General features: G+C 42.7%; 1 protein-coding gene and 1 non-coding gene across 2 annotated transcripts; both read right to left on the bottom strand.

The window, feature by feature from the left end:
* Positions 1 to 19,555: 19,555 nt before the first annotated feature.
* Positions 19,556 to 66,257, bottom strand: SAMD5 (sterile alpha motif domain containing 5). The gene is made up of 2 exons (XM_053914330.1): positions 65,521 to 66,257; positions 19,556 to 24,127 (listed from the first exon to the last, which is right to left on the bottom strand). The coding sequence occupies exons 1-2, from the start codon at positions 65,983 to 65,985 to the stop codon at positions 24,065 to 24,067; spliced, it is 528 nt and encodes a 175-aa protein (XP_053770305.1). The 5' UTR covers positions 65,986 to 66,257; the 3' UTR covers positions 19,556 to 24,064.
* On the bottom strand, positions 50,715 to 50,820 carry LOC112297467 (U6 spliceosomal RNA). Its single transcript, XR_002974038.1, has one exon. It is a non-coding gene; the product is annotated as a U6 spliceosomal RNA (small nuclear RNA).
* Positions 66,258 to 72,089: the final 5,832 nt, after the last annotated feature.

Here is a 72,089-nt window from a genome sequence, read left to right as displayed (position 1 = left end):
CCATCTAGGAATGCCTGCTGTATGCCAGGTACCAGGCTGGGCACCTCACATATGCTCTCTCACTTCTGCCTCAAGCAACCTTTCACTACGGATAACGTTATCTCTGTTTTACAAATGAGCGCACTGATACACAGAAAAGTGAAGCATGTTGCCCAATGCTTCACAACTAACGAAAGTTTGTAATCATTAATGTTTCTTAGTACCCACAGAGCTGGGTATTACTAATACCTGGACTGAGTCATTTAGGAGCTTAGGGCTTATTTGATAAAAAATTACAAAAAAGGTAACTTCTATTTGCTCTACTCATTGTGAGAAGAACATACATCAGTGATCATGGACCTGAGTGAGGCCAAGGGCTTTATGAGTCAGGAAAGAGGGAAGGCAGACATCAGGGGGACCCAATGTGTTTGGGGACCAGGCAGAGTGGTGATGGGCACCGTAGGTTTGAGTAGGGGCAAAGTGAGAAAGAAGTCTAGAAATGTGGGTGGGAAGTGACTTGGGTAGAGCTTTAAATATCTGGACTTCATCCTTTAAATAATCAGGAACCCATCTTCTGTTTCCGGAGATGCTAACATGTTAGCTGGCATGCCTCGTCCTCTGGGAGCCTTCCCGAACACCTGAGACCATGTCAGGTGCCCCTCCTCTGTTGCACAGCAGCCAGGAACCCCTTACCTAGCACTCACCCTACCCTATTACAGCTGCCTCTTCATTTGCATGGTGGGAGGAAAACATTCCCCACCCCTCCCTTTTAAAAAGATTTTATTTATTTATTTTTAAAGAGAGGGGAAGGGAGGGAGAAAGAGAGGGAGAGAAATATTGATGCAAGAGAGAAACATCGATCAGTGGCCTCCTGTACCTGCCCTGGCCGGGGACTGAACCTGCCACCCGGGCATGTGCCCTGACCAGGAGTCAAACTAGCAACATTTCACTTTGGGGGGCAGACAACGCCCAACCAACAGAGCCACACTGGCCAGGGCAACATTTTCCCTTCAAACAAGAACAAAATGAAGCCACTTCGGGAGTAGAACAATTCTTATCAGCCAAGGTAGGGCTTGTTCAGGACATACCTAACATCTCCTTGGACATAAAAGGTGAGGCACTCCAGGGCCTAAGCGAGAGCAAGACTACTTCATTCCAGCACTAACTCCGACCTGCTTTTGCCAATGCCCGGTGCTGCTCTCCCCCCTGGTTGGGGAGGAGCGGGAGAGACCTCTGGAGACAGAAGAGCAGCTTGCTGGGGCGGCAACCCCAGAGCCCTTCTCAGAGGCGGCTCCAGGATGCTGAGTTTCCTGTCCCTAGAGCACATGCCGCCCTGGGTGGAAGGGGGACCCATAAACTTTCCAAAACTTCAGTGACCCTTATATCCTTACTCTAACTACTCATATTAGGAAAAATCTCCTATTTCTACTTAATAGAAATCCCCATTTCAATGGAAAACTGAGCAACACACTCCCCAGATATACAACTGAATTGAATTCGTGCTAGAACGCTGCTCGTTGCACTGTGAACTGTAAAATGTAAGCTGGTCACAAAGAACGTGTCCAAACTTGGCATTCAAGTGTCTCTCCATGAGGTCACATAGACTTCTTATTACCGAATTTTGTCTTTGTAAAGAAGAATTGAAAAGAAAGAAAATAAGGAACCAAACAGTGGCTGACCCCTCCAATGGGCTGTGACCTCCTCCAATTCAGGAAACACGGATCCCTAGCAGGCGCAGGGCCCAGGCTTCGCACGGGACGGACTAAGGACAGCCGGCTACTTCGCTCCCTGAAGGAGCACACGTTCCACTGGAGTCACACCGTCCTTGAGGAATGTTAAAGAAATAAAATTTCCCCCAGTTTATATGTGGAAATAGCTATGGGCCATTTAAGAGATAAATGCAAGCTCTCTCTTCCGGAAAAACCGAACAAAATATTTAGAACCATTAAACCATCACGATTCTGGCTCTGACTTCAAATAAACAGGATAAATAAACCCTCCCTTCTCTGCATTTTTAATTTAGCAAAGCCTTTATCCACCCTCTAAGAGCAAGTGAATCTCACATTTGCATCTTATTTGAAATGTACTGGCATTTTGCTTGATTTTTTAACTGCAGTTTGGCAGCCCTGAACCGTCTATTTGGAGATATAAAGCAATATCTGCTCTGAATTTCCACGTAATTCTGGGCCCATATACACATACATATGTATGCACACATTTATAATAACTATGATGGTTATATACTGGGTTGGCCAAAAAGTCCGTTCAGTTTTTTCCATAAAATAAAAGACATATTTTTCATTTTCACCATTAACTTTATTGATTTGATTTAGATATTTTGAGTATGTCACCTATCTCCCACATGGTATAACATTGATCATTCTCAATTAATGTCTCGATTTGATTGCTATCAACTTCACTGGTCTACTCGATGAGGGAGCATCATCCAGAGAGAAATCTCCAGCACGAAACTTCACAAAACACTTTTGACAAGTTCGATCAGTCACCGCACCTTCTCCACCCACTGCACAAATCTTTTTTGCATTTCAGTTGTGTTTTTACCTTTCTTGAAATAATAAAGCATAATATACTGAAAATGTTGTGTATTTTCTTCCATCTTCAATATTAAAATGGCTACACAAATAATCACCAATTTTGATAAGTTTCTTAAATGCATGTTGACATTACAGCTGTCACAACACAATCTAATAAAATTGTTTTGAATAAAGTTAAAGACAATGAAGCTCTACTAGAACCATCTTATGGAAAAAAAACAAACGAACTTTTTGGCCAAACCAATAGTATCGTTGGGATTAGGCAGGGACAGAAACCAGTGACACATCAGGTCAGCACCCAGTAACATTACTGTATCTCATCTACTCAGCGCTATGTTTGAAGCACTTGCATTTATACCATATTAAATTCTCAGAGCACTAATAACAATTGCTAACATCTACTGAGCATGTTCCATGTGCCTGGCTCCACTTTCAGAATTTTTCTATATGTCAATTCATTTGATGCTCAGCAGAGCTGGAATTCATTCTTTTCGGCAGAGCTGGAATTCACACCCAGGTAGTTGGGCAGCAGAGTCTGGACTTGTAACTGCTACACTGTACTGCTTTCCTAAGAAGGGCTGTTGTTACCCCAGGCACAGATGAGGCACAGCTACTGGCTCAAGGTCACATAGCCTGCAAATGGCCAAGTTGGGCTCAGACCCAGGACATCTGGCTCCAGCCCCAATCCTTTATGTCTCACGGTATAGTGGCCACACCAGCTGTGTCCCCATGGCATGTATGAGAAAGGAAAGCTTAGTCTTTGAGAAGCAGAGGTGGAGAAAAGTGGGAAACGTTCAAAGTATGAAGATTGTATTAACAAAGTCCTTATAGATCAAGTGACTACATATGTTACTGTCCACGTCTTTCAAAGTGGAATGAGTGCTGTTGATGCTAATGCCAGGAAAACAGGAACAAAACAGGAGCTGTGATCACCCAATAGGGTCCTGTTAAGAGTCATGGCTGTATTTCCATGAATCAACTTACTAGTTGAAAGAACTAAAAAGATATATAAGGAAAAAGGAACCCACATGACACATTGCCAAATTCTGTAGGTTGACCTTACAACAAAAGTATATTATCTTGATAAGCAAACTACAGCTCTTCCAAAATCTATTTCAAAATCACATCACAGCAGTTATTCTCTTATAAACAAAGTTTATTTATTGTTCCTTTGTATTGAGTTTATTGGGTGACACTGGCTAACAAAATTATACAGGTTTCAGGTGCACAGTTCTACAGCACATCATCCGTACACTGTGCTGTGTGTTCACCACCCCAAGTCGAGTCTTCCTCCCTCAGCCCATCGCCATGTCTCCTCCTATCCCCCCCGTACCCTTCTCCACCTGCCTCCAGCCCCCTTCCCCCCAGCCCCCCAGCCCCCACCCCTGGCAACCACCACAGTGTGTCCCTGGCAGTCATTGTTTCTCTTTTGCTCAATCCCTCCATGTAACATATAAAGCTGTAGATAAAGAGCCATGGAATGTATGTTAACATAATTTATGTAATAATAACAATGTTTATTAGTTCCCATCATTTTGAAATCATGTCTTACAACCTATCACAAGAAGAGAAGGATGAGGATCAAGAAAAATGGAAGAATGCTAATGTATTTCTTCATTTTGGCTTTTATTTCATTAATTGGCCTTTATTTTATTTTTGCTGCTGTAGGCTTTTTTTCCACACTTGCTGTATCTTTATATTTATATCACTTACCTATTTAAATTGTTAGGATATAAACTATAGCAGCTAATACTTTAACCCCTATTATTATCAGAGTATGGAGGAAACAATTTTTTAAAAATCTAGGCAATGTGGACTTACGTAAAGAAAGACCATTAATATTCATTAGCTTAAATGTAGAGTTCGGGCAAAAATCCTTTAGCCTCTCCATTCCTCTATCCCTGTGTAAACAGTCACGGAGCATTTCACATCCACACTAACAAAGCTATTCCTTCTCGAGTTTGTTTCCCTTATGAAAGGCATACGCATTTTTATTAAATATTTATCTCAGAGTGAAATTTCATAAGATAATTTTGAAGGTATGCACAAAAGAGTTTTCCCCCACATTTTAAAATAAGGGAAATATTTCTGTCTCCAAAGCTCTCCTAATACACACATCCTGACAAATTGGTTTGTGATGAGATGAGACCAGGCAGTTTGCCTGTAATTGAAGACATTTTGCCAACAAGTGAGCGGCTGCCAAAAAGGCTCTGGCAGTGCGCTGAATGTAAGCGGGTGATCCCTATGTAAATACCAAGGCTTCCTGCCCTTTCCAAGGCGATGATTCAGGCCCACCTGACTGGCAGATACCTTAATTAATCATGGCGCCTGGGATGGCTGTTCTCACGGACGACTGTTATCTCCGCTCTGAGCTAACATCCCCTTCCCACCCCGTCCTTTGATGTGACCCGCTTCTTTTTGTCATGGCCACATTGTTCAGAATTGAGACACCAAGAACATTTGGGTTAAATTACCCTTATCATTTTTTGCAGTCCTTCAACAGGATTTATGTCAACACTGAATTTTTACTTTTTCACTATATATATATATACATATATATATATATATAATTTTTTTGACACTGAGATGGCATTAGGATTTAAGAAAATCAAGTTCTCAAGGGAAATACAGTGACCCAGTGATTCCACTTCTGGGAACATGTCTGAAGAAACCTGACACACTAATTCAAAAGAATATATGCGCCCCTATGCTCATTGCAGTATTATTTACAATTGCCAAGGTCTGGAAGCAGCCCGAGTTCCCGTCAGTAGAGGAGTGGATGAAAACGCTGTGGTACATGAACACAATGGAATACTACCCAGCTGTGGAAAAGAGGGAAACCGTACCCTTTCTGACAGCATGAATGGACCGGGAGAGCATTATGTTAAGTGAAATAAGCCAGTGAGAGAACCACAAGAACCATATGATTTCACTCATATGTGGAATCTAATGAACAAAATAAACTAACACACAAAACAAACAGACTCCTAGATACGGAGGACAGACTGATGGCTGCCAGAGGGGAGGGGGTTGGGGGCTGGGTGAACAAGGTGAAGGGATTAAGAAAAAAACCTCATAGACACAGGCAACAGTATGGTGGTTACCTGAGGGAAAGGGAAGTGGGGGAGGTAGAAGAGCGTAAAGGGGGGGCAGTAAACTGTGACAGAAGGAGACTTGACTTTGGGTGGTGAACACACAATACAACATTCAGATGATATGTTACAGAAACCTGTATAATTGTACTAACCGATGTCACCCCAACAAATTCAATAACATTTTAAAAACAGAAAAATCAAAGTTCTGTAGGAATTCGTAATTAAAGACCAAAAATAAGAATCCCTTAAATGACAGAGAAATAGCAGGTTCTTAATACTATATATGGGCCTTGTTCCTTCTGCAAAAAGGGAGTAAATTGCTACTCTTTTGGAACACTTTTCAGGCTATTAGGAAGCAATTTCTTATGCTATGTGGTAATTTATTAGAGGAATTCCTAGTGGCCTGAGAGACTTAATGCACCTACTAAACAGGAGCACGCTGCTGCCTTGTCATTAGCGCGGTGGTTCTTGCCCATTGGGTAAAGTCCATGAGAGGCAGTGGTGAACCCATCACCACTTAACAACAAAACCTTATTCTCTTTGGTGAGATTAATTACTGAAATTGAGGGCATGTTTTCTGACTTAACTGCTGGAAAAGGGTTTGTGCTACAACCCCATCAGCTTCATCCTTTCCGGTCGCTATCGCCTGTAATACTATTTACAGCAGCATTTGGAGCTATCTCAATGGCTTTTCACTGTGAAATTGTCCATGTTTAAAAATCCCCCACTGGCCCTCCATCTAGTTGCCATGACATCCTCCAGATTCTTCTATCACTATCCATGGTTCTTAACCATGTGTCTACACCAGTACCCCTGCCATATAGAACAGTGGCTCACTCGAGTGTCTGGGCCACTGGAGATCAGGGGCAACGTGTCGAGTCAAGGTGAAGGGATGCAGTTTTTAGAAGCCCTGTAAGTCCCCCAAATCCTCTAAACATAACCATGCATTTATACATCCTTGATATATTAAGAACTATTGATTTGTTATACCTATTTTACCAGCAGCTACTTTTGTGAAGTCAACAGCAATTTTCTCTCATGCTCCTTCTTTCCTTTTCTGTCACATCTTCTAATGAGGGTTTTATAGCTGATAACATACTTGCCAAAAATAACACACAAGTTACATTTTGCTAGGCACTCACACAGCTCATCTAATTAGTGTCCTGAAACACCCCAAAAGAAGTACGTGTCCTTGTTTACTTATTCCAAGTAGGTATATCACACTAACAAATTATCTATATAATTGTAATGCATATAGTTATTCATCAGTGATAAGATTATAGAATCAGGGGGGCAAATGCCAACTGAAGACATGTTCCCACATCACCTGGCATGGTCCTCATTCGCCAGCAATACGGAAAAGTCATGTGGTCCTGAAACTGGCCAAGACAGTGACCGTGAGGTGGACGCAGTCCTGCCTGGGTCAGGGCAGCTTCAGTCTAAGGCAGGGGTGTCAGACTCATTTTCACCGGGGGCCACATCATCCTTGCAGTTGCCTTCAAAGGTTCAAATGTAATTTTAGGACTGTATGAATGTAACTACTCCTTAAGTGAGAGCTCAGCGCTGCCGGCGGTGGAAACAAGGTGCCTGGCCAGATAAAACAAGGTGGAGGGCTGGATTCGGCCTGATGGCCTTGTTTGCCACCTGTGCTCTAAGGCCACTGTGCAGGGCCAGTACTGTGGGTCATTGGCATCCTGAGATGAGGAACAGGAGTTGTAACAAGTTCAAGAAGCGGTGGATCGAATTACATAGCTTAAAGAGTTCCTTTATCAATATAATCTAAAGACAGATGCCAGTTGCTGGGGAAACAAAAGGAAGTCCTCAGTTAAGAATGTCTGAACGACGTCTACAAACCCTCCCTAAAAATGCTTTGAAACACTTGAGGGGTTTTTGGAGGGTTGTGTTTTAGTAATCACGGAAGTAATACGTGCTCAGTACTAATATTCATAAATAAAAAGAAGAAGAAGAAAAATGCCTATAATCACACCAACTAGAAGAAAGAATTATTAACACACTGCCATTTGACCTTCCGGTATTTCCCTACATGTTTAGACCATATAAATTTTTACTAAAATTATTTACTCCTTGCAGTATTTTACAGTAATTTAGACTTTTTTAATGTGACAAAATAATTAAACATTTTTATTTATATATATATATATTTCAGAACTGAAATAATATCCAAGAGACTTATCTTTTATTTGTAAAAAAAAAAATCAACTGTTTTTTTTCCTAATAAAATTCTTTCAGGTAAATTGCCAATATTTTGTAGGATATTAAAGTTCCACTTTTTAAAAAAATTCCATTTTTTTAAGTAATTATCACATAGCTCATTCTGGAACAATGGGATCCTTCCATAAATTTCTCCTGCTCTTCATTTTACCACTGTATGGTGCAGAAAGGCAAAAGGTTATGAACTAGTTTATGAGCAGTTTTTCATTTCAGTATAGGGCTGATGGTTCCTGAATAAAATTACCTGTAACCTTCTGGAGCTATCTTTCAAGTCGTTATGCATATGATTTAATGTGCTGGCCCAGGCATATTAGAGTCAGCTAAATATATGGATTGTATGTGTCAGCTCTTTCTCATAAATAACAATGTTGTACTTTCCCTTTCAAAACAATTGGCTGCCACAATGACAACTGATTGTAGGAAAAACAAAGAGGGTTTCTTGTGATGGATCCTTAATACGTTTTAAATAATAAAAATTAGAACATGGGAAGTGCAAAAGCATACCCATTACATTTTCCTTGTTTAGAATGTAATCCGAATTCTCACATTAATTCCATGCTCTGTGTTTAAACGTTAGTTCATTGAGCCTTACTGATTAAACCAGAGACATCTTGTAGTATTTCTTTCAATATCTAGCTAACTATGGTATTGGATTTAGCAGCTATTCCCTTCAGAGCCCTGCTGAGGCATCTGGAGAAACAGCTGCTCAGCTTCATATTGGAGAAATACTCATGTAATGAAATGTTTATGTTTGAAACTAGATATCGATTTTATACATCCTATTTTTATTTAATGAATTGGTATGCTACTTTAAGAAATAATTAAGTATTTTAATGTTTAGTCATATTTTCATTTTGCATAACAAGATTTTCTCAGAGGCTGATAGCACCCGGATCCCAAGACACCCCATACGCTGGAAGCAACTGTGTTTTCTAGCACCTGCCAAGACAATGGTTCAGCTGCACACACCGCAGCAGTCAGGCAGGCACTACAGACCCCGCTCACACAAACAGGTGCTGCTAACACTGGGCCTCTGGACACAGCGCCGATCCATTCGGAAGCCTCACTCCCAGCTTAGGGCTCTGCACCTTAGATATTTGAGGATGCATTTTCATAGAGCTTTTAAAATTAAAACCCTATGCATGCAATACCAACTGCAGAGAGGGAAAGCCAGAGCAGTTACCGTGCTTACCTCCTGCTTTTAGTTTGGTCCAGGGGGAATACCTAAAGCTCCTCTTCCTTTTAGATTTGGAACTTCCCTACTGGCTGCTGCTGGGTACTGCCAAGGACAGGGGACCAGTCGCTTTCCTAAAGCCTGCTGAAGCACTGCTGATTCAGCTTGTGACTCTTTACACGTACATTTATATTATTAGCTCAGTGTGTACGTAAAGGTCACGTGAGAAACTTAGACAAAACTAATTTTGGCCAACCCCACACTCAAGGATCTCTCTCGACTGCCACCTACTGTGCCTATTAACTTACCTGTGGCCACAGCATTCCTTTCCTTAAACTAAAAGTCACACTTCCTTCTGTAAAAGGTTGACGTCTCTCTCCCTCCACCTGTTCTTGGATCCCAACTATCTGCCCTTCTCAGAAGCCCCCTCTCTGGACCATCTGTCTACCTACTCATTCCCTTTCCCACGCATCAAATCTCCCAATCCTCATCCATCATGTAAATATTGATGCTGTGGCCATGTTCTGTCTCTTGTCCTTTCCTCCATTCACTCTGTGGACTATGCTTGGGCCATCTTATCCGTGTGACTTAACTAGCACATCCCAAACATTTATCCTGGGGAACAGATGATTCTCCGGAGGTACAGACGTATATCCATCCCACTTCTTCCTGCACATCTCCCCGCAAAGACCTCAAACTCAATGTGTCCGAGACAGAGCTCCTCACCTCCCTTGCCCTGCTAATGGGTTCCTTCTCTTGTGCACCGTTTGTGAGTGAATGGCACCAGACATGGCATTGTCTGTCCAGCCATACGGTGACCCATCCCTCTCCTTCACCCTCATCTGTTAACATCCAGGAGCCGCTAAGGGGGAAATCACATCACTTTTCAGGGTACACTTTTGTCTAAACAGAGCTACCTCTTCCCTCTTGCAGCTCTTACCCTGGGGCTGCCTGTTTGGAAAGGAGAGGAAGAAAATATGTGTTCTTGTCCTTGGCTAGAAAATGGCAAGAGGTAGGGTAAAATAAAAAGCCACGTGGAGCTTTGCCCCGAGGTGGCGTCCATTGTTGTCTGCTGCTGGGACTGCAAGGCCATGTGCAGACAGGGAACAGCCCTGCCACTTCCCTGATCCTAGATTTAGGTGAAAATTTAAAAATTTTTAAAATCATAAATTGGCTGCAAAAAAAAATTTAAAAATTAAATGTAAGAATTTGCCAGATATATCATTGCCAAGGAAGGAGAATACAAAATTTATTGCACATTTTTTATGAACATCTAGACCTCGCTGTCTAACATGTTACTGCTGGCCACAGAAGACGACTTAAGTTTAAGTTAATTAAAATTAAAAACTGCATTCCTCCATAGCAGTAGCCATATTCCGAATACCCACCAGTCACACATGGCCAGTGGCTACCACAGTGGAAAGTGCAGAATAAATAAGACACAGCCGTCACTGCAAAACAGTGCTGCTGGGCGGTGCCGGTCTAGATAGGCACAACGAAAGAAATCATGGCAATTAAAACAAAGGGAGGTAGGAGGAGATGGGAGGAAAAGGCCAGCGTGGATTTGCCCTGAAAAGAGCTGCACCTTTGGCTTTCATAGTGCAGAGGAGGGGCTGACCACAGTGGTGGCAGGTGGTAGGGGACAGTCAGGGAAGCACTGCCCGTGAATTTATAGGATGGTGACGTTCAAAGGAACCTGAATGAGAGTAGCTTTGATGCCAGCGGGCTCTGGATATTTCTTAGATTCATCACTTCCCTCCACAAACACCTGGGCAGGAGTTGTTGGCGCTGGGGTCCAGTGGAGCTGGTCTTGGTCTTCAGTGTACCTGAAATCCGCTCACAAGCACACTTAAAGTGGCAGTTCGTGCCTGGCTTTTACTTTCATGTCCTCAGCTCCTCCTGTCATACCCAGGCTACTGTACATTTGCATTCCGATACGCCTTTCTGAGTGAAGGAGAAAGGAGAAGCCAGCACTAAATGACCCATACCCACATTTCTTTAGAAACACAATCCCCATGATGGCAAGATTTATGTCCAGTTTTTCCCAGTACTTATAACAGTGGCACAAGTAAGGATCCAAACAGTTGTCGCATGAAAATATGTTGGGCAATGCCATTGGTTATGCATCTTGAGAAAGAAACGTTTGCAATACCCAGCCTATAAAATAAAGTAGGCCTTCTTGATGTAACATTTAAGGATCTCAGGCCTGCTTCCAAGGTATGACCTATACGTCTTTCCTCTTACTTACCTGCTCATTCTAGACTCCAGAGCCACCAGCCAATGTCCTGACCTCTCCAGAAGACTACACACTCTCATCCATCAGGCCTCTGTGCCTGAGGCTCCCCCATCTGGGAACCCCTCCCTCCTTCACTCCACTCCCACCTTCCCACCAATAACCAAAATCCTACCCACCTTTTAAGACTGTTCGTCAAATTATACACATCTTTTCTTTGCTTCCCCACCCTGTTTTAGGAATTTGTTTGGCATTAGTGCCATTTTTTTTTATAGAGTTTGAGGTCGCTGCATGGCCATCTCCTCCTGCATGAGGTAAGGCTCTGTCCCTTCCTCCTGTGTTCCCAGAGAGCCCGGTGCAGTCTTTTCAGGGTGTGCCGCTCCATAAACTCTCCTCAAACTGGGTCATTTAGAAATTCACTGGGCCTTGATTCATCACACGGTCTTAATGGCATAGTTGTCCAATATGAAGATGAATTATGATGACAATGGCCAACATTTACTGGGCACTTACTAGACACACCGCACTGCACAAACAGTTCGTAGAGTCCTGACGTAGGTGAGGCACCTTGCCCAAGGCCACGGGGATTTAGGTGGCAGAAAGGAATTCAAACCCACATCTAACTCTCTTCTTTCCACTGATGTTTGTGTTTTCTTTTCTTCATACCATATTTTATCATCTATAATAAGGATGCATTGGTTTATTTGTTCACTTTGCAGATACTACTCTTGATGTTATGGATAAAATATAAATTAATTAATACCCACAAATAACTTTCAACCTCTACCATGTTTTCCTTTGGATATTAGCTCCAGATTTTTTAAACTACAGAATCTGGACCATAACCCATTAATACACGGTGGGGCCAAAGTAGGCTTACAGTTGTTCAGATGGAAAATAGTCAATAAATAATCATATAAGAATAAACTGTGTTTCTTGAACTCACAGCTGTGAACCTACCTTTGCCCCACCCTGTGCTCACCATTCTTCATGTCTATTATAACCAACTTTCCATCAAGGGGAAAATTAGGCTTAAGTTTTTCCTATAACTAGATAATACCTCAGCATTACTTTTGAATAATGCAGAGAATGGACTCATCCTTTACTGTAAGGACATACTTATTCTCCTATAGTGTTTTATAAGCGATGTGATTTAACAGCTCCTCAGGGTCTCCAAGGTGAGCGGAGAGCAGCATAACCCAGAGTAGGCAGGTTACCCTCCTAACTTAAGGGTGCTTTTCTTTGGGGAGGTGCAACTGGAAACCAGTATGGTATTTTAGTTGCTCAACATTCTTTACGGTTTATGAAGCCAAATCAATTACATATAAATAGACCAAAAACATTCTACTAATACCACAACTAAGCAGCAGAGTAACAAAATAATTAAACCTTAAGCAGCTATTCATTAGTGTTAAAAGATCCAAAGGCATGATTCAAAAACATTTATAAAGCAGAGGGCAGTAAACTTCTGACGTGCAATAAACTAAGTGCACAGTGCTTTCTTGTCCTTCCTTATTCTCTCAGCTGTACATAACTCCACGAAGCAGGCTTTGTAAATGGGTTTCAGCTTCTCTCCACCGTACGACACGGCCAGAGGCTTTGCCTTACTGCCTACATCGCATTTAACAGAGCTATTATTTTGATAGATTGGAGTTTTGTCATAGTGTACGCGATGCCAGAATATAACCTTATCAGTTAATTCCTTTCCAATTATTGGTTAAGATGACACCATGCTTTATGTTATAAAAACATTAAGTACTAGATACTAGATTTTCATATACATTCACTTGCTACATGCTTTAAAAAAATAATTCATCAAAACCAAATACAATCTGGCTATTTCCCTTAATGCAAATGGTGACTATGGTTCATATTAATCATGTCTCTGGGGATTTTAAATGTAAGTATAGACTTAATTTTTCATTCAAAAATCACTTTTTTTGTCAACCCTTTCCTCACACTTCCAAAGTCCAGGAAATGCGCCAAGATTTTCAGAACACATTTACTATTACTATTCTTCAAATGTACTTGGAAGAAGATTAAAGCATAGAAAAATAAAAGTGGATGAATAGGACTTATGGGCTAAAATAGATATATTTGATACATTTTGTTGTCAGTTCCAAGAAAGAAAGAGAGAAAAAGAAAGGAAGGAATGAAGGAGGGAGGAAGCAAGAGAGAGGAAGGGAAAGATAGGAAGGATGGACGGGAGGGAGGGAGGCACAATAATTTCAGGTAATGATTTTAATGTTTCAAACTATGCCTTAATTATATCTATCAAATTATTGACTGACCTTCTTTGTCTTAACATGTATATAAATTCTCCCTTGTTTTGTATTTGATGGGAACAATGAAATGATTTCTAAAGGGAATATTTCTAATGAAGACATTAGGATTTTATCAAGATGGAACTACTGAAATATAGTTTGTTATGTATGCAACTTCTGCTATTGATTCATTAAAAGTATAGAAGAAATTAGGTTGTCTCACCCAAAGTTCCAAATAATAAATATTTGTTCCATAAGTTTCTCAATTTGGGTATCATGTAGAATATTTATAGAGAGTAGGAAGTCCTGGACATTGGTATAATGCTGCCTACTAGTTTTCTCATTAAAAAGAAATTTAAAGATTATCAATAACTTAAGACAAAAAGACAGAATCAATTTGTGTAATCTAAAATGATTTTTATTGGGTTCAAAAATTTCAAAATGTTAATTTTTCTCTTAGGCTCTATAAGGTGATTTCAAATGGCAGTTTAGTACTCTTTATAGAATAGAGGAAAACAAAAGCAAGTAAAAACCAGTGTAAAAAAATACTTGCATTTCAAGCACCTGATATGAGCAATGTGCTTAATACAGGGTACGTCTCTCTAAGACTCACATGTCAACATTTCATGTGGGCACCCAGGATAACAGAGGTAAAATGAATTTCCTACGGTAAGTAAAGTGACAGACAGCGAAGAGAGATGGGTGGTTGAAACTCCCTTGTAACTTCACAGACGAGGATATTTCATGGATTCAAACACATGCATTTTCACATTCAAACATGTGTGAAATCAGGGTGGAGGACAGCAGATGGGGAACTAGAGTGGGTTCTGGTTGGCAGCTAGCGTGCACACGCAGTAATGTGGCAGCCATTCTGGGTGGCACACCCGCAGAGAGGTAAGCCCACGACATTTCAGCTCACAAACCACTTAAGGATCCTCTGAAGAAACAAATGAACCACTGTCTGAAAACCTTCTGCAGACAATCTCAGGTCAGATCAAGAAAATATGAGCACCTAAATGTGTAGAACAGTTTGGGTGACCCCTGAGATGATGGCCGTGCCCTCAGACTTGCTATGTCAGCAATGCCCCTGCAGGCACATGACTTAGGGAGGACAAGGGGCACTGAGGGACCTGAGCTGAGAAGTGATCCAGAGAAGTCTGCCTAAAAAAAGGGGAGGGTTACCTCATGTTTCTTTTTATTTTTATGTATGTTTGTGATAGTTGAAAATAAAAATCTTAATTAGAAAGCAGTACTGTGCAACAGTTGAACTGGCCGCGTACTGGTGTCCCACCCTCTAGGGCACCTCAGACTTGATGAAATGCCTGACCCCTCAGCACCCCTTCTTTTACAATAAATCCCACTCTCGTTATTCTGCTCCTCCCACTTCTTAATTTATGGTCTTTTTATTTGGTCCTATAAATAGAAAGGTTAAGAGGACAGGTTTAAAGACGTACTATGGAGATTCCAATTCTGGCGTTCCTGGCTCCAGGCTGTGTGCCCTGGGGTTGATTACCAAAACCTGGCCTTACCTCAGTGTCCACATCTGTGGAGTGGGGATAATGATCGCATCTACCTCCCAGGGTCCTTGTGCCAACGAGAAAATACATGCAGAGTGTTTTCAACAGTCCTGAGCACATCTTACTATACTTTCCAATGCTGTTCTATAATCAGATCAAGAATGTAAGCTTCTCTCTGAACATTATCTTGAAAACAATTTTAGTTCATGAGTCACAGACCTCTCTTCATGGGTGCCCTCGTCACCCACACTCTCTCCCCTCACCCACACCCCCACACCCCACCAATCCTGCCTCGCTGCTGTGTGGTAAGAACTCGTGTTCTCCGACACAAGACCCTCCTTTAGGGTCATCTTACATGTTATTTTGTTCCGTTTCTACGAGTCCTCTGTGAGGGGGTGTTATTAACCTCACTTTTCAGGTGGCAAAGAGACTGGAAGAATTTAGTGACCTGCCTAAAGTCACTCAGCCAGGTGTGGGGAGCTGGGATTTGCATCCAGGCTTTTGTTTGTGCAAAACTTGACTGTTCTTCCCTCCCTTCCATATGATTCATGCATATCAGGGAATAAAAAGAAAGACAAGTCACGTAATCACTGTATAGTTGCAAGTTTCCTCCTAGGTCAAGCGGTCGTAATTCTCAGCAGCTCTGTGGGATTCAAAACCAGGTCTGAAAAGTCGTGGACTGAGAGTTTTTAACTATTCCACTCTGTTTTTTCTTTGACCTTTCTATTGGTAGAAGGTACAAGTAAACTCTAGAGAAGAAGTAATTATTACCAAGGACAAAATCATGGGTCATGAATTTATATTAAATGTTTCTATAAGGAAGTGTGTCTAAAATACAATCTAAGAGGGAAGTTAATGTTTGTGTAGGCCAGTTTGTCAAAATATTTTTAATTTTGTCTAGTAGTTCCCCATATGCTAGCATGTATGTGATAAGTATATTAATCATAGTTTGATTAGTTTTAATTGCGGAAATAGGTCGATATTTTCTTAGCTTTATCACAGAAAGAGATGATAATCCTCTTACAATTCAGATTAAGAAAATGAGACCAAAATAAAATCATAATTCAAATAGTGTGCCATTTGAGTATTTCTGTGTGCCTTCACAGATTATAATGTTTAATACATTACAGAAAAAGAAAACCTAAATGAGTATGTAAATTCAGTTCATAAATTACTTATATTTATGGTTTTACACAAAATAACACAGCAAAGTAAGAGGACCTAATTAACAAGGAAACCACCCCCCAAGGTGAGCTGCTGATAAAGAAAAACTTCATTTCCTGGGACTTGGGGTGAAAGGCAAGCTGTCGCCTTCCAACACAAAGGTCAGAGCGCCCCTGAAAGTTCCCCGAAACCAGGAAATACCCTGGTGGAACCAACTCACACAACTTCAACTTCAGTGTTAGTTTCCTTAGTGGTGTGAGAAAGTCCATCATTCATGTAACAGGAGTCCAGGGTGAGGCAAAGGCAGGTTCACAGTTGTTCATGTGGAAAATAACACAATAATTAATAAGAAAAATAAACTCCGTGTTTCACGTACTCACAGCTGTAAACCTATGTTTGTTCCACCCTGTCCGAATTATTGAGCCCCTGCAAAATGCCAGAAAATACACCCCCAGGAACTATGGAAGACAAAGTGGGGACCACCACCGGTGGGGACAAACCAGGTGGGTTCACAGCTCCCTGCAGGTCACAGTAAAAAGCTGGACCAGGTCACTAACTTTCTTGGAAATCGCTGAGGTTGTTCAGATACTGTCTCTTTCCTAAACCTTACATGGGCTGTGCTAGGTAATGGTGTTCACTGGCCACTTTTATAGATGAGACAGTGAAGGTATAAAAAAAAAAAAAGTGACTTGGCTACTCACCAGGAAAATCAAGATCGGATTCAGGGCTTCTGATTGAGAGGTCAGGATTTAGAAAAAATCAAACGAATATTCTTCACTCAAAATGGCTGTTTTTGCAAATGCTGTTACGTAGGTTAATTTCTAAAATAAAGTTAAATTGATTGAGCACAATGGATGTGAAAGCATGCACACTGGATATATACAATTCACAATCAGTGCTCATTATTCAACCAAGAAACAGACGAGATCCCACAGACGCCCCGTTACAGACACACGGATACACTTTCAAGCAGAGGAGGTTGGCCGAGAAAGTGGCCATAACTGCGTGGATGCACTCTGTCCTCAGGGCAGTTCTAGGAGGAGGAAAAGAGTCATTTTTGTTTCATTTAAATTTGTTCAAGATTCCTCTCTTAAATTAAAAAAAAAATAAATCCTCAGCGGGGAAGTCTATGGCCTGAAGACTAGAAGGTATTCATTTTCCAAGTTCAGCTGAGATACTTTAAAAATCTGCCTTCTGTGAAGTGATTTTATTAATGATATTTTATCATCCTATTCTTTATTAAACACTTACTAGTTCTTTAAAAAATACATTTTAGTGCTGCCCACCAGTATCATTGACTTTTCTAAATATGCTTGATAGATCAAGGAAGACTTAAAATTTTTTTCATTCAGGTATAGTGGTATACAATATTGTATTAGCTTCAGGTGTACAACAGAATGACTCAACATTTATATGTTGTGCAATGTGATCACCACACTAAGTGTCATAATCATCTGTCAGCAATGAAATTATAACAATGCTATTCACTATATCCAGCTTTATCGCCCACCCCTCCCCATCCCTCTTCCCTCTGGAAACCATTTACCTCTCTTTCCATAAGCCTGTTGCTGTTGTTTGTTCATTCGCTTTTTTTTAGATTCCACATATAAATTAAACCATATGGTATTTGTCTTTCTCTGTCTTATTTCACAGCATGGTACTCTCTAAGTCTACCCCTGTTGCCACAAAGGACAAAGTTTCATTTTTATTGCTGGATAATATTCCATTTGATACATATGTACCACACCTTCATTCACCTATCCATCGGCACGTGTGTTGCTTCCATATCTTGGCTGTTGTAAATACCAGTAATGCTGCAATGAGAGTGGGAATACATGTATCCTTTCGAATTAGTGTTTTCTTTTTTGGTTGTTTGTTTTAAGATAATTATGCAGAAGTGGGACTGCTGGGTGGTATGGTAGTTCTATTTTTAGTTTTTTGAGGAATCTCCATACTGTTCTCCAATAGTAGCTGCACCAATTTCTATTCCCACCAGGGGTGTATGAGGGCTCCCTTTTCTGCACATCCTCACCGACACTTACTTCTTGTCTTTTTGAGGACAGCCATTCTGACTGGTGTGCGGTCGTGTTGCATTTCCTCGATGGTTAGTGATGTTGAACATCTTTTCATATGTCTATTGACTATTTGTGTGATTTTTTGGGGGGATAAGTGTCTCTTTATGTCCTCTGCCCATATTTTGTAGGTCAAGGAAGACTTGAAGCCTAAGGTCGTAGAGCTGAAAGCTTAGGTGGTCAGCTCCTGCAGAGCCCTGGGGCTGCTGGGAGCTTCAGTTTATGCACAAACCTGCTCTAGTGCTACATCTTGAAAAACACCGATCTAAGTTGAAGTTAAGACCAGGGTAGAAAGATGGGATTTTTGGAGATGCCACAGATGACTTCAGGTGTACTTCCTAGGATCTGACATCAGACAGAAGGTCAGAGGGTCGTGGGAAATCTCCATTGTCTCCCGCCAGTCCCAGCTCATCACGAGCATGTCACCAACTCCTGGCACCTTGGTGTTGTAACGACACAATTTCTGAAGCAGATTAGCTTATCCTAAGGTTCTTTTTCATTTCTAAAAGTCAAGCTTTTACATACTTCTTTATAATATTTACTGTCTATCTCTCTGCTTTAAATTTATTTTCCTCGTGTATGCAGTGGGAATAAAAACAGCCATTCACAGTCACCAAAACATATCCCAATGCCATTGGTACATAGCCCAAAACACTACAACAAAACTTTAATATCTTGGGGAAGCTTACCATGTGCGCATTATTTTGCTAAGCATTTGCAACAATCATTCCATTTGCTGAAGGTCCTGAAACCAGGAAGTGGTAAGGCTGGGACTGAACCCAGTAGTAGACCCTTGACCTAACGGCCCCTGCGATGCCACTTCTCTGTAGCTGAATCACAACAATCTTCCGGTGATGGAGATCCAAGGGCGGTGGGCACCACAGCAGGAGAAACTCCACATAGGACCCTGCCTACCACCTAAGACATCCCAACGCCCCCCCCCCCCCATGGTGGGCCACCATCGCTAGCACACCATGCTCTCCCCCTCAGGGATACTTTGGTTGGAACAGGGAGAAAGCCACAACACATACATATGTTAACAATCACATAAAAGCATCTAAGTATATACACCAAAATGCTTTATTTGAATTGTGTATGCAGGACGGGGAGCCTTGTTTTTTCCTTTCTTTTGAGTTAGAACTCTAATTCCCCACGCTAACCATAATGCTATAGTACTGTAAACATTTACATATTGTCAATTTAAACAACGCACACACTCTATCCCATTCATCAAAATGTAAATGACTACAAAAGAAGCCAAGGTGGAACCACTGTGAAAGTCACATTTATTGAAGAACGGACATGTTTGCAAATCACGGGCTGCATGGGCATCCAGTCCACAGTTCAAAATGCTGTTTCATTGTGCCTTCTCATACAATCTCTTTTTCAAACAGTAACTGAAAGCGGAAAATAGTGTCCATTGCAGTTACATACAGAAAACCAAACCCGCAGCTTGCACTTAGAACGACTCTGTGCGCGGCGACTTCGATGTGCACGTGCTGATTATTCGGGGCCAAGCACGCATGTCTGCGTGGGAGGAAATGTCCAGTGAGTAATGGCCGCACTAACCCAAACAGTGCCTCAGAACACTGTCAAGCTCAGGGACCAGGGAGAAACTGCAGTGAACAACAGAATCCCTAACGTTCGCCCCAGTCAGTACACCACCCTGCCCTCAATGCACGCAACACAGCACTTCGCTTTTGGAATAGTAAGGGTGAATTTGTCTGGCAAAGGGCGTGTTACAGAGTACCTCTAGGAAAGACATTTGGCATCTTAAATAATAGTTAAAAGTTGACTTCCGTTGGTTCCAGTGGAAGAAATGTTGGTCAAATTGTCAAAAAAAAAAAAAAATACCACCCAGCTCTTACTGTGAAATTTAACCTCCCATTTTCCTCTAAAAGTTATCTTACAACAATCATAAAAACATTAAAGTTCATTTTCAGGAATTTAAACTACTTAAAAGAAAACATCTATTTTGATAAGTAAAAAGAGTTATGTTGTTCATTTTTCTAAACTACTTTTTTTCTTTTTTCTTTTGTCTTTTAAGGAAATATGTAAAATAGTGATTATAGAGTAGAAACTTAATTTGATTTTTTTTCTCTTTGGAGATTAATAATATAAAGTTGAATAGGAATTTCTAATCAAAGAATCTGAATAGTGTAAGACATCTGATGTAGGAATATCTAATTGATCATTGAGGCTGTTATAAGAGTAAAATTAGAAATTCTAAGAGAGAGAGAGAGCCCAGCTGATTTGCTTTGCTCTGCACAGTCAACTTTGTGTCATTTAATACAGCATCTATTATGGCTTTATTCTAAACTCACGTTGTCAGCTAATCTCTTCTAAGAATTCCCTGTTACTTGGCTATTGGTCTGAATGGAGAACTCGTAATTCAAGGTCAGGCTCTAGATCATTTCTTATTTATATGTCTGGATATTATATTCCACTCTTTATTCCTTATTTACTTTGAAATTCAGAACTCTTCCACCTGCCAGAACATGGTATTTGGACACCTAATTAAATAATATATGTACAAAGTTATATAAACCAAAGAGTCTGTAAACAAATTTAATTTTCTTTAACCTGTCCTTCTGTTACTCCTCAACGCCCAGGCAAGGGACCTGTCTGTAATACTGCAACCCTCCCCCAAGAAGAGCCTCAGTTTTCCAGCAGGTGCTCCCCAGTCACGGGCCACCTGGTTTCTCTTCACAGACAGCGGTGTGCTGATTCACCGTCACTTGCGTCATACCTTGGCTGACTTTACCCCAGATGCAGCTTTGGGGGAACGCCCCTTGGCACTCCTGGATTGTCAGTCCAGTCATAAAATCACAGGAAAATGCACATATGCCGCTCACTAATTTGCACATCAAACTTATAAATCTAGAGCTATTAAAGAAGAGGAAAATTAGAGAGATGCTTTCACACGTGTCTACGTGACTATTTCCCAGACTGGTCAAGGGCTGGCCTTACAAATGGGCCCACTCTTCCACTCAGTCACTACACATTTACTCAACAGCTGCTGTGAGCGGCCACTGCAACTTTTCCTCTTCTCCTTCCTAAAGAAAGCAAGGGGGCCTTAGTCAGGTTAAGGCAGCAATAAGAACGTGGCAGTCTATGCTTCAGTGTTCTTGTCAGTTTTCAGGTAATCTTTGGGAAAAATAAAGAAGGTAACTGAGAGTAAAGAAGGAAAGGGAGAGAGACACGGAGCACCTACTATGTGCCAGGCACTGGGCCAAGAACCGTGTGGGTGTGGGATGCAGAACTCCTAAGCCTCTTAAGAAGGATACGGGGTATTATTTTGACCTAAGACCTGACGAACTCCAAAGTAAAAACTCCATTCTTACTGTTTTGTTGTTGACTTCGCCAACACCAAGGTGCTAGAAACTGCTCGAGTGTGTGGATGAAGAACAGAAACTATTCTAGATGGATGTGAAGAAAGTCATTTGGTGACTCTGCATTCCCTACGCAAGAAATATTCTCTGGGAACAAAACCTTTCTTTTCCCACCTTTGAAGAAAGGTGAGGAAAGAAACTTTCTTTTAAATGAATTTGAAGTAAACTTTCCTATAATCCTCCAAATTCTTCAATATTAGGAAGTAAACATCTGTAATTAATCTCTCTGATGTTCTAGGAAAAACATATCAAGATAGTCCTCTAGTTTTGATAATGTATTTGTCCCTCAACTACTTCCTTTACATTAAAAAATTAAGAATATCATGAATGCTAGATAAAAGAAAAGACACTGAAACAATGACTCTTTTTAAGAGTAATATCGCCAGATACAATTCACAGCAAGACTGTGCTTTTCTCTTATAGTCTAGCTCTTACTTCATCCTGATTGCTTTAGATTGCATCGTAATGCCCATGGTGAAAGTAATAGATTTTTCAGAAACAGGGTTCCTTCTAGCAACAGTTCGGCAAATGTATGTAAGTGTACATCTGTGAAATACATCTGCCACAGACGCGGCACCTGGCAATGAGGTCTCTAACAGGAACCCGGTCATCACCATAACAAATTATATCTGTAATCTATACCGACCCTCCCCCACACTCCTTAAAAATATGGCTTGTTAATTTTCAAGACGCTAGTTCACTAGAAAAGCTAAAGTTTGATTGGAGGATAATCCTTACAAAACTGCAAGCTATGTATATTTAAAGGACAACATGTACATGCTTTTAGCACTTAATTTCCTTGAATTTCCATTAGGAATGCCACTGAGTTTATCTACTACCTAAATTAATCTGTAGAAGTAGCTGAACCCTGTAAACCTTGGATTTTTAAGGCAGTGTTGTAATCACATCGCCCTTGGAGACCTTGCCTGCCTCCCCATTCCTAGGCACCAGCATGCACCGGGAAGAAATGCATGAAGATGTCTTCCCCTTCGAGTGTTCCCAGCTCTTGAGCTTTGTAACCCCGCGGTAAACTTACATCCTTACATCTCTCACGTACTTCTCGGCAGCACAGGAAAGACTCTGCGATACAACACTGCTCAGCTACTCTCAGAAGCTGCCTGACTCTGGAGCTTGTTGCATATCTCGTATCTTTTCTGATGATCTCCTTGTAACTAAAATTTTGGTCCCATCGACATGGTTGCTTTTTCTCAGCAGAAAATAAAACTGCCAATATCCAAAGGCAAGAGCAATAGGAATGAGAAACCCCAGAGTCATCTTAATTTCCTCCCCCCATCTCATTCTACTCTCCTTTTTGGCTGTGGTTGGACAGGGTTCTTAACCCGGCAGAGGTCACAGTTGATCTGAGAGACACAGACTCTTTTCATAATTACCGTTACATTTATTGGGTGTACAGGTTCAAGGTCATGACTAGCTTGGATGTTATGGCTTAACATTAGTCACGTACATACAAAGGCAATGTGTAACAATATTTAAGAAAAGTGTTTGTATCTCTCAGATCAGCTTTGGCCTCCTGAAAGCTCACTGCCACTGCCTCCCTGCCCCCAGGGACCTGCAGCCAGACACCAGGAGCGAGGTGGGGTGAAGCTCTGCCCTGGCCTGGCAGTGCCCGCGGTGAGGAGAACCGGCCCCAAGAGCCGCAGCCGACTCCTGCTCAGGTGTGTATCAGCACAAGGCAGTCCAATTGGTCCTAACACCGAACTTCAGCCAGATCGAATTTAAAAAGAAAAGTTAGAAAAAAAAATTGCTCCTTTGGTCATGTTCCTTAATGTGTCAGCTTTATAAATGGACCTATATATGAAATGACTAAATAAAGTACCTTAAAATAAGAATTCCCTCACCAAACTATTCAGTATAAAGTTATATAAACTATCTCAACCTATGAAACACAGTCCTATATAAAGTGAGAAAATAGGTTGAAATATAAAATTAAAGCTACTCTTATCAAGTTAAAGGTTAATTTAAACATAATGTAATTACTAGCTAATGCCAGAAACCTATTTGTCTGATATTACACTTACAATTAATTAAACCCCAAAACCTTAGCTAAGCTCATTTATTTTCATCAAGAACTCATAGAAGAGAAGCAAGAATCCCAAAATATGCATGACTGTATCTCCCAATGATATGTCCTTTAAAAATGAACTCAGTACTTGTTAACGTGTAATCTTCCACTGCCTCATTTCTAGCTATTGTAAGTTAGTTACCCAGTAGACTGATTATTCCAGAATTTTTCCAAGCAAAAAGTTAAGCTGATGAGTATTTCCAGGGTCACCATCCATTTCCCTTTTTGAAAGAAGGTCCTACATATGCCCTTTTCCAGTCTTCAGGCACCTCACCAGTCCTCCACGAGTTCTCAAAAATGATATCTAGCGGTTCTGTGATGACTTCGGCCAATTCATTAAGTACGCTAGGATGCCAGCCAGTGGGACCTGTGGGTTTGAACATAGGGGGGTTACTGAGGTTCTCCTTCACCCATCCTTCCCCTAGTTCAGCACGGGTTCCTGCTCCTGTTTTTTCAAGTCAGAGTTGTCCCTTTCTGGTTACCGCCTGGACTTTTGAAAAACAGCTTTAAGTTCTGCTTTTTTATCTATTAATTTTCGCCTTGAAGCTAATAAACAAAAGTATACTTTATTCTTCTCAAGCCTACTCTTCTAAAGTTTTGTTTTAAAGAGGTTTATTTCTTTTTCCTTTGATGTTTCTTATAAGACAAGATAGTAACATAAAATTAAATAAACATGCATCACGTAACAGCTTGCCTTCCTAAACCACATCACTCAATATGATACTTCAGCATCCATCCTAATAGAGTACCAGTCAACACCCTGTGGAACATTCTAAATGCTACATATCTCATGCTCAGAGGGTGCGTATCTAGTAACCTTCCATCTGCAAGTGCTATTTCAAAATGCACCTTCCAAAAATAAAACTGCTTCACAATCACTTTCCATCCTAATCATGTGTATGCAAAAGCAATAACTTTTTCACACCCACATTTAAAAAGCATGGTTGTGCAAGAGCTAGAAAGAGGTTAATGAGGACGTCTCCCAAAGCAGTAAGCGAGTAGAATTCATGTGCACTTGTGTGGTCATCTGTGCCAGGGTCTGGGGTTGGTATTACACTAAGGATCTCCAAGCTCTGATAGGTGCCGACAGTTTTAACCCCTTCGTTGTCACAAGGAGTTACAAGGAGTCCTCTGAAATTGAAAGACAGCAACAGATTACAGTCCCCTGCCATCTGTCGCAGCCTTGTCCTGTGCCGAGTCTCCCTCCACAGGTCTGAAACGGACAAAGGAGAGGAAGAAAGGGCAGTACAGGGAAGAGAGGACATCCACCTTCCCCAAGGTTCTGAGATGACAAGGATTCAGCTGTTTCCTTGTTTTTGCTTTTAATTGGAAAAGCGTTTAGAAAAGGGAGAATCTATTTTGCTTTCGTTTGTTTTGTTTTTCTAGTCTTATCTCTCCCTACCTGCCCTCACTTTTATGCCTTACAAAATAATTCCTATTACAGGCACCATTAAAAAGACTCTCTTGAAAAACAATTGTACACATTTCTCTAGGGTGCAGCAATTTGTTGGAGCACACACCATTTGCACCCCTGCTCAGAGAACCACCTGCTGATGGCAGTGTGTTAACTAACATGTCATTACTAATTAGTTTGGGTAATGTCTTCCAGCAGTTGCATGTGTATGGAAAGAAAGTATTACTATCCATGCTCAGAAAGTTTCTTTCTCCAGAGAATCGAGCTATTTTCAGGCCTTTGTGTGTGTGTATGTGTGTAATTCTAAGTAATAATAACTTATAGTTAATATATTCAAATAGTCACTCAAAGAAACCATCAAGCCAATATCTCCATTAAAATCACCTCACTTTGAAAAAGTGATGTTCGATCTTTCTTTTGTGGGGAGTGAGGAGAAGGTCGCCTTAACATAAGGAAGGCAATACTGTTTGGTTTTTAACGCTTTACTACGTGAATAAATGAAAAGACATTACACTAAAAGCTAGTTACTCTGCAGTGCAAGATAACGCGCTATTTCTATCAGAAAAACCAGAAGGAGCCTCAGGTTATAGCATTAGCAGTTACTAAGGGACAGGATGGGGCCGCCAAGCGGGGAGGCAGCAACTTGAGGACATTCTTATTAAAACGAAAGCTTCTCAGATGTCACCATGCTAGATCCAGCTCTGCCTGCAGCCAGGAAGAGGGCCTCGCCTCCCGTGAAAGGTCGTTTTATTCTAGGAATGATGAAAGTAAAGAAAATTATTTCAGAAAGGTTATCATCTAGCAAGTGCAGACACCTTCCATACTAAACTTCTCTAAAGATGAGGATTACAGGGTCATTGAAATCCGGTATCCAGCTCACAGCCTCCGAAACCTCTCGTGTCTTTGGTTCAACAAAAAACAAATCGCCTTCATTAAACAAGCCCAGCCTTGCAAGTTGCTGTGTTTCATTCTTTGGGGGAGCGGGTGGGAGGCAGACAGACAGGGTTTCCGCAGTTGGGTCATGGAGAGTTCTGACATGTGAGAGCAGCGCAGAGAACAGTAATTAGCCGAGCACACGTTGCTTCACAACCGTGGGAAAGGCCAGAAACTTCCCCGGTGCAAGGGCTCCGCCACGCTCCGGCGGCTGACAGGCGCGTGACACCCCAGCTCCTGCTGCCGCCAGATCCCGCTTCTATCCAAGTGGAATAGAGGTGAATAGATTTTTAAAATTCTGACCAACTTTAAGGAGCTAACCGCTGAAAAGAATTCTTCTAGGCGAACAGGCATTGCCAGTCCAGGCTCATTCCACACAGCTGCTCCCCCCACGCACACAGTCCCATTGCATTTCCCCCTAAATTCCCTGTCATCCTCCTTACAGAGAAAAGCTCTTTCCTCATGCCACCAAGAAAAACAAGAATCTGTTTATACGTGGGTATAGTCATCTCTGGATGTCATACTAGGCTGACTTCAAAATCATGAAAGGAGTGGCCTCACATCGGGTCCTTTCTCATGAAAGCCAACCTCTGGAACAATAAATCCAAGTTATATTTTTGGTTCCATTAATGCTCCTGAGGTTTTGCTATTTTTATAAACAGAGTTTGTAAAACACGAATGCCAGCAGTTCATATGGCGTCTGCCTGTTTCTAGGAACCATTACTGTTTGTACTCGGGTTGGCCTAGGTCTCCCCTCACCTGTCTTTGAGACCCCTTTTCCATCACAGAATGCATGTGTTAGGGCCACACAAACCTAACTCTTGGGCTGAACTGTGTAACTTCCTAACTTGTTCTAGGCTCTTATGGGGGACGGGAAGGGCTGGGGGAGCCTCATATTTCAAGATCTTTGGCAATTCTCCTGATCTGAGAAGCATGGATGGGCAGAAAACATTATTTAATGAATAAAGAAACTATAATCCCATGGCTAAAAACTATGATTTGTGAGATTACATTTTTCTCCATTTATTATTCTGATTTTTAACTGATTTCAAGTGTGTTACTCTTTTTACTTGTGATACCCCCTAATTAACGGCAATCAGAATCATAGGCAGGCTAACCCACTTAGAAGTTACTTCTCTATTGTGATACTATTCTAATGACATATTAGCTCCAATGCAGATATAGACCCAATAGACATAAATTTCCCACACTTGGTTGCTGGGAGAAAAAAAAAAATAAAACTGGTTACTATACATTGACAGTCCATGCAATTTGTTTGAACCCAAGGGGCAACTGTGTCGCAGGAAAACATGAATTAGGAATGACAGTGCAAATGTTGCCTTCTCTCCTCCTGGATGGCTACAGGGGCACAGAGCTAAACCTTTGGGCCCCCGGTGACAGCACACAAGATGTTTTCACCGCACGAATTTCTCAAGCCCAGTTTACCAACATCCAGCCACGTCAGAGCGCCTAGCATGACGGGGCCAAGCGAGAATGGGAATCTGCTCAGAGAGACACGGGGCTGCCACACCACCTCATTTTGACTGTGAACTTCTCCAAGGGCAGAAACACGTTTTACACTTCTTTTATCTCCCTCGGGAACATTATCTATAATGTCACACACTACGCCTGCTGCTGGTTGATTGAATCTTCCACACTATAATTTTCACATACCATTTCTCAGTAAACTAAGTTCCTACTAGGAAATTGTAGTCAAGCGCATCAGATAGGAGTATAAATCCTTTTGCCTCTACAAGGGAGAAAAAGTTATCAATCTGTGCGCATGTTCACTCAACCCAGATGTATCTGCATGGTCAACTCGCAGTCCTTTGAAGGCCTCGGAGGGTCTTGTCTCAGCAGCTGCACTGCGGAGGCCCAGGCTGCCACCCAGACCCCAGGCTGGAGGCCACCCTGTGTTAGACAGTGAGCTGGCACACAGGTCCTGTCTCTGCTGGAGGGGACTTACAGGGTAGATTTCTTTTGATTGATTCATTGATTGATTGATTGATTGATTTTAGAGATAGAGGAAGGGGAGAGAGAGAGAAAAAGAAACATTGATTTGTTGTTCCATTTATTGATGCGTTCCTTGGCTGATTCTTGTACGTGCTCTGACGGGGGATGGAACCTGCAACCCTGGCGTACTGGGAGGACACTCTAACTAACTGAGCGATCGGCCATGGCTTAGGGACACTACACATGAGAAAACTGTTTGAACTCCTCCAGAATAGCCTGCACACGTGTATGTTTTTTACTTTGAACGCTAATACCCAAATGCTGTGTACTTATCATGGGCCACCATCTTGTCATCATCCACAGTGTGTCCTTGCAAGACACTGATTGACTACCTGGCTCCTGAACAAACTAAGTGAGTTTTAATAAACGGCACTGCTTCTCACTACCTCCTCGTGACCGACACGGTTCCAATCTTCACAAGGGTCTTATCTGCAGGTTTTCAGCAAATGCAAAGTATACTAAGGAAGCTGGAAATTATCCCACCTGCTTATTATTCAGGAAACTCACAGAAATGAATTCAGGGGTTAAAAGATAAAAGTGCCTTTGTTTATGCAATCCTCAGGGGCATTAACCAATTTTATAATTTTTTTCCAACTGAATAACTATGTAAATCCCAATTTCTTAAAATCATTGTGTTATACTCATCACTGAATACTCTGAATATGCTAAATTCCCACACAGGGGTTATGGTCTGCAAGCCAGGACCACCTCCCTGCCTAGAGCTACAGCCATGTCTTATCTCTACCCAGAAAACATTACCAGGATTTAACTGTTGGGATTTCTAGATTGTTCTTTCAACAATTTTATAATAATTAACAGCTTGTCACAACATGAAGCTGGGCTAGGCCACTATTCTTTCCTGAAATTTAAAGTACAGTTAAAGAGACAAAATGTTAGCTGGAGCGGCCAGTGCCTTCAAGAAAAAAGAGGGAGTGTGGGCTTGTTTACAGATGGAGCGAAAGGATTCTACAGAGAGAGACTAAATGCAAGAAAATAAAGGGATAATTATGGACCTGGGCCAAGAGTACATACCACAGGTGGGATTAGTCTCAGAGGGGAGAGGGGTAATTCCTCATGCAAAAAGAGGCAAAGAAGAACAGATAGATGAAGACGCTGACATATTTGGAGGCAAAGAAGAGAGTGAGGGCGGGAGCTCACAACAAGGGACTTCTGGTTCTCAGTCATAATGAACCAACGCCCTCTGAAGACAGAGAGGGAGGTGAGAGGCGCAGGTTGGGGCTGGTGGACGGAGTCTGAAACAGCCACCAAAGGAAGTCAGTTTGACAGCTGCAGGAGGGCGGATTCCTATAAATGCACAACACCAGTCCAGAACAGAGAGCATGGGAAAGGCTAGAGCATGCCGAACGCCAGGATTCTGCCCTCCACTGCAGCTCCTTAAAATAGGTCTGGTCAGAGTTTTGAGGAACAAGTCCTATTGATGACTCTCTGTGTCTGCCTGGGATGCTCTGATCAATACCACAGACTGGGTGGATAGCAAACAACAGAAACATATGTCTTACAGTTCTGGAGGCTGGGAAGTCTAAGATCAAGGGGGCTACAGACTCAGTGTCTGGGGAGGGCCCTCTTCCTGGTTCATGGATACCACCTTCTGGAAGGGTCTTCAAATGGCAGAGGGAAGCTCCCTGGGGCCTCTTTCCCAAGGGCACTAATCCCATTCATGAGGGCTCCACCCTCATGACCCAGTCACCTCCCAAAGGCCCCACCTCCTAACACCATTGCACTGAAGATTAGTTTTCTACATGTGAACTTCGGGAGGACACAGTCACTTAGTCTCTAGCAATGTCTCCCTCTAACCAGGCTCACTGGCTACTCACTCAAGGATTCTCATGTCTATGTTCTTCCCTGTCTCTCTCTCTTCCACCTGCTCACTGTAAAATTACCCATTATTAAGTACTAGTGGCCTTTAAAATCACCATTAACACTTAACTCTTATGATTGTTAGCAATAAACTTGCCATCAACAGTATATTTGCAGTGCATGTTGTGATTATCATTACCTGCCTAACCTGGCAAGAATAAAAACTACTAATAGTTGTTGAGTGACCACCCTCTGCATCAGGCACTGTGCGGAGAACATTACATAATTATACATAATCCCCTAACTCCTCACAAGCCAGTGTGCTGGCTGTCCTGGACTCACTTTCACAGATGAGAAATCTGAAGCTTTCATGTGCAGGTAACCTGGCAGGGTCAGAGTGCTAGTCAGTGACAGAGTGGTTACACCCAACAGCAAAGTCTAACCCCGTAAAAAGAGGTCTGCACTCCCAGGCGTTTCTGATTGGGAACATTTGTAGTTGAATAGTGTTTCACCCAAATCACATCTACCTGGAACCTCAGAATGTGACTTTGGAAACATGGCCTTTGCAGGTGGTTCAGGCTCTGGGGATAAAATCAGCCCTAAATCCAGTCACTGGTGTTCTCATAAGAAGAAGAAAGGACCCAGGTGGACACACATAGAAAAGGCGGTCATGTGAAGACAGGCGGAGAGCAGAGTGATGCTTCCACAAGGCCAGTAATGCCAGGAGCCACGTGAGGTAACAATAGGCAGGGAAGGGTTCTCCCCCAAAGCCTCTGGAGGGGGTGTGGCCCTGCCAAAACCTGATTTCGTATTTCTGGACTCCTGAATTGTGAGAGAATAAATTTCTGTTGTCCTAAGCCACTCATTTTATTGGACTTTGTTACAGATGCCCTCGGAAACTAGTACAGAACCCTTTCATGTAAATACATCATTTCTCAAATTCCCTTAGGAATATTTTTGACCCCTTCATTGTTTTTCGCAGCATACGCTCATGTGATTTTAAGCAAAAGGTATTTTGTTTTTATTGAGGACATTAAATGTTGTGTATAATGCCTTTTTAGATATAGTATTACATTAAATGTAATTCATGATATGTAAGGAAAAATTTGACTACTACCTTTTAAATAAATGATGCACATAATTTAAATTAATTAAAAACATTAAAAACTATACACTGTGTTTATACATGGACTCCATGCATATTAAAATGCAGGCTGATATTTAACTATTTATTACAGCATCAAAAATAGAAAATCAGCATTTGAAACAATTATTTTGCTTAATGTCCACTGATTGATTGATTGACTTAAATATTTATGATTTATTTTAAATTGCAAGATGAGAGAAGGTCTCAGTGGCTACTTACAAACATTTCTCTACTAATAACACATTATTTTTATTTCCAATAAACTAGAATTGAATATAATTGCTAGTATTTTCCTGTTTTAATATCAGTTACTGAAGAATGAGAAAGAGTTTAAAATGCAATATGAGTACATTTGAGCTCCAGGAGGGTTTCATTTTAAAGAGGAAAATATTTAAACAATTTGTATTGAGTTATTTAAAGATATATAATTAAATTCACCATTCCCAGCCTGGTCAACTTTTTGGACCCCTCTGACAGCTCAGAGAGCCCCAGGTAGCAAATACCGCACTGTTCTACATTAGCAGCTCTGGAACTTTTGACTCCAGGGGCCATTTGCAGTTTTAAAAAACACTGAAGATTCCAAAGAGCTTTTGTTTATATGGTTTGAAATTACACATTTGAAATTATACCTAAGAAATGTTTAAATATTTACTTCATTTAAAAATGCAAAATAGTAACTGCCTTACATGTTAACATAAATAACACATTTTTATGAAAAATAAATATATTCCTCTCCCCAAAAGTGAACAAGAAATATGGCATTGTTTTGCATATCTCTTTACTTGATAGACAACTGGATTTTCACATCTTCCACCTTTGATCTATAGCAATATGTTTCAGTTGAAATATGGAAAGAAAATATGGCCTCACACAGATGTATCATTCGGAAGAAGAACGTATTTTAATAGTTTTTTAAAGGAGGTAATTGTGGATATACTTTTTGATACCATGCCAAAATTTGACAATAGATAGCTTCTTAAAAGTCAGTTGCAATGTGAAAGGTGAAACCACACCAGTGAACTTTTTATACCGTCTACTACGTAAAAATCATTGGTCCATCTTCTATTCCTAACAGATCTCTTCCCATAGGTGATTTGGTAACATCACGCATTGGTCATTTGAGTAATATCAGGTTGCTGAGTCATGCAGATCTTCGGAATGTTAACACATCTCATTATTCAATCCCAAAAAAGTAACATTTGTTAATACCACCACCCATTACATCAAAAAAGCCTTCAGTATTATTAACTGTCCAGCTCATTGTGGCACAAACAAATTTTCCAAAAATGTAATTTTTCCTGGAATATTCAAATTTTTAACAGTAAATATTATCAATTGTTTTCCTTGAACTATTAGGTCCACTTCATGCATCTCTGAGAAATTATCTGCCAAGTACCCAAGTCTAACTAACCATGGCTTTTTCTTCAGTTGTTCTTTCAAGAGAAAGTGAAGTTCTATGAATAAAGCTGCTAGTTCAGCTGGCAACTCAAACAATAGCTTAACTGGTTTGCAAAGAGACAAGATTCATACACACTTCCATTTGCAACGGAAGTCTTTTTGAGTGGGTCCATTTTATTACACAAAATATATTTTTTTAATGTACTCAAAGGTTGAACTTCATTACCACTAATTTTTACTGCTCTGTCAGAGGTATTTTAAGGAAAATGGCTCTTTCTGGCACGTGTACAGATGCAGAGTACAGTTGGCACTGGTCAGGTTTGGTGCCACTGCCCTGATGGGCACAAACAGGCTGGCACTTGCACCTGCTGCTGCTCCTGTGCTCCCAGTGCAAATATCCACATGGTGCAAAAGGCAAGTAACGTCAGCGTATGGCTGTGAAGCAATTATTACCTCACAGATCCCCTAAGAGGGCCTCAGAGACGCCCAGTGCTCTGAGGACCACACTTTGAGAGCCCCTGCTCTCTATCACTTCTGGAGAGTCAAAGCAGAAGTCACACCATCAGCACTGGCAAGCCCAGGCCAACTCCTCAGTCTGCAGTGTAAGTACACCCTTCGAAAGGGGCACTCCCTCCTAACAATTGCTGGGGATTCGCCCTCCCGGGCCCCCACCTGGCTCTGCCCCATGTAACTAGGAAGACTGGGGGCTTCCTGCCAGGAGGTGAGTTGATTTTCCTCACCAGTCTGGTAAGCAGGTTTGCAAAGACAGCTGAGCTGGTCAGGAAAATGCTTCTCTCAGGGACTCTACTTGCCAACCTTGACAATCGCCACAGCTTTTGAAGTGACTTGGGCAATTCTAAGACCAGCTAGCCCATCGCATCAACAGAACCTTTGGTCTCCTAGTGTCCAGTCCCAGCTCCCTGAGCACTGAAGCATGGCCTCCACTGGGCCTTGGCCTCACCTGCCAAACTGGAACGGGCAGGGGAGCAAGACAATGGCCACAGACCTCTTCAGCAATCCCTGGGGAAGCTCATTTGCATGTTTATTGGCAGCCAGAGTGAGGAACTATCCAGGGTGTCTGTGTTGGTTTCTATCATTCCAGCTCTTCTCTGGTTTTGGCAGGGAAAGGTGGGACACTTTCAAATGTCTCATGAAAGTGACATATTCTAATACCATCGTTCTGTGCCTCAAGGATTGCCAGCTAATTTCTCCAAAGGCACAGTACCTATAAAGTCATCTGAATAATCCCAAGATGCTGGCCTTGTCCATATGAATTCTGAGGACATGTAGGTGGGTTACCTGAAGAAGCAAAATAGGTAAATAGGACTGAGTTCCATCACACACTGGAGGTCTTAACCACACACACTTGCTGTTATGAAGTGACAGTTCCAGAAGGTTTAGGAGCAAAGCCCAGATCGAAAGGCACTACAGTTACAGTCCGAGGTAGCCTAATGTCTCTGTGCCCAGAGTAAGCCCAGGGTAGCTGTGTACGTGTGTGTGTGTGTGTGTGTGTGTATGAAGTTAAGAGTTAGGGGTGGGGAGTGGAGGACACCTGACGTACACACTACCTCAATCCAACCCAGCCTATCCTCTGGGTAGTGACAGTGGTCACCAAATCCCTTCCGGCCAGCATAGAAGTCCCCTGGGTCACGCATGGCAGAGGTCCCTGCTCAGACTGGAATGAACCCTGAGGTTCCCTACTTCCTGGATGGCTAGACTTGGGCACATTACTTAACCTAATCGCTTCAGTTCCCCATCAAAAAAAACAAACAAACCTGAAACCACAGTACCTACATCTTACAGGGTTGTTCTAAGGGTTAAACCACCTAATATTTGTAAAAATGTTTAGAACAGTCTCGGGCACAGTGCACATCTATGTATAAGTGGATGTTTTTGGATATTTTTTCTAACCCCTACCCCATAAAAGGCAAGGAGTTCTATTTCCTGGTTCAATCGCTGAGTGATAGAAACCCACCACTAAAGAGGCAGAGATACTTAGTCACATCTTCAGAAGAAAACATAACAAGTATGCAGCAGCATTAAGTTAATCATCCACAAATGTTATTGGAATAAATCACGAATAATGGGTATGCTTTAAGCACTGCCTAACCATTAACGTTGAAAAGCTTCACTTAGCTCTGTGAAGCATGTCCTATAGGACATAACTACCACAGCAGTAGTTCTCAGCTTGTCCAAGCATGAAGACCTCGGTAGTTGTTCGAAACACAGACCCTCCACACATACACAGGGCATGTGTGTGTGTGTGCAAACACATGTATTAAGGAGAGAGTAACTCCACTATCCCATTTTCCTTACTTTCTTACTGCCCTTTGCCTGAGAAACATTACTGCTTTAAAAGTGATCAAGAATTTAAGAACGCCTTCAAATAAACTTAGGCAAGACATACTCGATATCCACTAATGATGGTTAATACCCAAATAGTTTCCAGAATTCTTGTATTCATTTTTCAAGGCTCTGTGTTCCTCGGATTAGGAGTCACTTCTCCAGAGGACAAGAATCAACAGAAGCTAAAATCGCATTCTTGAAGAAATTTTGAATACATTAAAATAAAAATTGGTTTACCCAGTGAAAGTCAGACCCTACAATCCAGACTTCAGTAAATAGAGTGGCCATAGCTACATTCTTGCATTGGTTCAAGCAGTAGTTCAAGAAGCTAAAGGCCAACATTTTTTCTGTTTTAAATCAGAATAGCTGGCTTTCCTCTCCACACAATCTTCCACAGTTGGGCCTTACAATTTTCCATTGTTCTTGCCTTCAAGGACCCGACACACTGCAGCAAAGATGGCAAATGGGGAAACAGATAATCCTGTGCAGTTTCTGCAGGGCCCACGCCTGGCTCCTGAGGTAAAAGGAAGGGTCGGAACTAACACAGGTCCATGGAAACATCCCCAAGCAAAAACACGGAAGTTCAATGGATTGGATAGATTTCAGAAAACTCAAAATCAGAAGTAACAAGGGATTTTAAACCCTCCCCCGTTCTGTTGACAGGAGTGTCCCCTGCATGGCACAGAACACAATCCTAAGAGCTGGCATTTGTCCCTCAGATAAAATAGAATTTAAAATAACTATACACATCTGCTGAAATCACATTTAGAACCAAGTTATTCAGTTCTCTCCTTCTGTTCTTCTCATCCCCTTTGAGAACAAATGTAAAATAACCCTGCACATTATTGCATTTTACTATCACTTTAAAGAAGGAGTTGTTTTTATTTTAGGAACATAATGTGCAAAATCATGCTATTTAGCACTACATTATATTCACAGATTATGCAAGTTAAATAAAGACACCTTGCTGATTTCTTAATATAGATTCAGCTAAGATTAGTTATGCAACTGCCACCTCAATATTCAGTTTAGGGGGAGGGGGTAGCCTTAGTTAAAAATTACACTTGCATTGTAAGTGCTTAGAATTTCATGGTTCATTTCAGAGCATCCCAATCAAGAATTTAATTATGTCAAAACCGAAAAATATGTTCTTAACAGCCAAGATTACATTCCCTTCAATTTCTCCCCTGCCCCCGCCCCCAAGTGGGTCACATTCGTTAACGTCTATGGATTTGTTTTCTGACCTAAGAAATAAGGAGTTTGGTTAGAGGATTTTAAGATACCCTCCAGTCCATCATGCTGTGATTTTAAGAATACCAAGGAGGAGACGGATGAGGAGGCAGACAGAAAAACAGAGCTAAGATGCTATGGGAACTTTACCAGTTCAATCCCTAAACAAGACGTTTATTTCCCATGCTGCCAGACAAATGTCCCATATGACACTGTCAGCGGACAGCAGCTCCGAGTTGAAGGGCAACACACAGGTCTACCACAACCTCAGCTGCACTGTAACATATAAACAATTGCTTAACAACATGCTATTCAACAAATCACTAAATACTGAAAACACGAACTCCACCCAACCAGCAGCTGTGTGTTTGGGCATCAGGATGGACCGAGACTAATGACAGATGAATCTGTGTGTGTGGGAGCAGGAAGGTCTTATTCTTCTTGGATCAGCAAATCTAACAATAACTTCCGGGCTGAGTGGCAAAGTGTTTATGTTTGCAAGTTTCTATAAGTGCACAGTATAATTCTCTACGCAGCCAAATTACGTACATAATTCACTCTGCTGGTGGCTAATACCTTGACTGGATCAATTAAATGAGAGTCTAACTGGTGACAAGTCATACTCCCCCATCGAACGGAGCCTGAAACAAAGATTTGTGTGCAGGCAGTTCATTTGGGAAGGTGATCCCAGAGGGCAGAAGTAAGGGCCAGGAGGGTAAAATAAAGGAGGGAACACCAACACGAGAACGTTTACGGAGTTGGCCACATGGTGATGTGTTGTTCAATTCTGCAAGACTTTCTGAAGAGCCTGAACAAATGCATCTCAGAACCATGCATGTAAAGGAAGAAAGAGGGAAAGATTTATCTCTCAGCATCTACTACCCATGTGTCAAGGTTTGCCTCCCAGGTGTTGGTCTCCCCGCACTTCCTGTTTACACATCCGTGAGTGCCCAGTCGGCTCTCACTGGGCTGCGAGACAAAATCAGAGGACTACCGAGATACAAAGCAAGAGGCAGGGGGTTAAGTCAATGACATGCCAGGCTGCTAGTTGAAGCCTGTGCAGAACTGCTTGCTTAGCAGTGGCTGGAACAGATTAAGGCCTAGATTATTTAAAATGGCGCACAGAAGTACCAGGCAGGTATATCAGTCAGGATAGGCCAGTTGGGCTGCAGTCACTAATGACCCCACAATTTCACTGCCTCATAACAAAGGTTTTATTTTTCTCTTGTGCTGCAGATCTAACCTGGGTCTACTATGGTTCTGTGCCATTTTCTTCACTCCAGAGCCAAAGGTGACAAAATGGTCTCTGTCAGGAACATTGCCAGTCATTGTGGTTTCAGGGAAAACATTAAATTTGTGAATGATGCACAGTTTTGTAAAGCTTTTGCCTGGAAGAGATCCACATCGCTCTACTCACCTTTCATGGACCAAAGCATGCCATCTGCCTATTCTTAGTTCAAAAGGCGAGGATATGGAATCCCCCAGGGAGGGGCAATGAAGAAGCGCAATGTAGAGTCCATCAATACCATCCATCACGCTGTGCCTTCCCTTTCATGGGAGAAAAACCAAGGGCTGCTTTTTACATATTTTGTGTATATGATGAAGCCTTTGAAAGAAAATTCATCCTCTCTCCTAACCAACCCTAGCCACCCTCTCTTCCCATATCCGCATCTAATTCTTGTGCACAAAGAAATCTTTCTTTTTGAATGTGTATTTGGGGGAAAATACCAGTTCCACTAAATGAACACTTCCTTTCTAACCTACTGTGGGTGGAAACTTATAGGAGGCAGAATTCTAAGAATGACCCCAATGACCTACCTACCTTGTCCAACCCCTTCTCTTCTGAGTGAGGGTGGAACCTGTTAATAATTTATGATGAGATGTCACTGTCATGATTAGGTTAAATTACATGACAAAAAAGCAGATTCTTCAGGTGGGCCTAATCTAGACCTAGTCCTTTAAAAGCATAGTGTTTCTCTGGCTAGCAGGAAGAATGTCGGAGAGATGGGGAGCACAAGAAGGACTTGACCCGCTGCTGCTGGTTACAAGATGGAGGCGCTGCATGAGAAGGGACTCAGTCAGCTTCCAGATGCAAGTGGTAGCCCATGGCTAACAGCCAGCAAAGAAATGGGGACCCTGGATCTACAGCTCTCAGGAGGTAGATTCTCCCAACGCCTAAATGAGCTTAGAAACAGATTCTCCCCCCTACATCCTCCAGATCTGAAACCAGGCTGACTGATACCTTGATGTTGGCCTTATAAGATCCTGAGCAGAAAACCCAGGCCAGCTTTCCCAGAATACTGACCTACTGAACGATGGGATAAAAAATGGGTGTTATTTTTCGCCATTACATTCATGGTAATTTGTCATGCAGCAACAGAAAACTAATACAACATATAACCAGATGTATCAGCTGAAATGTTTTATTGCTAAACAGCTAAATAATGATTCTTTCCAACCTTCAGAATGTATGACATTACTTGAAAGAAAAAAGAAAGGACTTCCCACAGAGGGAGAGAAGACGAGGGTCACTGGTGGAAAAGCAGGACCCAAGGTAGGACAGACTGACAGAAAGCACTGTAGCATTTACCCTGCTGGGTGGTGGCATTATGCCTGCACTGGGCCACCACCCTCTCTAAAGGAAGGAAAGAGGCAGAGTGTCTAGGATAAAAACTAAGAGGTGCCAAATCACAATTTGGGTACAACCATATGATTTTCTTTCTGATTCTTAGTACATGGGGTTGGGGAGAGAAAGGGGAGATCATCAAATTGTTCAAAAAATGCCATGTGTCTATGGCCTTTTTCCATTTATAAATTCACATGATTATATGTAGAGAGTTCAGAAGCATACACACTGCAGTAGAGGAAGCACTGTTCACCTAATATCCTTCTATGTCCTTTTCCTTGGCACCAAGGAAGACTATAGTTCTCAGGCTCCCCTATAAACAGATTGGGGAGATGTGATGTAGTTCTGGCCAAGGGATGTAAGTAGAAATAACAGAAGTCACTTGCAGGGCACACTCTTAAAAAATATCCTGAGCCAATCTCAGTTCTCTTGTCCCTGAGGAGGCCACGTGTTGAGGTGACAGGCCCCTATATGGAGGGAGGCTGGGTCCCCGAGTCACTGGGGGACCCAGTGACTTCACTGAAGAAAGCCTCCACCGACATACACTGGACTTTGCAGAAATAAGGTTTTGCTATGTTGAGGTTTTGAGATTGGGGTGTGTGTTGGGGGGTGTTGTTTTCTTATTACTGCACAGCTTAATAATATATTATCCTGAATAATATACACATATTTTCTCATTTGATTTGATTTAACAGGTTTAGGCAGAATTTCTTTATCTTTGACTTTTTTGATTTAGTATAACATCCAAGCATTACACAAGAACATTAACATAGGAATTTGAATATCAAATTTAGTTACTGTTACAAGAAATTCATATTCTTACACATTTGATATTTACACTGGATTTGTGTCTTACATAAAATTACAATGAGAAGCATATAAATCCTAAAATACACACACACATATATACACACACATATACATGTAAATTTACACATACATACATAATTATTAATAACAGGGATAATGACAAACTCCCTCCTGCAATGCCAATTTAAAGTGGACTTATCATCACCTCCATCCCTGTCCCCCACCACCCCACTCCCAAATCTTTTCAGCTTGATTTAAGCAATGGCAACCTGGAACAAAGATGAATTTAAAATGAAAACTAGCATTTGTTTAATGTGGAGAAGGGCTCACAATGAAAAGTAAAATTATTTTCCTGAATATTCAGAAAAGATGTTAACTATTAACCAGGCTGTCTAACCCAATCACCCATTTTCCCATTTACCTGAAATGAATTTCCAAAGACCTAAGAAGAGACAAAGGCTAATACATATCCTTTAATGTACAAGATTATAATTAACCTAATGTCTGTTTCAAATTTACTATTATCTATTAAAGAATAAATTATTTTACAGCCCTCTAATGTAGCTTTTAAGCTTTAAATCACTGACCATAACTAATAAGCAGCTTAATAGCAAGAATACCCCAAATAGAGCCACAGATCGCAGTTTTACTAAGTGTAAATCATCATCATTTTTAACGCAAAGGCAACAGCAAATCTCTGTAATTACTGGGTGCATTTTGAATCACTTTTATGAGTACTGCACTGGCCCCATTAAAAAATCCAAAACACTGAACTGCATGGAATATAAAACTGGAATTATGATACCCCACAAAGTCTAATTGAAATCCATAAATTTTCTACTACTGTTCAGAATTATTTTGTTGCCAAAGAATTTCAGCTATTCAGAATTACCTTTGAAAACACTTGCTTGGTCTAGAGCAATAAAGTAAGCGCATTTCACACTGCCAACTTTGGGGAGTGGATTTTGGAGCACAACTATGGATGGTTTCTTAATTCACTCAGGATGTTCCATTTCTAAAGTAAACCATAACATGCAAAAACATGAAATGAAAAAATCAAATCGAATATACCACCCACAAAGGCTATTAAATAGTGCATCTCTTCCCAAACCACCAGTGGATGTAATTCTGACTACAACAGACTGCAACGTCAGCACTACATCTCCTTACTATAAATTTACCAAAGAGAACAATGACAACTTTCTTACTTGTGTGTCTATGAGCAGTAAGCACAGGACGAGCCCCCAAGCCATTCTGAGGAATGGTGGTACTATGAACATAACTTCCTGTGTATGTTTAATGGAGGAGGATTTAATAACTGCCTCTTAGACGTGCTTCCTAATTCATGGAGTTCACATGAGTGCGTGTATGTAGATACAGCATGCACTGTTTACACCACGTGGCTGAGCATGCTGTGCAATCATCCTACTACAATCAAAGACTCTATCCATGGACTCGGATTAAGTTGCCTGATGCCCACGATTGAGGTTCCAGCGCCACAAAACCAGCAGTTTTCTTATGGAGAGGTGGTGCCCCCATAGGGAGTCTTCCTCTAGATGATATACGCATTATAAATGTTTACTCCCTGTCTACTAGCACCTCATGGGTGTTAGTCTCCTTTGGGCATCTTTATAATCTTAGATGTACCTTTTCTACTGTCTTTAAAAAGAGAGGGTCTTGTTCTCCTTTGAACACTCTCTCCCACTCTACATGTCCGCTTATATTTTACATTCTTCTGGAACGCCTCCACTCCTCCTCCCAACTCAGATCTGGACCTGACCCAAATGCCATTCTTTAGGTCACAAATTCCCAGATCGGCCAATCCAGAAGAATTCATTCTCCTTATTTTAAAATCTTTATTTAAAAACGATCCTGATTTTCCATCTTTGTTGCTTTAGCTATCACTTAACTTATGCATTTAACATTTCACAAATTGCTGTCCCTTCTCATCAACTACTGTAAATTCACCAAGAGAGACAATAGCTGTGTGTTGGAAGCATTAAGGGAAATTGGCCAGAATTCTAAATACTTAACATGTGTATAATTTTAGAACTAGGTGTCCTTTCTTAAGTTATTTAGTTCTAAATGTTGTATATTTTGATCATTATAACCAAGTCAGCAAATCAAGCACATAAACACCAATACAAAGACTCAGTAAATTTTTTAAAAATTAAAATTTTCATTCTCCTATATAAGTTAAGTGACGTAATTCTGACTTCATTCTCGTTAGAACTTTCTCCGACAATGGAGTCCTATCTGCCAGGATGCTCTCATGTGAAATTGTCAATACGTTCTCCTGTGTTTGAGCGAATCAATGCAAGCAAAGGACAAACGGCTCCTTTTTTCTAGAGAGAAAAAGAACTTTGCAGTTTGAAGGAATGAGACTCTAAGTCTTGATTTTTGTCACTCTGGGATCTTGGGACACTGGTTCAGCAGTTTAAAAAAACTGAGAGTAGGAAGTAGGGTTAGACAGATACCGATCAGGGACTCAAACCCCGGTGCTCAGAGTGACCTGGCCGGCAGTGGTGGGGATCGGGCGCCTCCCCCTCGCACCACTCACTCCTTCACAAAAGCTACTTTTGACTCTGTTTTTGGCTTTGAGATTTCTTATGAAATTTTGCCTCCAAAAGGCTTCTATAAGGAAAAAAAAAACCCCACTGAAAATCCCATCCTTTCAGCTGTGACATGGCGGGTAACCTACGAACGCTCTCATTTCATACAGCAGAAAACTTAGGCTGAAGAGTAGAAGAGCTCACCTCCCTCGGGGCCCAAACTGAAAGTACCCAATGGCAGAACAGGGATCTGACCACTGCATTTCACTTCTAGTCACTCTCCCTGGTTCCAGGTGCGGCAGGCCATCTCCACACTGTGGCAGGGGGTCATCTGCCCCCCCAACCCTGTGTTGTGGTCCAGGCCAAGAACTTGTGCTGGGGATTGTGATGGTTAATTTTGTGTGTCTACGTGGCTTGGCCATGGTGCGCAGTTTTGGGGTTGTTGTAAGGTATTTTTTAGATGTGATTAACGTTTAAATCAGTAGACTTTGAGTAAGTAGGTTACCCTGAATAATGGGGGTGGGCCACATCCAATCTGTTGAAGGCCTTACGAGAAAAGGCTGAAGCACCCCACCCCTGACCCCGAGAAGGAATCAGGAAGGAAGTCTCCCTCCAGACTGCTTTTGGACACGAGACTGCAGTGTCACCTCTTCCCCAGCTCTCCAGCCTGCCTGCCTGCCCCGCAGATTTCAGACTCACCAGCCCCCACAATTGTGTGAGCCAATTTCTTAAAATCAATCAAACAATCAATCAATCTCTCTTCCTAGCTTTCTTCCCCCCCTCCCCTCCCCTCCCCTCCCCTCCCCTCCCCTCCCCTCCCCTCCCCTCCCCTCCCCTCCCCTCCCCTCCCCCCCTTTCCTCTCCTCCCCTCTCCCCCCTCTCTCCCTCACATACCCTTTGGTTCTGTTTCTCTAATACAGGGCTCTTCATCCTGGTAGACTCGCAGTGACTCTGTTGTCTGCCGCCCCTGATGTTCCTGGGAATCCTGTAGTCTACCTTCCCAATCTCAGCCTGAAAGCTTGCTGGATCTCTTAAAAGCTCCTGCTGCTTGATCAAAGGCAAGTCTACCATGCAGCTGAAGCCTCAGGGCTTCTTGCCTGGGTTTTCTCAGGCCTTTTACCTAATTGTGTATTCTGTTCTTTAAAAAGGGCCCCCTCAATTTTAAAAGCTTCATGCCTCATAAAACCTGACTCTGCACTTGGGTTCAATGGATTAGTCTGGGCCCCTACATTCCACTGGAGTCTGAAACCCAAATGTGCTGACCTTGCCAATGGCAGTGCTGCCAGACTCCTTCCCTACCAGGCGCCTGACCAACCCCGAGACATGCCCCGCACCGCTTACACCTCAGGAAGCGAAATACAGCTGTCCTTCCAACCCCAGTCCGGAAGAACTCAGGTAACTTTACTACCAAAAGTCATAGAAATTACAACAGTAAGGTCTCAGTGGGGTGCTGCTAAACATTTAATAACTGGCTCTCTGGGTGGGGGCGAATGTATGCACACATACCCATTCATACATTTATCATAAATTTTACTACTGGAAAGGTTGTGTAGCACACCATTTACAAAAGGATAATAACCTCTACAATACCCCTTACTGTAAATTCCACTTATCCAAGTGATTCTCACAGAACGCTTCTATTGACATGGGCTAAATTCTTCTGTTGGAAGCCAACCTATGCAGCCTATACGGTAATAATGAGTAGAGTTCTGACGTGAATGTTGGTTGACGGGTGTGTATACATAAATGCGTGCGATGTAAACGCTTGCGAGTGTCCTTTCAGTGAGCATTCCATTCAGTGCAGCGCCTGCGGGGTGCTGGGCCTTGGGGCTGAGGACTGAAGAACGCACTGGCCTGCCTCCACATCTCATGGAACCAAGCAGACTTAAAACAGCAATTATCTTGCTAATGATATGAGATTACAATTAAATACTGCAATTTCGGGCCGAATATCTTAAATGCGTTGCCAAATTCAATTCTACAATTTACATAATCCTAACTGATTATTATGACTTTACTGCAGATTTCCTACGTGGACTGGACTTTACTCTCATAAACACGATTACAGTATTTTTCTAAAATATGAGGACCAAAAATTAATTGAGCATTTTCAAGCCTACAGAACCTCTTTAATCCCTAAGATTTTTTTTAAAGCAGGAAAAAAAACAATTATTTTTAAATCCATGAATGTTTAAATGTCCTGGGATCGTTGAAATATATATTCTGGTTTTGTTACATGGCCTTCTCAAGCCAGGAAGGATCTACAGTAGAAAAAAAAAGGCATATGTTTTATAAACAGAACACTATTTAACAGTGCTTTAGTCAAAGACAGTCGTTTACAGTTTTAAATAGGGCTAATTGCAAAGGAAATTAGGTCAAGTTCAGACAGAGGTTAACTTGGCCTAATGTGGATATGTGTACCACGATTTTGTCATTCTCAGAAAAACATATTAAGACATTAAACAGCAGAAATTGCAAAGAAGGCTGATTACATAAACACCCAGAGCTCAGGGCCCAGAACACAACTCCTCTCCCAGTGTTTGGGAGCCACTGGTCTGGCCCCACACACCACTCATTCTTCAATGCCAGGCCCCGCCACTTCACACTCCTGCTCTCTTCCTCTCCGTTGGTGATTCTTAGCATTTACAACAAATCCTTTGTCTGCAAGGTTTGCATCTCCCTGATTGCTCTGCCTATTAAGGTAATTACACAATCTTCAACAATAACCACAAAGATTTCAAAAACAAAATGAAACCAAAACCACAAGCCAGTTGTGGCTGAGGAGGCAGGGGTTGAGGCTGGATGGCACGTGTCCAGGATGCCGGCTTACGGAAGAGCTGGAGGTCTCCAGAGGGCACGATGGGCTGCTTCACTTCGTACTTCTCTGCAGAAGGGAAATGAGAACTGACATGCCCATCACTTAGGAAAGCTGTGGGCGCCTGCCTCCTGCACACGGCACATAGGCCCTGCGCGAGGTGAACGCCAACAAGTGCAGGGCACGCGTGTGTGCGTGCTCACGCTAATGCGATTCCTGTCCATGTCATCTCATTTCGTGGTTAGAAGTCTAAGGGTATTACCAAAGAGAAATCTCGAACGTAGACGAGAACTATATTCCTTCCTGTGGCAAAAACTCTCACTATGCTTGATGGTTCTTTTTTTTTAAACAGAACCTATATTTCAGAAATATCTTCCTGTATATGGTAAAGACTAACCCACTTTAAGAAAAGACCACCATAAGAAAAAATGCTGAAGAACCCCAACTGTATATAATATTTTAAAATGTCCTCTCAACCCATCTCTAAAATTAGTAAATCTTTTAAATTCTTTATTCTTTTAAACACACAATATAAATCATAAGTATCTCACTTACCATTGCATTGTATAAACTGGGCAAAGCCTGAAGGAATTATTTTATGATAATATTCAAAAACAGTTTTACATTACAAGGTATTTATAAGTTCCCAACTTATTTTTGTTGGATATTTCAAAATATTCTAAGCTGCATATAGTACTAGTAATATAAGTGATGTGAGAAGTATTAATATATACTGACTGCTTTTGTCCTAGGTGGAGAGGAAGTAGGTGGCAAGTACAAAGGGTCCAATAAAATGTTTACTGATGAATGTATTCTGCATTTTCTGACTGCTGCCCTACTTTACGCAAAACTCCTCGAGTGCTTCCTTTGACGTTATCTACAGTGAAGCAATAATGACAGGCAATGTCTCTGGGTATCTCAAAAACATAAAGAAATAACTTATTTATGTGCCTACCTCATAAGTGAGACATTTAAAGTTTATACTAGTAACAGAATCAAATGTTCAACTCCAGAAGATAAATCCACCTAAGTTGCATTTAAATTGGTATTCATCAAATTATTGGAATAAGGCCAAGAAAAAGATATTATAATAGTTTAACGCAGGAATAAGTGGTCCCCTTTATTTGATAAGGTTACAAAACAATACTGTTGATGTTTTTACATTTGAAACACATGATTGCCAACTTAAGAAAACGTATTTCTTCGATCTGCATAAATATGGCTGCAAAAGCTAATATTTTGCTAATAGTTCTATTGCTAATATGCCTGTGAATAGATCTATCATTTTCATCTTTAATAATAGCTAACACTGAATACATATTAGATTAGTAAACTCACTGAATGCTTACTACATAATCAAGGACTATACTAAGTGCTTGATAAACATTTTTCTCATTAACCCTCAGAACAATCTCCTGGGGTAGGAAACAATATTATCTTCCATGTATAGATAAGGAAAGAGTGGCAGAGAAAGGTTAAGCCTGGGGTCATACAGATCAGAAGGGATGGAGCCTGGCACATCTGACTTGAGGGCCTGGGATCCCATTAACTGTACTGTTTAGCATTTGTTTTGTTCATTATTCTCTAGTAAATGTCACACAATGATGCTATGGATTTACGGTCATGGTCTCCAAACTTACTTAAAATGATGGTAGTAGGATGTCTCCTGGATGTGCTAGAGCCCGAGCTCTTCAGCAGGAATCACTTTTACTAGGCAACAATCTAGTCCTATCCGCTTCTGAGCCGTTAGATTCAAGCGCAGGTTCCTACCATGTGCGATCGGATTGACTTACACCCCAACATGACTCCTAGCCAGGCGGTATCGCACAGATAAAGCTCCTCGGGTCAGTGCTGTGGGCTGAATTGTGTCCCCCTTTAAAACTATTAGGTTGAAATGCTAGCCTCCGGTATCTCGGAACGGGGCTGCATGAAAGACAGGGCCTTTAAAAAGGTAATTATGGACAAATAAGGGCCTATGGATGGGTCCTAAATGATGACCGGTGCCTTTGTCCGAAAGGGAATTTAGGAGATTGGAGTGCAGACAACACGCAGACTGAGTGTGACCATGTGAGAACCACTGAGAAGACGGTCATCTGCAAAGCAAGAGGGCCGCTCCAGAAGAAGCTAAACCTGTCCACACTTTGATCTTGGGCTTCTGTCTAGCCTCCAGAAATGCTAGAAGATAGATGTCTGTTGTTGAAGCCACCCAGACAGTGGTATTTTGTTACGGCAGCCCTAGCAAACTAAAACAGGCAGTGATGAGGTCCACGTTCAATCCTTTCAGGGTTGCCTGTGCTTGAGTTCTACGCTTCCAACCATAAAAATAGAAAAATTAATGGATCACTATGGGAGCAATGTAGCAGACAAAGTTTTTTAAACCAAAGCTCAGAAGATAGACGGTAAGGGGTCACAAAAGAAATTGGGTACCTGTGGATAAAGAGATTAAGACCTCCTGAGGAGAGAATGGGAAAGAAATCAAAATATGGTAAAAAGTATGAAGGAGTGTTGTAAAATAAATAGGTGTAGGTAACTCCCCAGGTCAAATGTATCTGACAGGTCCCAGTGTGTGCAATAAATCCTCAACTCCTTAGTAGGAAAGTCCCTCAACAACCCAGCCCAGTCCTGAGCTGCACCCCACACCATATAACTGCTGGCCTCCAGCCTACACTACCTTCTATGGACCACTCATCAGTCCCTTCCTGGTAGTTTCTTTACTCTGAGATTTTGCTTCTGCTCTTTGATGCATGCGTTCATTCATTCAACGAAGATTTGTAGCAAGGCGCTGAATATACAAAAGTTTGTAAAATGGACAAGATCCTTGTAGAACTCACAGTCTAGTGCCCTCAGTTTCCAGTCCCTAGTCCACAGTGTGGCTCCTGAAAGTGAAAGTCAAGGGAAAGCCTGCCTACCCTTCCCATGCCAGTTACTCTCTAAAGAGCCTCCAAAGCCCCAATCAAAATGAATATCTCCCTGTGCAGTGCTCCCATAGAACTTGGTTTATCCTTCATTTTGGCATTCAGATCATACTGAAATGTTATGTATACTTACTTATAAATATATATTATGTAGGAATTTGTGGATGTATTTGTGTGTGTGCACAGGCACATGCTCAGGTACATACAGATACAGAGACAAAGGTCAAGTACACACGCACATGCTCAGGGGACAGGGACAGAGACACAGGTGGAGACAGAGGTGGACACAGACCTAGAGATAAAGATCTTCCTCCAATGATAAATGCCACTAGGGAACAATTTATACCTTAGTTACCTCTGAATTCCTCACTTAACACCTAACGTTGCTTTGCATGTTCTTGGTGTTCAATAAATATTTGTTGAATGTAATTAATATTATTAATTAATAACAATCAGAAATATGCTATGGTGCAGAACTAAACGAAAATATGAAACTCACCAAATCTAAGCCTAAAAATTACTAGATTTAAATTATTTTTCCTGCAAAACACTGCTCTCCATTCTCTTGGCAAATGTTCATGCTTTCTAGCTGAATGGCAGGCAAGAAGCCCATTTCACCGCCAGTGGCCTCTGCCACAGGAATTCATTTTTAGCAGGCCGTCCAAAGAGAGTGGTGTGTAGATGCCACTAATGAAATGCCCAAAGGCCAGGTGTGGTCTCTGTGGCGTGTCCAAGAATAATGGCCAGAGGCTGTACCTTTACCTGCGCAATGGAGCTTTATGATGGGTATCCAGACTGATCTCTTATCAACATCCTAAAACCACCTAGGTATGCTTTCCAGAAGGTATGCTAGCTTTCTCAGTGTGTTTTTGTACCTGTTGGGACATATATCAACAGACTGATCCTGCTGAAGAAGCAGAATTTGTCAGGCACAGTCAGGAATACCGACAGTCACTGGTGCTTCTGTAACGGAGGCTGGCAGATGATTCTCTCTTCATCAAACTTTGTGACATAGGTGTCAACTGATTTTTGCCTCAAGAAACCAGTCCCCATGGCTCACACCACAATTAAAAATCTGAACAGTTCTGGCTGGGTGGCTGGGTTGGTTGGAGAGTCATCCCGTGTTCCAAAACGACATTTTACCCTTTGCAACAACATGGATGGACCTGGAGAACATTCTGCTAAGCAAAATAAGCCAGTCAGTCACAGAAACACAAATACCATATGATTCACTCATATGTGGAATCTAACAAACAAACTGAACTAACAAGCAAAACAGAGACAGACTCATAGATGGAGAGCAGGATGACAGCTAGTTGTGTGGGGGAGATTAGGGTGTGGAGGGACTGAGCAAAAAGGAAAAAGGACTCAAGGACATGGACAACAGTGTGGTGATTGCTGGGGCTAGGAGGGCATAAGGGGACTGAATGGTAATGGAAAAAATATAATAAAGATTAAGTCACTAGAAAAATAAATATAAAAAAATAAAAATCTGAACTACTCTCTTTGGTATGTTGATGGCTGTAGTTTAAGCTTGACCATTCCCCTGAGACTACAAGAGCACCAAGTCAAAAACGGGGAAAAGTCAGAATCATATCCCTTGTTACCTCTGGCTACCTATACTCTGGACATCAACTGAGCTCACTAAAAGATCATATACCATTCACACTGATCAAGTTCTTTTCTTTTTTTCCTTCTCTTAATGTCCCATGGACTTCGCAAAAAATTTCAAAAAGGCGAAATTGATGAGCAGCTTGCCCCTTCAAGGGTGCTCCAACACACACCCTTCAAGGATCCGCCATATATATCATCACCTCCTCAACATCTTCCTGCCCCTCAGATTAGACGCCTATTCCACAGACTCCTGTGAGAGGCTCCCTCACCGACTCATCGTCCTTCCCACAGTGCATGCACTGGAGTTCCCCTTGACTGGTCTGTGTTCACAGTAAGTTTTTGAGGGCACAGACTGCGTCTTATCCTTCAAGGTAATTCTACCAGCTAACACACTGCCTGACAGAGAATGGTCAACAAAAATATTTTGAATAAATGCAGAAATGCATCTATGCAATAGCATAATCAAACATCAATTCTGAAGTAAAATAGTAAATGTATCTCAGTTCTTACTTTAGGTCATCAACAGTACTTGGAGATCTAACACCTTGGTCCCTCAGTATATGTAGAAGCTAAAGCAACACCAACCCATCACAACCACATTATTGGAGTACCTACTATGTTCTGGGGGGTTTTCTAAGCCCTTTACATGTTCAGTTTAATTAAATGATCACACAAAAAAATCTCATGAGATATGTACAATTCCTATCCCACTTTATAGTTAAGGAAACTAAGGCCCCCAGAAGTAAAGTGATTGGTTCAAGGTCCCCCAGAGAGCGTTATCATAGATAGAAATTGCCAAATACTTTTTAATTACACTTTAAATCATTTTCTGAGAAACTACCACATGTTCTTACAGAGTTTAATAGCATTTTTGACAGATTTGTAGAGATATAATTTGCATACAATAATTTACCCTTCTTATCTATAAAGCCCAGTGAGTTTCACTATGTAAAATTTATTATATTTTATTTTTTATAAAAAATGTATAACATCAGCACCCATGGTTAATTTATGAAACTATTCTCTTTTGTAGAATACACATTGGTATCGGAACAGTTTGAAGGAATGGAATGGCTACCTACAAAAAAACTGGCTTGGATTTGTTGTATTCTACCTCCCTCATATTTCGTATTTACACTCTGCATACATAAAAGAAAATCAAAATTTTCAAGTACTTTATGTTCAGCAATTTTTAAAAACTACACTGTTTTCCTGCTATAATCTTTATAAAGGATTTAAAGTTTCAAGTAAAAACAAAAAGATCCTAGGGTAACTCTTGTATCTTTTAGCAGCATTTTTATATGGAACAATTTGAATCGATATAAACACATGGAACGCTTCATGAATTTGCATGAATCCTTGCACAGAGGCCACACTAATCTTCTCTGTCTCGTTCCGATTTTGGAGTGTGTGCTGCCGAAGTGAGCACTAGTTTTGTCTTTTCTAGAATATCATACACATGGGATCATCTACTATGTAGTCTTTTGCGTCTGGCTTCTGTCATTTTGCATGCTTTTGAGATTTCTCCATGTTATTGCAAGTATAGGTAATGTGTTGTTTTCTTGCTCAGTAGCATTTCATATTATGAATATATGACAATCTGTTTATCTACCCACAAGCTGATGGAGATCTGGGTTATTTCAAGTGGGCTATTTTGAGTAAAGCTTCTATGTATATTCATATACAGGTCACTGTATGGACGTACATTTAATGTCTCGGGTAGAGAACTGAGTGGATCTGCTTGGTGATATGGTGAGTTATGGTAAGCATCTGTTCACCTTAAAAAAATTTTTTATCCTCATCCAAGAAAAAAAAAAATTTTTCATTGCTTGTAGAGAGAGAGGAAGGCAGAGAGGAAGGGAGAAAGAGAAACAACAATCAGTTGCCTTCTGTACACGCCTGGACTGGGGATCTGACCCGCCACCTAAGTATGTGCCCTGACCAGGAATCAAACCCACGATGCTTCAGCTACAGGACAACGCTCCAACCAACGGAGCCACAGTGGCCCGGGCCGCTTCTGTCCACCCTTATAAGACACTAGCAAACTGTTTTCCAAAGTGGTGGACCACCCTGCATCCTTATCAGAAATGTATGAGTTCTACTTACTTTATATTCTTAACTGCTCTTGGTCTGACAGGCTTTTTAATGCTAGCCATACTCATGGTGTCTTATTGCGGTTTGAATTTGCATTTACCTAATGACTACCGATGTTGAATATCTTTCATGTGTACAGTTGCAGTCCATATATCTTCTTTACTGAAGGTATACGTGTTTGTTCATTTCCTGTTGAAAAGATTTTCTTTTTATTAGTGAGTTGTAAGAGTTGTTTATATATTCTAGTTATCAGTCCTTCGTCAGAGAGGCACTTTGCAAGCTCTCCCATTCTCTGGCTTGACTTTTTATATCTTTCACAACATTTTAAATGTATTCCTTAACAATGTAAATATTTAATAAACTTTCTTTTTAGAACAGTTTTAGATTTACAAAAAAATTAAAAAGACAGTACCACAAGTTCCCATATAAACCCACACCCAGTTTCCCCTATTGTCAACAGCTTACACTAGGATGGTATATATTTTATAATTAATAGCCGTTTTTAAAGTTCTTACCTGACAGTTGTAACATCCTGGCCATTCTTGGGTTTAGTTCTAGTGACTGTTTTTTCTCTTGGTAGGTAATATATTTTCTTTTTTTTTTTTTGGTATATCTTGTAATTTTTTTATTAAATGCAAAACATTATGCCTGAAAGAACAGCTGAGACTGAGGTCACCTACATTTACTTCCAGAATGGGCGTATCTCTCCTGTTGTCAGGCTATACTTATGTCTAGTTAAGTCCATCTAAAAGTTGTTGAGGTGGGTTTGTGGTTTGTTGTTGCCATGGTAACCTTCAGTGCAACAAACACTATGATCTCCTCCAGTGGGAGATTCCAGCCACCTTGTGTTTCATGTGAGGTCTGACTAACAAATGAGTGTGAGTTTTAGGGTTTTTTTTTTAATTTATAAAATTTTAGTTGATGTACAATATTATATGTTTCAGGTGTACAACATAGTAATTAGACATTTATATACCTTACAAGGTGATCAGCCTGGTAGGTCTAGCAACCACCTGTCACTATACAAAGTTACTACGATAGTAATGACCATATTCCCTGTATGCTATATCTCTCTGACTTATTTTATAACTGGAAGCTTGTATCTCTTAATGACAGAGGGTCTTTCTTAGTGTTCCCGCTCCACACTTATACCGCAGAGTGCCTCTCTGCGCCCATGTTCTTTCCCCAGGTTCAGGCTTGTTACTCCGTGTAGGTCTCATGGTGGGGTGAAAACATGTTTGCTTTATTCTCCTGCGGCAGCCTTGGTCATTGACAGACCTTGTGAACGTGAGCTTCAGAGGTGAGGCTTTCTCAGCCTCTTCCACCCATGAGTAACAGCCAATCGCTACCTAGTGTTCTGGCTGTGTCTTGGGTCCACGCCTGATCCTCTTCCACTATGGCAGACCTCTATTTAATATCAGTTAAATTCTGAGCACCAGTGGATTTCCCACCCTTGCCTTGGTGTGAGTAGGACTGATCTCACCTAGTGCTGTGCTGGAAGATTATGTGGTCCGTCCTTATCCCAACAACTGCCAATCTTTGCCTGGATCCAAGTGTTTGGTCAGCTTTCCTGCCCATCCCCTGCCTGTGTGACAGTGTTTGTGTCCTGCGACAGAAGCGCCGGGACACTGGGGGATTCTGTGCCTGTCTCCCTGGGGCACTGATCATCACCCACATGCTGGCACCACTGAGGGCTCTCTGGTTTCCTGTCCCACTCCCAATCTTCCCCCTGAGTGTCTGCTGGAGGCCGGTGGTAAAAAGTGACAAGTAGATACCGATCCTCTTTATGCCTGGGGCTCCCAGCAGTTTGAAATTAGGCTAGCCCCTTCTATAATAGCTTTTAAAGATTTACAAAAACTTTAGTTGTTTTCTTTGTATCTTCTTTGACGGCTACTAACCCTCCAGCTTGGGCTCTGCCAAAGACAAAACAGTGAGGTGTCCCTTCTCTCCTTGGAATTTATACCACCTGACCGCCTGTAGTCCTCAGGTTTCTGATGAATGAAAAAAAAGGCACGATAGCATAGGGTATCCACCTTTTTTCTTGTGACTAAAGTGGGAGCAATATTTTCTTACGGCTTTCTACACCCAAAGTGAAATAAAAATTCTAGAGTTTAATATTTTTTAAAACAAGTCATTAATCCTACCTATAGGATTACAGTATAACCAAAGCTTTCCCATTATTTTTAAACTCCTCTTCTCTTCCAACAAAATGAAGCCTCATATGTAGTATGTGAGTCTTTTTCACACTTGAATGACCTGAAGGTATCCTAGACACATTCCAACTCAGACACACGTGATGTCTGCAGATGTAACGTGGCTCAGTCTTACTGGAGTGATGTGTCGACTAATCATTCAACTAATGTGTCAACTAAGTGTCAACTAATTCTTCAGAACAAGCCAATTCCCGTTCACAATTAAGGTCTAGCAGACAGCCTATTTCTGTAAGTTTACCATTGCTACCCTCTGAATTTCAAGTATTTATTCTTAATTTTAACAGCAAAAAAGACCATTCAAATACATGAATCTAAGTAAAGGGGATACTTATGACAAATGATTAAATAGATCTTTTAAAGCAAACAAAGACATATATGCAAAAAAAGTATCTTTAAAAGTAATTTCTGTAGGGAGACTCTGCTTATTACAATAGTGGGGTTACCTACCTGATCAAGATATGAATAAATCATTTCCCCACTGAAATGCACATTTCTGAGAAAACCAGCCCTATCACTTGGTAATATCACTTATGTTTTGTTTTGTTTTCCATTTGATCGTTTGGGATTTGAGACTAAAAATAGGACTACCCACTAGCTAACTTGTCTACCAAAATGACTTTCAACTGCTTCCAAATCCCAAACACCATATGCCACCACGGGTATTCAAAAGCTGTGCGGGAGGCTATGAGAGCAACTCAGATTAACATCAAGAACTATTCCAAGTAAGAAAAGAATCATTTGATTAAATGCTTGGTTCCCATATTATTCTCCACTTGTCTAAAAGAAGGAAAGCCTTGGATCTTAAGAACTTAACAACGGAAATAGCAAGGTATGGATTTAGCAAGGACATTAATACAGCCAAAACTCCTGAAAAATTGGACCAAGGAGAACCAGTATCTGTCTTGCACGGTATGTAACCCAGTAGCAATCATATATATTTCATGACTGCTAATCACTTCATCAGTGGGTGCTCAAGATTAACAGGACATTTTGTCACCAAACTGGTGTGGTTTAATTTATATATGACTATCTCATCTCCTTTCGCCAATCAGTATTTGTAATTAATACATGCTGAAAGAATGAAGGAATTCTCCTGGTCTTAAATTGAATATAAAATATGAATTCATTCTACCATAACATCTTTGGAATTTATACTAATTAGTATGCTATTAATTTTTTAAAAAAACAAAAAATGTCTGGGACTTATCCACTCCCAAACCCATAAGTAGACAGAAAAATCCCTTTAAGCGACGTTTTTAGGCAGAACTCCATAGCGTGAGGACCATGGGCTCTGGGGTCAGAACACCTGGTTTCCAAATGAGATTTGCTACCTGTGTGACTTTGGACAAGTTACTTAAGCCCTTTAAGTTTCCTTTTCCTCGTCTGTTAAATAGGGATGGCCAAAATAACATCTCCCTCAGAGGCCTGCTATGAGGTTTGAATGAAATAATGCGGAAAAACACACTTAATAAATAATGTAAACTGTCACTGCTATTATGATTCTGCATATTTCAAAGCTGTTTTCAAATGCTGTACCTGAAGAGGCCTCCATCAGCAGGGCGCTTACCCTAACTTGTGCAAGTCTGCACTGAAAACGAAAGTCAGTGTGGATGGGGATGGAAAATAGTACTTTAGCTTCGAAAGCTCTACGGGGAGAGTGAGGCAGGTGGCTGAGGCACCAGAGAAGTCCCCTCCAGCTGTGAAGAGGCAAATCAAACATTCATAAGTAATTAGTATTTGGCTGAATTAAGAATAAGTCTAATTTTCACAATTAATGAAATCGAAGCACCATGAAAGGTTTTCGGAATACAGGTTGAGTTCACTGCTCTAGGAGCTCTCTCTTTTTCAAACTGCCTGCCTGTTCAAAAGAACACCGTCCCTTTCCCCCTCCCCCCACAGATCACTTTCAATATAAATATTATTAGCATATGAACCTCAAAACAGCCATGTTGGGGGTGATAAAAATATCATACTTCCTGCCACAGAACGGGACTAGTATGGCTCCGCAGTTCAAGCATGTTCCTGCCAGTGGTTTAATCAACAATCACGAGACCGCCAGGAGACTGGATCCACCACCATGTTCAATATAAGGGATCTTATGAACAGATAAATATGCTGGCCCAAGCTGCTGGGCCAAGAAGAGGCAGTAAAATCTCTGATTTAAAATGACAGCAATAAAACTCCAAGTTAATGTCACCAACCTAACTCCAACTCTTCCGTCACCTCTCTGTAATGAAGTAGATTTCAAAAGAGTAATTACTTCGCATAGCCTCTGGCTCAACTCTAATCTAAAGTGGATACAATATGCATATCTCGAATTTCTTCCTACTGTACAAGCCCGAACAAGCCAGAGATAGAGTGGGTTTGTGTGATCCCAAATAGCAACTAATTCCATCCTTTCTTTAGATGCCTTATAAACCACAGTGACCGGGGCACAGACAGTGGACGCAATTAACAACTGAGCAAATCAACATTTTTTTCTCTCACGTTTAGGTAGAGAGACTTTCCACCTTAAGAAGATCCTGTAGGGAGTAAGTCTCAAAATTACTCGGTCGGGTTTTTTTTTTAATGTAAAATATTTTCTTTTCGTGAAGATTAACTATGGCTTTATGACTTCCTGGCTATGAAAATATTGCTGCTACTTAATGCAGTGCGACTTTTGTCAATCAAGAGGTTCCCAGAGGAACGCTTCATAAGCCAGCAATGTTCCATTCTTGTTGATACATGGTTCCTTTAAAGAGGTTATATCTTTACTGCATGATGGATGGGTCGTTTGGGGAGCTTTGGGTGCCGCCATTTCTGCAAACTCAGCTGAACTCAGAACCCGCTGTGGGTATTTTCTGGAGAAACGCACCATTCCTGTACCCCCTCTTTAATCCTTGCTTCAGAGGCCTTTAAAAACTCATTCTGTTTGACCTGTTAACAAATGTGTACATGTAAATCAAGGATTTGTTATCATTGTATTTCAACAGAGCTTTTCAGTTTCATCTTGGTTACACATTGGGCTGTTGTTTCTACACAAAGCCAAACACTCAAATTAAGACGAATGCCACTTCAATTTCTTTTACAAGGGTTTTGAATTTAACATGGCGCGTGGCCAGCAGCCCCAATCTGCATGTTCCACCAAAGGGCCTGGGATGGGGTGGGGGTAGGAAGGGAGCAGAAGGGTTGATGGGGAGTGGGGGGCCAGAGGCAGTGAGTGGAAGAAGGGGAGGAAGCTGTGAAAACAGTAGAATCAGTAGGGGTTCCCCTCTCACCCCCTTCAGAGTCTCTGCCCCCGGGTTCAGAAATGAAATGCCTGCACCAACCAGAAAACTAAACTGTTGCCCACGACTACATGGCTGTCGCCTTGTGAGCAGCAAGGGTCAGGGCTCGTCCCCCCGTGTGTATACATACCTACACACACACACACACCACATACAGGGATGGGCAAAAGTAGGTTAATTACCAGCCATCATTACCTACAAGATAAATCATAAGTAAGGATACGAAATAATAACAAGAATGTTAAGACAAAGAATACAACTAAATAATACAATAATTAATAAATAAGTACTAATATGAGAATAAACGTGTTTCATCTACTCACAACTGTAAGTCCACTTTTGCCCACCCCTGGGTATGGAATATCGTGCCGACGATTGCCAGAGTGGTTCCCAAACTGAGGGCAAGTGTCAAACATCGTTCATGAAAGAAAGGGGGTGGGATGCAAGGAGCCTCGTGATGATCCGGGAGTAAGATTACAGAGTCCCTCCCCTCACGTCAAAAGACATCGTTTCGTTATTTAGTTCACCCCAGCGATGTCAGGATGGTTACTATTAGGAAATCTCTCAATGTAACACATAACAACACTAGGCCCATTAAGAAGAAGCCTCTCAATTATTCTGAGTTGCTGAAAAGACATTTAGTAGCATCAAATACCCACTCCCAATAAAAAGGCCTACAAAATCAGGAGAACAAAGATGCTTGTTCAAGATCATGCATGTTTTGAGCGGACAGCCAAGAGCAGAAGCACTGCCATTAAAATTTGGAATATGACAAGAATACATAATTATCCTTATTATTTAACACTGCTATATAAAATTGCAGCCAAGGCAATAAGACTAAACCACAGAAATAAAAGCTACAATTCCTATAAAAGAGGTGATAAAATTATGTTGTGTGTATGATTCAGGGTAAGTTCTATTTAATAGGTGAAATACTTTTACTAAATTTGAATACTTTAAAATTGAAATGTATTCTTTATTTTAATTGTTATTTGCTTCAAAACTAAGGGAGATATCAAGAAAATAATTACTATGAATTATTTCTTGACTATTACCTAAAATAATTCTGTCAAGTAGAGCTGGGGTGTTAAATAATGAGATACTCTGGGTGTCAGATACAGTAGACACACTTCTGCTTTTGTTATAAAATTATGGAATGTTCTAGGAAAACACTTTATAATTTGGAAAAATCTGTTCATTATGATTTTGATAAAAAAAAAGACTATATATCAATTATTTCCCTTATCTTTCTGACATAGTCCAAATGCAATAGACCTTATTTTTATATTTATAACTTTATGGAAACACAACAGTAAGGTTTTTCAAGCTCATTAGACCATTTATTTCAATTAGAAGCAGTAATGAAACTTCTTAAACTATTAGATGTCACTTGGTCTCTATGTAAGAGAGACTTAAATGCTTTTTGGCACAATCCAGTCATTTGCCCTTAATCAATTTTATATCGACTGAAAATGAGGATTCCCTTCCTTCTCTTCCCAGGCATCTCCAAGTCCAAATCAGTGGTTGATCTAAAGTAGCATTTCTTCCCATAAAACTTAGAAAATAGCCATTAAAAGCCTTTCAACTCAAGTGCTAGTAGTAGCGGTAAAGCCTTAGTTATAGCCAAGGACTAGTTGCTGTTTCTAGCTCTACACGGGCCATGACCTTGAGAAGCTATGACCACCATGGTTCCGGGTATACCCTCCCTCACCACAGGCCAGCTTCTTCCAAATGCCTTAGATACCCCTTGTTTACTTCAAGGAGCAGCCCTGGCCAAGTCCACGTCATCTGAGTCACCTTACTTCAAGAAAATTCACTTCAGAACATATTTCTGGTCAACCAGAATCTGGGCACTGACATCATCATCTTTCAAAAATTACATTTTTATCAAAAGGCGCTTCTTTTTTCTTATTTTTCATGGCATACCTTAGAAAACAACCTAAGAGCTGACGAGGTGCATGAGGGTAACCTTCATGCAGCTACCTTTAGCTTCTTTTCCACTCAAAAGCGAGGAAGAAAGAATGGGCACAACGATGGCTTCGCTAAGACCTGAGATGACACTGTAGGGAAGAGAGCCTTCTAAGAACAGGACAAACCAGTGAAATGCCACCCCAAGGACACCACGAGACTCCCCAGATCCAGATCACCCCATCAAGTGCTGCCGCTGCCTGACATCTGGGGACAACTGATCTAATCCATCTCCCTTAGGGCCACAGCAGCTTCACACGCATTCTCTATTTGGAGAGCCCGTGACTAGTGCCTTGCCCATCACAAATCCGCAGGGAATTCGTTGCCTTTTGTGTTTTGAAAAGCCTTGTTGAGGAATTCCCATATTTGCAACATGGATACAACCCAACAGCATATTTTTAAGGGTTTGAAAATAGGAAAAGGATTACAAATGTAAATTCTGAAGCCAAACTCATTTTGTTGTTAGTTTCTGGTTGCCATCGCACATTTTAGTGAATGCCATGACTCTTAATTGTCTGATCTGCTTCCAAATTACTGTAGCTGTTTACCCCAAGCCAGGGCCACCTTCGAAGAGGGCAGGCAGCCACCCCTGCCGATGAAGAGGGTTCTGCAGATGCCAGAATCTCCGACATGTTTTGAGCAACGGCAGCAGTCATCGACCCGGTGCCTGTTTTGAAGATTTCAACTTACTTTTGAATATCTAAATTCTGAAATATTTGTATATTTTAAAAAATCATTTTCATTAATTGTATCCTCAGGTGCATAGGCAATCATTTGTACTAAAAAATATAGCACTGAGTAATTGCCACACGCCGCTATTATCAGGAATGAGACCTGAGACAACCTGGCATCCTGTACACAGGACACAGGACCAGAGGCTGACGTGTCTGAGCAAAGCGGGGTACAGGGCAACAGGAGGGAGCACCTGCCAGGAGCCAGAAGATCCATCCAGCAGATGCTGTTTTCTCGATGCCTGTTAATGTCCTCAGGCCACAATTCGCTTTCAGCTGGCAGAGGCCAGCGAGACACCTTCACTGTCCTGCCTCAAGGACATACCAGCGCTTCAGGCTGATGTCACAGTTTAGCTCTCGGGGATCTTGATCACCTTTCCCTTCCACAAGACACCACACTGGACCATTACGGTGACGACATTATACTACTTGAACCTAGTGAGCAAGAAGTAGCAACTACTCTCAACTTACTGGTAAGACGTCTCCATGTAGGGAGGTGGGAAATCCGTCAAAACTTCAGGGCCTTCTACCTGAGTAAAATGCTCAGGGGTCCGGGGTGCATACTGAGATATCCTTCCTAAAGTGAGGAGAAGATGTTGCACCTGGCCCTTCCTACAACCAAAAAAGGGGCACAAGGCCTAATGGGCTTCTCTGCATTTTGGAAGCAACATACTCCTCATTTGGATGGGCTGCATTTCCTGAGAGACTGGAAAAACTGCCAGTTTTGAGCTGTCCCGCACTGGAAGTGAGTCCACTTCCCTTCAGTGCTCTGGGCACAATTCCCTCCCACCTTCTCTGGGACCTTGACCTTCAGGTCGTGTCCTTTCTCCCATCTCCTCACTGCTCCCCTTCTCTGGATCCCACCACCAACACTTGGACATGCTCCTGTTTCTCTCATTGTTAAAAATAATACAAATCCACAAAACTCTTCTGACGACCCAAAGCCTCTCTTCTTCCTCTAGCTGACGCCTCAGATCTACCTTCTCATCCAGTTTTTTTCAAAATGTTGTCTGGTGCATGCAGGAAGTGGAATATTATTCAGTACTAAAGAGAAAGGAGCTATTCAACTGCAATCGAAAAGATTAAAATTAAAAAAAAAAAAGAGCTATCAAGCCATGGAAAGACACGGAGGAAACTTAAAATGTGCATTGCTACGCAAAAGAAGCCACTCTGAAAAAGGTACATACTGTGTGATTCCAACTACACAACGTTCTGGAAAAGGTAACTATGTGCAGAGGGTAAAAACAGTCCTTGGTAGGGGAGAGGGAGGGATGAGTGGGCAGATCAAAGGGGAGTTTTAGGGCAGTGAAAATACTCTGTGTGATACCAGCACGGTGGCTATGCGTCACTACACATTTTCCCCAATCCACAGAATACACACCCCCAAGAGAGACCCCTGATGTAAGCTATGGACTTTGTAGGCGACTATAACCCATCCATGTAGTGGATCCATGGTCATAAGTGTACCACTGATGGGGGATGCTGCCACTGGGGGTGACTACGCATGTGTGGAGACAGGAAGTATGTAGGAAACCTCTGTCCCTTCCTCTCGATTTGCTGTGAACCTAAAACTGCTCTTAAAAAAAAGTCTTACTCCAAAACAAGGTTGTCTGTGTTCCCTGTTCCCACTCCCTCTCACTGGTCCCATCACCTAAACCTGCTATTTCAGGGACACCCAATAGCATGGGTCTACTTACTACTTGACCAGAATGTGCCCTCCTGGCCAGTCCGTCCTCCTTGAAGCCTCACTGTTTCCACCGGCTTGCAAAACGTCATTGCCACCCACCTCTGCCTTCCTCTCCGCTCACCGTTTTTGCCTCCCTTAGTTTTCCTCCTCCTGCTCATCTCCTTAACGCTGGAGTTCCGCAGCATCCTGTCCTGGTCCCTCTGCTCTTCTCCCTCAACAGCTTGTTCACATCCACAGTGTCTTTGTGCTGATGGCTCCCAAATCCAGATCTTTTTGCCCCAGAATCTTTCCTTTGCCTACTGCCAAATTTCCAACTGCCAACTATGTTGATATATTCCCCAGGCACACAGTCTACGTTTAAACCTGAAAGCAACATGTTTCTCCCCAGACCTGTCTTCTCCTGGGTCCCCTAACTCCAGGAATGGCATTGTAATCTTAAACCGGAAGTCTGCATGTCAGCCCCACCCTCCACCCCTCTCACCCTGTCATCTAAACAGTCATCAGGTTCTGTCGATTCTGCCACTCAGCTGCCTCCACTGTTCTCCCATCGTCACCAGCAGTCCAGGCCAGCAGCAAATCTCTCCTGACACTGCAGCCACCCCCTAATTGTCTACCCTGCCTCTGGCCAGGACCCATCAGTAGCTCCCCTCTGGAGATACACTCCAAACTCCTAAATATGGCTTCAAGGCCACCCAGGACTGGCCACTGTCTGTCTCTCTGTCTCTTGCCACTTCCTCCCAGTGTTCTGGGCTCCAGCCAGGCTGAATTCCATTAAATTCCTTTGCATGCAAAACTTCCTCCCTTTTTGGCCTTTGCACACACTGTCCCTTCTGCCTAGAACACCAGTACCCTAGACCCTCCTCTTCTTCAGACTGAACACCCCCTGCCTTTGGTTCAGATAAAATTCCAGTTCTACTTGACACCCCACCTCCCTGCAAACTAGATTGGATGCACCTGCCCATGACCGCATGTGCTCCCCATCGAAGCAATCATCACACTCAGCCATTATTGTTCATTCATTTTATGTCTTTCCTGCTAGACCTCAAGTTCCTTGAGGGCAAGGCTTTTGCATGCTGCCAACCGCAGTAACCTGGAGCCTAGCAGAAGGCTTTGGCAGGTAACTTGGTCAGGTAGCACAATGATGTATGGAAGCTTTATCCAGTCCGCCCTGTGAAAACACCGGATCCTCACCTCACTAAGGCAGAAACCACAGCAGTCAGAGACACTAAATACAAGGAGGAGAGGGACTAGAGTCCAGGTGCCCTTTCCAAGCTGCTGTTTTTCCAAAGCTACAGACTTCCTTTGTAAAACAAGAGAAACTCACTTGCATCCTACTTTTTAACTCACCTGAGCGGGCAGAGTGACAACTGATGATATGACTTAACCAACACACCACTGTAGCGCAGCACCCAGGAAGGTTAAGTGTCACTGTAGCAAATCCTAAATCTTACAGTCCTCCAGGGTGATTCTTGGGAGAAATCTCTCAACTTTCTTTTCTCTGCCAGCTTCACTCTTCCTGCCTTGATCCCCCTCTGTGTAATCCACTTTCCATGCCTTCTGGTATCCTCCTCACAGCACAGAAAATCACAGGGATCAACCATGCAAATGACTGTGAAGGGAAGGTGAGGCCGGCTCTCACAGGCAGAATTCGAAATGTGCATGACGAACACTACACACTCTGATCACGGCCGAGCCAAGGAATCTGGACCAATTATTACCCAGATCACATTAAAAACAAACAAACAAACAAACAAAAACAGTCCTGGCACTGTCTGCACAGAAAAAAGCTGCATCAGAAAACAAATTCTGAAATAACTAAAAATGCAAAACTTAGCGACAACACACACTAAGCAAATGCGGAATGACTTGTGATCTGGCACTACACACACGCAAGCCCAGCGTGGGTTACACTGGTCATATGTTAGTTTCAGTCTCTGTGTTCGTTTTACTCGTAACAACTATGGAAACTTGCAGCAACAGAATTATTTTTAAAGTTAAATATGTTGTCAACTCTAGTTTTTGGTCTCCCTTAAATATGTACAGAAAGTGAATGGGGATCTATCTTTAGTACCCAACATTGTTGTTATGAGATTTATATAGCAGTTGACTGAAAAAGTATTTCCGTGGAAAGTAAATGGTATCCCAGGGCAAGGTGAAATTTTTCTTCTACAAATTGCACTCGCTCAAGTGCATTACCATACCACGCACTGATCGAACAGCAGCCCACGGTCCAAAGTCTATGCCCAGACATTTCAAGTCCTTGGAATCAATTTTCTTGCACTGAGGAATCTTTTTCAGTTTCTAAGTTTGTTACCTAGGCTTGTCTTTTTAAGTATCAGAACCCAAATGTGTTACTTCTGGTACCCAACTCTCACCTCCAGCCCTCCCTCCTCCTTCAACCTCCCACCTCTGCCTTCTCAGCCTCATTACTAAGCTCTTTTCCTCAAAAATAAGTAAGTCCTAATGACACCCCTTGTTCTCTGCCTCCCTTTCTGGCCAGGACTTGAACTTACCAGGTGCCCAGGTTCTTACATTCTCTCAACTTAAGCCCACCTCACTTCCTGCGATATAAGTCACAAAAGTCTGACCTTGAACTCCTTTGACCTGCTGACTTCAGAAATGAGCTGTTATACACTGATGGTCCCGTCCCTCTGTCCACGCTTGGACATAACTCTAACTCCAGCAGCCTGGGGAAAGCATGCCCTGCTCTCCATCCCCCTGTTTTGGGAACACATCAGTCCCACAGCCAGCGGGTAACCGGAACATGGGTTTCATTTGAGGGGGACTATCCTCCAGACCTGTCCTCTATGTAGTTTTCAGAAAGCAAATGTACACACTCAATCAAGTTATCTGAATTTCAAAGTAATTTCAAAGACAGAATTCCATCTGTCTTTCAAAGTAACGTGGATAATATTAAACCCTTTATTTGAGTCCAACCTAGATACTGTTATCCACTTTTTGCAGTTGTCTCTCAAACTTCCTTCAATCCAGATAATATGAGCTTCACTTATAATACCCGGATATTATGAGGCATTTCCCTGGTAGGGTGCTGGTTATGGCCCCCCTCCAGCTGCAGCATCTTTCCCGTGTCATCCCCCACCCCAGCCCCAGGCTTCTCCATGCCCTGATTTTCCAGCTGAGATGCCCCTGTCCCTGGGTAACTAACTGCCCGCAGGCTGGGGAATCACCTGTGCTGTCTCCCCTCCTCCCCTGCCAGTCACGACCCCCCTCCCTAGAGGGCTGCAGAAACCTGCGCTGAACAGGTTCAGGTGGAGGCAGAGCTCTTGTGTGAAATAAGACTTTCTGCTACTTAATCATGCAACACCCTGGTGCACGTGTCAGCCTTCCTCACAGAGCAGCTGCCAGAACTTCAGGCTCCTTCCCCGAGGCTCCCTGCGCAGGGAGATGCTCGCTGGGTCCCGAACGTCTCACTCCCTTGTGCTGTGTCTCACTCTTGCAGACACAAGGGCTTTCTAAAAGTCACAGTTGCACCTGCTTCGTCTCTTCAGGTTGAACACCAGACCAAGCGGGGGACTGGGCACAGACCTGACAGCACACCTCAGAGGCCCCACACCGTCCAGAGTCCTCAGCACCTATTACCTCTCTATGCTTCAATCGAAGGAACGTATCCCAAGTGGACTGACATGGGTTTTGTTAACTTTCCCACCAGAATGTGCAGGTCTGTGGTCCACTTTTCAAACGTGCAGCAGTGCCTGGATTTGACTTCATGGAATTGGGAACAACAGGGCATAATTTCCCACTCTTTGCCTTAGTTTCTCAAAAAGATAAGGAAAAGAACTAAAACAAGGAAGGCTGGAAATAATGTGGACATTAAGCATCCTTCTGGTACCCTTCAGACCCAAACTTGACCACAGAGGTATCAGCAATTGCCCTTTGCTTCTGGGTGGAGTCAGTTGCTGGCAGGTGAGCACAGGAGACCACATAGAGGCTTGGTCCGAGTTTAGAATTAACCTCTGAGTCCAAGATCTTGTTTTACTAACCGCTAGTGACACCAGGCAGAAAGGAACCGAGAGCGAGTACAGAAAGAACATAGAAGAGCATCCCAATGCCCAAAGCGTTCTAGCCTCCCTCCCCATAGTCGCCTGGAATGGGGCTGCCGAGCTTGGGCTGTAGTGGCTGGGCGTCCCCTCCCGGGCGGCGCCTCCTTACCTTGCGGGAGTACGGGGGTTTGCTCAGGTGGATGCTGTCGCGGACGAGCTTATCCCTGATCATGATCTTCAGCTTCAGCTTGGGGTAGCTCACCAGCTCCCTGCTGCGGGGGGCGGTCGTCTGGCTGCAGGGGACCCCACGGGTGCCCTGGGCCGGGCCGCCGCACGGCTCCCCCCGGCGGCCGGTGGGGCGGAGGACTGCGGGCGGTCCCGGCGGCGCGGGCTGTGGCTGCGGCTCCAGCGTGAAGTAGAGGCCGGCGGCAGCGGCGTCTTGCTCCCGCAGCCGGCGCACGGCTTCCAGGATGCGGCGGCGGTGTGCGGGCGCCAGCACCCCGATGGCGTCCAGGTCAGGGTCCCCGATTTGCTTGCACACCTCGAGGTCATCGTAGCCGTTATCCACGAAGGACTCCGCGTACTGCGGGAGCTGCAGGGCTCTCAGCCACTCGTAAACTATGTTGGTGCACATGGTGGGACTGGAGCCCCGCCGGCAAACGCTGTCCCAGCGCCCGAGCGGCACGCGCGGCTCCAGTTGTCGGAACTTTTAATCCTCTCCTCCAAGGGGAAAAGCGAAATGGCAGTAAAGTTTTCCTTTTAAAAGAAAGAATAGAGCCAAACACAGAAAGCCATCCGGAGAATCCTGAGGACGGAGAAGCGTAAAAGCGGCGAAGTGAATTCCCGGAGCAGCCTGGAGCTCGCAGGCACTGGCGGCTGGGCGAGCCGCTCCGCGCCGCCCCTGGAAGCGCCACCGCCGCCGCTGCCGCCGCGGGGAGGGGCGCGCGGCCGACGCGGGAGGGGGCGGAGGCGGGCGGGGCCCGGCACACCCCTCGGACCCGCGCGGGGTCAGCGGCGCGCGGTGCCGCCCCGGAGTTTCCCCCGCCGGGGCAGTCCCGGGGCTGCTCCGCACATCTCGTTTTCTGGTCGCAGCTGTTGGCGTCTGAACGCACGCCCCACGCTGGGGAGGAGGCTCTCGGCGCAGACCCGCGGCAGCCCTCGAGCGCCTCGTCTTCGCGAGTGCGTGTCACTGTCGTCCTCCTAGTGGGGAGGGGTGTCTTCTAAACTGCCGCGCTCCAGCAGCTGCTGGGATTGCTTTTCGCAATTCTCTTTAATCCAATTTCTCTAGCCCGTGGAAATCTCTGCGCTCACTTCGTCCCCAGCCTCCGTGATTCCAGCCTGCGCGCCCGCGGGCTGCCCAAGGGCAAGTACTGCCCGTCCCACCAGGCTGGGCGAGGCTGAGAGGTCAAGTTCCCTTCTTTCCCAGTCCGAGTTGGATCCCGCTTCCTCGGAGCCTACGTGCGGGCCAGAGCCCGGAGGTCTGGCTGCTTCCGTGGGCGGCCGCTCAGTGCCCGGAGCAGCGTCGCTTTGGCCCCCGCGGGTGAGCGACGCGGGGACAGCTCGCGTCCAGCGCGCGCTGCGCGCGGCCCCTCCTCGCTGCAGCTGGGTAGGCTGGGCATCAAGAGTGAGTGGTGCTTCTGGCTGGCTCTCCCCTCCTAGGCCCTAGGGTCTGTGAAAGTTTGGGATGGGTTGTACTCTCCCCACGGATGGCATTCCGCACGGGCCCCCCACCATACTTTCTGCCGGGTCCTCTCGTCCTCGACTCCTCTGTGCTTTCTCCCCCAACTCTACATTCTGTTCCAACGCCCCGGGTGGTTCTACCCCCAGGGACACTTCGAGGCATTCAGTCCTGTAGCCCGGGAAGCAGATTTCTGCTGTCTCTGGGGCGCGTTGACGTGGATACCCCAACACCCAGCTGGAGTTACAGGGGACGCTCAGACAACTCCGCCCGCGCCACTCTCTCTACAGGGAACACCAAATCAACCGAGTTTCCCCACCATGCCCAAAGCCTGAGCAAGCGCCTGGGGGGAGTGGGGACAGGAGCGGCAGGTGGAACAGACCCAATACCTCTCCTAAATGTCCCTAAGTATCTCTTCTCGGGGCTAAGAGAATTTTGGTCGAGGTACTCTGTTGGGCGGATTCACTGACTCCGGGTCCCTTTTCGCTGAAAGTTCGCACCTGAGCTATTTCAGGACCTGAACTGCACTTTTTCTGAAGGAGTCCGAGTGGAGCGTGCCAGACAGACGGTAGCTAGCCCCGACCTCGGAGGTGGACAAATTATTTTACAGTCTTTTCCAGACCTGCACATTTGGCCTTTGGCGGGAAGTCCCTCTTTCCCTAGATCAGAAAAGCCAAGCTTAACCCCTTTGGGGACACAGACCCCTTAAAGTCAGATGACAGCTTTGGTCCTTTTGCCCTGGACAACCAACACCAGACATAGGCACACCAAAAATATTCCCTACAGTTCCGATGGCAGGGAGTGGGGCTGGCGGGGGAGCAGAGGACGGGAGCGGTGCTGCCTGGTTTCCCAAGCCCCTAGACTCCTGGATCCCAAATTAAGAAAAGCTGGCAGAAAGAACCTAATTGGGAAGGGGGAAGTGGGCAAAGAACTGTGGGGCTAGGAATAGCCTCCCCTCTCCTCCCTCCTCCTGTCACCCAGGCCACCCCTCGGGGAACCAGAGCTGCTGTCGCCTGCCCTGGTAGGTTATTTTTCTCCCCCGGCGCTAGAAAGAGGGGAGCGCCCAGCCCTCTCTGCGGCTCGCAGCTCAGCGGCCTCTCCCGGGCCTAAGCGGGCTCACAGCGCCCCCTCGCGATCGCTTGGGAGAATTTTAAAAGGCGTTGTCTGAATACCCTCAAACTCTTAATTCAGCCCCCAAAAGTGAGCTTCAAGGCATTATATTATTTCCGCCCCACTCCACACACCTTTTTAAACACCTTTTTACACCCCACGCTCTTTCCTAAGGACCTTTCACTTTGGGGAGGAACATGTTCCAGCAGCTTGAATTACACTGCCAAAAACAGAATTTGTAGCAGATGTTTATTTGGAACTTACTACGTTAGGTGTCTACACATTCTCTACCTCTCTGGTATGCAGTATTATTATCCAGTGTCGTACAGAAGAAGAAATCGGCCCCGAGATGTCACAGTGGTTCACAGAGGAGCAAGGCTTAGAACTGGCGGAGTATGCAGTGCCCGTCTTGCAGTTACTAACCTCCCCTGTCTGCAGCCGCTTCTCTGGAGCATGCCAGAGAAATCGGGCTGGTTAAAAGAAGGGACTCCTTTTTCTTTTTTAGATTAAGAAACTTGAAGCTCCAGGTTTTACTATTGTGTTGTTTTCCTTCCCACGTTGTACCAACAGTCTGACGGCGCCATCTCCCAGTTCTTTGCTTGGGTATGGGCAGGCATTTCCCCTGTGGGAGGTTAGACATTCCCCTTGTCTCCTTAATCCTCCGTGAAGACAGCAAGTATTCTTATTTCCGTTTTATAATTAGGGGAACTGGTTTGGGGGAAGATGCATGACTTGCCCAAGGTCATACAGTAAATCAGGAGAGAGAGGAGAACCAACCTGCTGTGTCCAGCACTGATTCTCCTTTATTTATGTGCAGCATCTCCATCCAATTAGGAGAGAAAGCATCCTAGTGCCCTCTTTAGAAGCCTTTTATAAATTCATCAAATAACTGTTGATCAGTCATAAATAAAACTTAGATGCTGCAACATCCACAGAAAACTCCCGGGAGGCTTCACTAGTGCAAACTATGGAGACACTCTTTTCTAGATATCCCCCTACCTCCCTGTCTCCTGCACTTGTTCAAGCCCTCAGGCCTCTATCTTTCTACTGCTTGCTTTCCCATATTGGCCCTTTTAGTAGATTTAGGTCTAGGGGATACTACGCGTAATCTCAAATGCAGCAGTTTTATAGCCAAGATGTGTCTCTACCCACAGTTAAAGTCCCAGGTAAAACTGGCAAGAACAATCGGCTAATTTTAAGATTCAGAACTAGTGCTTTAGAGCTAGAAGGTCTTTGGAGATCATCCCAAACATCCGCCCTATGTGGAGGGAGTCAGGGCTCAGGAAGGTCACTTGATTTACCTAAGGTCACACAGCTACCTCATGACAGAACAGGGACACCGACCCAGATCTGCTTCCTCTCGTTCTTCACAATGTGCTGCATTACCTCATTTTTGCTGTAAGTGCCTGGCTGCTGTCAAAATCATTCATTTATTCATCAAATGTTTATTAAGTAGGCATTTCAGTGCCAGGCCTGAAGCAAAAAGAGTTTTTCTTCATTGACCGGAACTGGAGAAATCTCAGTATTTTAAATATGTAGAGAATAAACTGATTGCTTTATATGTTGGTTCATGAATTAGGAAGATTACAAAGGTGATATTTTCTTCTATCTTTAATTAATTATCCAAATTCTGTGAAACATAACATTAGGCAAAATTTATAATTAGACTACATTTTACAACCAGACAGCCATGCACTTTAAAAAAGCAAGTTGCGCCCTGGCCTGGTGGCTCAGTTGATTGGAGCATTATCCCAGACATCAGAAGTTTGCAGGTTTGATCCCAGGTCAAGGCACATACCTAGTTTGCAGGTTCAATCACCAGTTGAGGTGTGTATGGAGACAATCGATCAATTTTTCCCTCCCATTGACGTTTGTCTCTCTAAATCAATAAGCATTTCTTTGAGTGAGGATTAAAAAAAACCAAGTTGTATTATACTTTTAAGTACAGCCTTAGAACACAAATTAATTCACTCAACACACATTGTCAAGTGCCTCTAATATTACTGTGGTCGGCAGTTAGGCATGAGCCTAACCAGGCACAGAAGGTCATCCAGAGCAGCAAGCCCAGGGTGCCTAGCAACAGACAATTGTAGGGTGGGATCTCATTCCCAGGGTGACCTTTCCCCCCTAGCATATCGCTGGTTATGTGGTTTAGACTCCCTGACCTTCCCCATCTGCTAGTCATGCGGTTCAGGCCCTCCCCTGACCTTTCCTCCCCTGGCATGTCAATAGTCATGTGATAGACTCCCTTAGAGGAGGAAAAAGATGGCCAGAGAATAGCCTCATATGCCTTCCATACCAGCCCTGCAGACTACCCCGTTAACATTAAGCCCCAGAGATAACATCTAGGCCTTAGTTGTATTTCAGCTCCAGGCCCAGAAAAGCAACAAAACCAGTTGGGCAAAGCCATGGCTGACATCAGAATCAGCTTTAATGACAATGACCCCCTCCCCTGGTGCTGACCCATCAGTGGAGACCACAACCCTGAGGAGATACACCTGGAAAGCTGCTGAATATTCTATATTGACCCTCCCCGAGGACCTTCAGATAAAAACCCTCAAGAAAGAGTCTCTGGAGCACACCCAGCCTTTCCCCCTTCCCTTCCCGCTGCTTCCCCCACCACACATATATCCTTGATTTCTTTCTTCTAAGTTCCAAGGGCCCTTCTTTTGCCTCTCTAACTTGTTCCCTGAGCCCCCGCAGCCCAGCTGGCTCACTTCTACCTCTGTGACTTTCTAAATAAACATTCTCTTATAATTCGAGTTCTTTGCTCTGAATTCTTTCTTAGCCAGAGCTTAGGTACTGAGGTTGCTGAACCAAGGGCCATTCACCAGTAATATTCCAGTGCTGTTTCACCTCTAATGTTAGAAGTATTTTGAATGGTATTGCTTTATTAGTTATTTCTTTTTATAAAAATTTTCAAAACATTTATTCTGCTGATTATTATTTAATATATTTGGGGCCAGATTTTCTTTTTTTCCAGAGAGGATTTCTTGCCTAATGAAAAATAATGGGAAAATGGGTTGTGGAGAAAGATTCTTTTCAGGCACCATTTTAGAAATATTTTGTAATGGTAATAACTTTAGCAAAATGCCTGTTGATACTTTCAGTGTAATAAATTATCGGTAATTATATTCAGGTTTTAAATTCTAAATATAAAGAAAACAGCTTTTCTACTTTGCTCAGTCTCTGTAACTTGATTTAAAGGTACAGAGTGAAAAATAATTTGTTTTGAATTTTTTTTGGTGCCATGTAAGGTTTCACACCATTTTGTTTTGAAGATAAATGTTCACACGTAGTGTGTATAAAAATTAAATTCCATTAACATCTATTAAACATCAGTCTCCAGAGTACCTAGCCTTGTAAAAGCCAACGATATATAATATTCCTCTTGCAGTGCAGAATATGTTTTGCTTCTGTATAAGCCATGAGCTAAAAAAGCATCTAGGAGGAACACACGCCATAGGGAGAAATGAGGACAATGGACTTGAGTGATGGAACAGGCAAACTGTTCTCTGGTGACTGGGGTGAGGAGTTGGGTTGGCAACCTAATTGGGGCATGTTGGGTGGGGCATCTGTGAACATGTCTGAGCTGTGTACTTTATACTTGGGAGTGAGGACAGCATATGAAAGAAGAAGAGACAAGGGACAGTAGGGAGTAGCCACGGAATGCCTATAGATTATTCATTGCTATTATAACAGGCTTTTCTCTAAGGAAGAAAAGCTTAAGAAATGTTCAAAAAGTCAGAGACCTGGAGGTCACTGAAAGAAGGAGAGCCAAATAAGAGCCTAATAGGGATAGAAAATAAAATGAGATGCATTTAAAAAAAAATTCTTAACTTCTTATCTCTGGCAACCCCCAAACATTCTCTATTTTAAAATGCACTCACAGTCCAGGCTGGTGTGGCTCAGTTGGTTGGGCACAGACTGAAAGAAAAGTCACAGGTTCA

The sequence above is a fragment of the Desmodus rotundus genome, chromosome 11 (assembly GCF_022682495.2).
Source record: "Desmodus rotundus isolate HL8 chromosome 11, HLdesRot8A.1, whole genome shotgun sequence".
NCBI classification, from domain to species: domain Eukaryota; kingdom Metazoa; phylum Chordata; class Mammalia; order Chiroptera; family Phyllostomidae; genus Desmodus; species Desmodus rotundus.
This window is presented reverse-complemented; position numbering and strand designations above follow the sequence as displayed.

Excerpts from the sequence above, each read along its gene's own strand:
- SAMD5 (XM_053914330.1), bottom strand. The coding sequence starts at position 65,985 with ATGTGCACCAACATAGTTTACGAGTGGCTGAGAGCCCTGCAGCTCCCG. Across the intron at positions 24,128-65,520 it reads AACCCCCGTACTCCCGCAAG|GTCCCACTGGCTGGCATCCT; the intron begins GTAAGGAGGCGC and ends TCAAACCCACAG.